Source organism: Pleurodeles waltl, chromosome 2_1 (genome assembly GCF_031143425.1).
Source record: "Pleurodeles waltl isolate 20211129_DDA chromosome 2_1, aPleWal1.hap1.20221129, whole genome shotgun sequence".
Taxonomy (NCBI): Eukaryota; Metazoa; Chordata; class Amphibia; order Caudata; family Salamandridae; genus Pleurodeles; species Pleurodeles waltl.
The window spans coordinates 871,721,822-871,793,910 of record NC_090438.1 but is presented as its reverse complement, the minus strand read 5'-3'; positions in this window follow the sequence as shown (position 1 = coordinate 871,793,910).

The window sequence follows — 72,089 nt, the reverse complement described above, 5'->3', positions numbered from 1 at the left end:
CTTTACAACACTATACGGCACACTTACCTGATGGATGGATGGTGGTGGTTTTGACAGCTGCAGCCAGGATGTCTCCTAATCCCCTGCAATGTGTCATCTGTAACACTGAAGTAGTCCTGACAGTGGCTGTGATGTGATATACATATTCGTAACTAAGTGCAAAGGATGACGGTGATTGTTTGAAATTGGGTTTCTGGTTGCCTGGGGTATGCATCTAAGCCAGGCAAAACCCACTCACTCTAGTCAGAGTGAGGGAGTTACACATCCACGCTCACCCTTTTGGTAGCTTGGCATGAGCAGTCAGACCTATCTCAGAGGCAATGTGTTAAGCAATTGCACAACATACACAACACATGTGACGAACATTCCCCATTACAAAGGAAACACAACACCAAGTTATATAAAAATAAACTGTGTTGTACACAACATCATTAGACAAAACACATGGTAGTAATACCCTGCCACCAATGCAGTTGTCAGAGCATTACACAGTACTATTACTCTGAAAAAGCCAGCAGCAGTCACATACAACACATAGGTTACTGGTTATCTTGCAAATACTGCACATGTCATAACACCATCATAAATGCTCATAGAAAGAACATCAGAGAACACATGGCAAGTCATGAAAACATGTCAACAGAAATGCATGGGTCATAGTAAACACATTACCAAAAATGCCACGACCTTATCATAAATACATTCTCACCTACATCATACAAAAGGGGCGGTAAATCCCAGCCCCATAGATGCCATGCAGGAGTCTATGTGCTACTATTACCAGGAATACGGTAATGCCAGGTCCATCAAGGGGCTCAGAGACACCTTCATGCCTATTCCATGTTATTCTGAAAAGCAGCAATGGGGGCTCGGCAAGGATGGGGCCTCCATTGAGGGAACCCTCCTGCCCTACCCTAATAGCCTAGGACCTGTCCCAGGTACGGACTAAGGTCATCAGGTTCCACCCAGGGGCCTGTGCTGAGGGCTTTCCCTGTGAAGAAGGAACCACTTCCCTGGCTACAATGAGTACTCCCCACAACTCCCCACAAACTGGTGCAAACACAAACAAGGGGGGATGGGCAGCTCCCCAGAACACTGCCACCCCATTCTAGGCATCTGGAGCCCTCCTAGGCTCAGAGACACATATTCCAGCACTCCGACCAGGCCCGGCCGAAGTCTGGGGCTCCAGCTTCTCTCACCCGGGCCAGCCTGGAACCTGGGGTCCTCTTCTGCCCTTTGTGGGCCACTGTCATGCAACCAGTAGCTGCGGTGGTCATTGCACCATAGGAGGTGCCTGCTGATGGCCCGAGGGCACCGCAAGGAGCGCGCTCGATCCGTTCTCCATTTTTCCATGCCTCAGGGGCACTAAACACAGTGCACTTTGTCCGCGTTCAATTCTTGCGACCTGCCCAAGTTGCAGCAGTTGTTTTTCCCCTCTGCAAGGGATTTTTTAAATAATGCTCTTCATGCACCCGGGGCAGAAGAGAGGGCAAAGAAAAGGGCACAACGTTGAACACTCTTCCTGCGTTAGGCTCCCACTTAGGAGCAACCATATATAGTGCTATCAGGACCAACAGAGTGCCGCACCTCTTCATCGCTGGGGAAGTAGAGAATGCAGCGCTTGGGCAGTGCTGCTTCTACATACATAGCACCTTTGCCATAGGGTTTAACTAGGGACTATCTTAGGGGTGACTCTAATGTAGTAAAAGGGGAGTTCCCGGCCAGGCAAGTAAATTTAGATGCCTGGTCCCGTTGGCAGTAAAATGTGCATGTAGACCCTGCTCTAGGAGGCCTGAGACAGGTTTCAAAGGCTACATCTGTGGGTGTAGCAAGCAGCACTACAGGCCCACTAGTAGCATTGAATCTACATGCTTTGGGTATAGAGATACCACTGTACAAGAAACTTACAAGTAAATTAAATGTGTCAATTAGGTGTAAGCCAATCATATCAACTTTAGAAGGGAAAGCACCTGTACTGATCAGAAGTGATAACATGGTCAGAGTCCTAGAGCCAATATCAAGAGGTCAGTCAAAATAGGAGGTATGAAGCAAACAGTTTGGGGATGATCTTGCAAAAAAGGCCAAGTTCAACTGTGATGATTCAACATGTACAAGTCATAGATATGGACAAGTGCTCTACAAGTTACAGGCCACCCTCATATCAACCAGGTATGATATTTACAGGTAAACATGTATTTGGAGGTTACTGAGAGCTGTGAGACGGAAACAACTAGGGTGTCCTGCACTGCCTACCTTTGAGACTCCTTCATTTTTAGGGTCATTATGCCTCCTAGGTATGATGTGGTATCTGCTAATTTGGAAAGGGGTCTTCCACAAAATGCAGAACTGGTTCATCTATGCACATCAGATTTTCTCAGTGCATTGCAGAGTGTATGTTTGATATACAGAATTATCAACCAAGGTATGGGTAACATTCATTCTAGTCCCCCCCCCACCCCAGACAGGACAACATTGCCCATTGTGAACTGTGGGGTCAGACATTGCTGCTGTGCACTCTTCTTGTGGTCCGTGTTCCCAATGTATGTGAACAACATCAAGTACTATATTACTTTACTCTTAATACGGTTATGTACAGCACACATGCTGAGGTCCCGTATTCCAAGGTTTGTGCATTTGTGATTAAGGGGAAGGGGGTCAAAGTGAAAAACAATAATTCTGGGATCACACAATTTAGTCAAGTGGAGAAGCTGGGCTAATCTCCCTCTTTACTAGTTTCACGTTATGCAGTTCAACCACTAGATGTATACGCTGTGGCTCCTCCACACTCACCTTACCTGCCACAACCCCACTCCTCAAAGGCAAGCCTGCTGGCATCAGTGCACCCCTCATCCACATTATTACTTTAGCTGTTGGCTCCTGGGATTTTGTTAACAAGTATCCATGTCATGGACTTACAAATAAGTTGTGACTACTCCCCTCTATGAGAGACTTCAGAACATATTTATGAGCCCCTCAATGCAACCTAGCATCATTCTTTGTATGACTCCAGCTGTGCCCAATAATACATCATGTCTATGAAGCCACAGCAATTCACTTTGTATGATTTAGAATGGCCTTCTAGCTATGGAGTGTGTCAAGGCTGGACAAATCAGTGTGACAAATTACACTGCACTTTAGTGGCATTCCATGATGAGGGTGAGGGGCTATTTCCACACAACACCTATGGATTATGACACTTCCCCAGAGTGTCAGGATCATATACACCTGGGGAAGCACTGACACCTTACACCTACTGAGGTGAATAATAATGACTTGTAACATATAGACTTGCTGCACAGACCTACCCAAAATCAACCTACATGTCGGCTAACACACCCTTAGGTAGGTACTGAACACACGTTTTGAGTCAAGCTATCATAGGCCAACATGTTAGGATGTGATATATGGAGATGAGTGACAACAGTGCTATTAGACACACAACACATTTAAACCACAGTTTAGGAGCATTTGGTATAGTCATTTTTATGTATCCTTACCAGTGTCTGACATTCGCCCAGCGTGTGGTCCCTGACTAGATGTCACACCCACACATGTTGTAAAGGTCACTGCAGACTGTCTCTTTCTGGACAGCATCACAGGCCCTACAATGATATGTGTGTTTTCAGTTTGCATTTTAGTTGGCATGTGATACACAACATTACATAGTTCATTTCACAGGTTTGGCACAGTTTATAGATTCCATGTAATATATCTATGAGTTGACTCGTCCCAAAGTAGAAGTTATTGCCCTCTTCTGGCCATATTTATGTACCACTTAGTGCTGATGGTATGGGTTGTTGTGCTCCATCATGTTGCCTCCCTGATGGTGCAGGGACCTCTGCTCCAGTGTGTGACCGTACTCTGGCACCATGTGGCAACAAGAGGGAAAGGTCATCAGACACAACCAAGAAATTTGAATATGTGAACCTGTCACATTTGTAAACAATTGCATCTACATGCCAACAGTGGTGGCAAGTGAATGAGGGGCATCATCTATTGCCACTTACCAGTGTTACCTGGAAGAGGCAGCAATGATGAGCCACTGTTTGGGACTGGGAGATGAAGTTGTAATTTCCATTACAAAGGATTCTGGAACTTGTAGTGCAATGGACCGCTGAGACACATGAGGGTCTGACTCACCATGTAGATTGCACATACTTAGGGCAACATGAATGGTCACATTTGAGGAGTATCACTTATATTGTTGATTTGGTGTCATTGTTAGTATCATCACATATTACCTGACACCACACTGAGTTCATCACTTACAGGCAGCCCATGGAACAGGTAGGGGTCTATGGTGGAGGGAACGTCCATCTCAAGTAAAGTGAGGGCTCCATTTGATAAACCAGGAAAATATCTGCCCACCTCTATCCTGTGTACTTCTCCTTCACCCTCCTCTCCTCATCCTGCCACTTCTTTTTGATGTCAGTCACTGACCGTATGTGCTCCCCCAATGCAGTGACCACCATGGCTATCTGCTGCCACAGGGCTGCCTTCTGTGAGGAACTGCTGCTGTAGGGTGGGAGACCATGCAGTCTCTTGTAGTTCCTGATGATGTATTGGAGGAGCATGCTGGTCTCCTCCTCCATTTAGTTTTTCTTCCTTCTTGTAGGTAGCATGGCTTCTCTAGATGCATAGGTGGCAGGTGCATTGTTGTAGTGGAGAAACCTGAACCTTGCTTATGGGCGGCTTTTGTCTGATTTTTAGTGCAGGTTTGCAGGTGGCATTAATAATGTGCAGGTGCATGTGATTACAATGATCAGATCATCCGCTTTGAGTGTGGATCCTCCAGCTCGAGAGAGGATGATCTGCTGCAAGAGTGGATGATCCACCCCGAGTGGGAATGATCCGCCCCGAGAGCAGACGTAAAGATACTACTCGTAACTTACCTTTGTGAATACCAAAAAGTTGAAACCTTAGGGGCAGATTTAAGAGCCCCTTGCACCATAATATTGCCACATTAGTGTCATTTATTTGATGCTAATGTAACCATATTGCGCCACTCATAAAGTATGCAAGAGGGGCATTCCCCCTTAAGGGAGGCTGAAAAAAAGGGCAAAGAAATCTAAAAGATTTCTTTTTGTCACCTTTTTTGGCATATTTAACACCTGCTCAGAGCAGGTGTTAAGGGGGGGGGCACATCAATATTTATAATAATGTGCCCCTATGTACTGTTCAGGGTCAGCGCCAACATTTTGTTGCTAACCCGGCACAGTACATCAATAGTGTCAACAAGTCTGATGTTATTGCCCCCTAGCCTGTGCTATGATGCACAGTATTTTAAATGCAGCATACACATAGTGGCGATAGTGGGGCACTAAGGGGCACAAGGAAAGTGGAGCTGCATAATTATCTTTGATGTTAATGTGGCCCAATGATGGCAAAATTGCAGTGCCAAATTTACAAAGAGGTGTGCATGCATTGCGCCACTTTGTAACCCTTTCCTGTACATTATGCCTGCGCCAGGCATATTGTATGCAAAGGGGGCATTCCCCGTTAGGTGGGCAAAAAAAAGTTACAATGAAATCTAAGAGTTTTCGTTCCGTCATTTTTTTTTCCCTTTTAATGCCTGCTCAGAGCAGGCGTTAAAAGAAGGCAAACCATTGTTTACAATGGGGCCTCAATGGGGTTTGCAGGATTAGCATCAACATTTTTTACACTAATCCAGCAAAGCTCTGAACTAGCGGCAAAAAGTTTGACACTAGTTACCCTAACTACCGCCATCGTGCTCTGTATCTTAGATATGCGAACACATGGTGGATTTAAGGGGGCGCTAAGGGCCGCAAGAAAAGTGGTGCTGTACTGGGTGCAGTGCCACTCTCCTTAAGTCTGTCCACAAGTTTACCTTTGTGAATCGGTCTATAAATACTTCTTAACGAAGTCATGGGCAATTAACTTGAATACTTAATAGTCATTTTCAGTTTATTTAATTATATGGGTGATAACAAAATTATACAATACATAAATTACATTTTTATAATTAACTTGTAACAGTTGTATTTTTACTTAAGTTCTCTATTTAAGTTTTTCTACATTGCTATGAATTATTCATACCACCAAAAGAAGAAAAAATATTTCAGATTTTTTTTGTTTTTGTCACCATCCTAAATACAGAATTAATTTGCTCATAATTTCATACAGAGCATAATTTTAAATTTATTAGTGGATACGTTGCATTTCTGGTCCTCATTCACTTTAAATGTTAATTGTTAAAACACGTCTAGCAATGTAATACTCAGAAAACGTAAGAGTATGTGAGCTCTTGGAAAGCTATCGTTAAATGCTTAAAAATAGAATTTTATGTGAAGATAATGTTTGGGAATGGATTAATGTACGAATTAAAGGAGTCGGTCAAGAGCCCTAATAGATGGTTTGGAGGAGTGGAAAGAACATTGCAAACCCTCAGTCCTCCCACCCCGCCCAACCCTCTTTCTATTAAGAGTCAAGAAACCACAGGGTTACTATCGTAGAGCATCCACTGTTCGAGTTGATGTTAACCCATGGGTATGTCTGCACAGGAATGCCGAATCACAGTAATGGCTGTTCAATCCTTTCGGAGAAAGGATTACCGTCACTCATTTTCTTTGCTCCTGTCTGCAATGCTAGGCATCAGAGAAACAGATAGAAACGATGTTAAATTGCACACATACACAGTGAAAATGTTCCTTGCATGTAGGATCATTTACTTTTTGTTCAGAGAAAGCAAACTTCCTCCCTTGGAGACGGTTTTCTCTAACCAAAAAGTTTGTCGGTGGGTGATTTAAACATAGTCCCCACTGGGAAAACTTCACTGGTGTGAAGGGAGCTATGAGAGTGCTGCCACCCTTGACAGAACAGAGAGATCACAGCAGAACAGGTGAGGATCACTAAATATGGCATGCAGTCATCCACCAAGGGACTGGAAGACGTCCCTTTGCTGCCCTGACAGAAGAGCGGCCTGCCTCCAAATGGCTAAATAGATCCCACAGTGTTAATCTGAAATACAGATCTTTCAATCAGTGAAAGGCACTTGTCGCTAATGAATGTCAGCAAATATATATTCATCAACACATAAGGAACGGTGCTCGAGTTTCCAGTCCGCATCATTACCCTGCAGGTTAAGCCGCAGCCAATGTGACTTACTGTAACAGAATTCATCAAACTGTGAGAACATGCTCTACATGTAAGGCATGAGCAGATGAGACTCAAGGGTCAACTGTGCACCACTGTACTACAGTCTGTTTGAGTAGCACTTGTAAACTGCAGGAGGCAGGGAGGAACTATTCAAACTGAGAACACATATGCACCAGAAAAATATGGAAGATTTCTGTGTATGCTTTACCAAACACTGACAGGGTCATACTTCCATAGAAAACATCACTACAATTTAGACCATCTAACACAATTGTGTCTTTTTTAGACTATTAGACTGTTCGGCATTTGTCTTGTGTATTGAGAATTGTGCCATCAAATAGAGATATTCATAGTGGTTATAATTAGCAAAGCTAAGTTTCCTTGTCACCTGTGGCTTTTGCTCAACAAAACTCAGGGCCATATTTATACTTTTTGACGCAAAACTGCGCTAACGCCATTCTGAAGCGCCATGCGGCGCCGTATTTATTCAATGACGTTAGCCGGCATTAGCCGCCGGCGCTGCCTGGTGTGCGTGAAAAAAAATGACGTACACCAGGCAGCGCCGGCGTAGGGGAATATGGAGCTTGGGCGCCAAAAAATGGGGCAAGTCAGGCTGAGGCAAATTTTTCGCCTCAACCCGATTTGCGCCATTTTTTTCGACTCCCAACCCCCATTGAAATGACTCCTGTCTTAGCAAAGACAGGAGTCATGCCCCCTTGCCCAATGGCCATGCCCAGGGGACTTGTGTCCCCTGGGCATGGTCATTGGGCATAGTGGCATGTAGGGGGGCACAAATCAGGCCCCCCTATGCCACAAAAAAAAAAAAATATATATTACTTACCTGAACTTACCTTATGTTCCCTGGGATGGGTCCCTCCATCCTTGGGTGTCCTCCTGGGGTGGGCAAGGGTGACAGGGGGGGTCCCTGGGGGCATGGGAGGGCACCTCTGGGCTCCTTCCGAGCCCACAGGTCCCTTAACGCCTGCCCTGACCAGGCGCTAAAAAACGACGCAAAAGCAGCTGGACGTCATTTTTTTGACCTGCCCACTCCCGGGCGTGAGTTTTGCCTGGGAGTGTAAATACGGCGCACATGCCTCGGAGTCAATTTTTTATACGGGAACGCCTACCTTGCATATCATTAACGCAAAGTAGGTGTCCACGCTAAACAATAACGCAAACTCCATGGACTTTGGCGCTAGACGCGTCTAACGCCAAAGTATAAATATGGAGTTAGTTTTGCGTCGGAATTGCGTAAAAAAAAACTACTCAATTCCGGTGCAAACAGAGTATAAATATGCCCCTCAGTGCCTTGGTCGAACACAGTTACTTTAGTCTTATTGAGGTTTTTACATGTTTACATGCTACCCAGCAGATGTAAGGCATCAGCTATGCTTGAATCACAAACAACAATGTCATATACACAAAGAAATAAAGAATTGGGCACACCTTTATTGCCCATGGTGGAAAAGATGCATTTCCATTAAGTGCAAAAATGTTCACAAATATCAAGGCAGAAAAGAAGGAGGACACGAATTCATCCCTACTTCAGACTGTTATTGGTGCTGATATATCTAGTCAGAGAAACCATTCTTCACGCTTTTAACATGGCCTACACATCTCAATGCAACCCTGTCAATTTAATAAAACCTTTGTGTAATGACTAAGATCTCACTGTTTTCCAGAGTCACTACAGAAGAAAAGTTCCATGAAGCTCCAATACAGGCCTGGGATACCCCTTGCAGACTGAGATGTCCAGTGATTCTCATTGAAGCAATGGTTGTGCATCAAATATCCCTTCCTAAACTACGATTGTTTCACTACATGAAAAACATATCCTCTACCAAATGCTGGTACCTTTGCGTCATGGTGCAAGGGTGCCTGTGTTGTCGGCAGCATTTTTTTGTGCAGGAAGGGACACCAAAACAATCCTCTAGGCTTTTTTCCACTTCTACGTGTGCTGCTGAATGTGTCCTGCTGTACAGAGGAAAAAACAATGCAAAAAATAGATATTTCTCTTTGTTACACCTCACCTGGAGAGGCATAGCTATTTGACTCATTCCTCAGTCTACCACTAGTGGTAAATCTGAGAGTGCACCAAAATCCATGGGTGGCTACACACACTCCACCCATGGTACGCCTCCCTGGGGTAGAAAAACGCAAGGCAGCGATTTGCACTGCCTCGCATGAAACCAGACTTTTTTAACTATGCTTAAGTTGCTTGATAAATTTCACTTAGGTTTTGCATTGCCCTTGTGCCCTTTGTGTGGTGCAAGGGCGACACAAAAACTTTGCTGAAACCGGCTTAGAGTTTTTTTGCACATTATAGCGTCTGGCTGTGGAAAGTTTTAATGCCATTCATTAGCTATATGACAACACGTTCACACACTGAGCCTTTAACATAACATTAAATTAAATTATGAGATAAAAATACTGCTTCCAATTTAATGCATTGTCTAATGACACTACTGAGTGGTCTACTCTGTGTAATAAATGCATATATTCAGAACTTAAACCAAAAACATTTGCTAGTACTTGTTTCCAAATTGAGCAGACAGCATTGCCTCTCAAAATATCAGAAATGTTATCACCTTATATGTATGTTTTGTCTGCGGTGTAAATTGTGATGAGCTACGGCCAAGGTTTAGTGTTTCTAATCTCTGGATAGATTTCAATGAGTATAACCTGAAAAAAGTTACTGTATAACACAAGTAGTGGGCTTTATAGGTACCAGCGATAAACATTAGAACAATTTCACTGATTAGATGGTGGTATTTAATTGATCAAAAAAATCGTTATTTTATTTCTGGTGCTGAGAATCATGTTTTACAGTTCCCTGCAGAAAAGACTGTGTACTCATTAAACCAAGACGTTACTGGATTTGAACTGATGGAGACATTCAGAATTACACATATTTGTGGAGAAATTGCATTCACAGTTTATTGAAATGCAATGGATATTTCCAGAGCCACAGAGTATTCCATATAAGCCTGTGGTCGTCTTGCTTAACACAACAAAACCCTTGTCAACATACCACATTTCGTAGAACGACCAAATGGGTTATAGCTACTGACATTACGGGGATCCGATATCCTTGCCTCTTGGACAGAGAATTCGCGATGTCCAGACCTACTAAGTGTACATCACTGGTGGAAGACCAGAGCAAAGCTATGCAAATATCTGACACACAACGTCACACCAGAATCAGATATCTTTAGAGTTGCGCTAAACATTTCTTGTACTCACAGTATCAACACAGGAAGACACACACTCAGAAGAATAACTTGAGACCAATTTACAAAAGTAATATATATTTTTATAAGATATTTAAGACAAAGGTGATCGTTCTATGGTAAGTACATTTTTAGTTATGATTTTTCAAAGTTTAGAAAATGTACTGTTTTTGTGCGTAATTACACACCATGGGAATCAATGGAAAATCAGGCACTGTTCTCACAAGTGCCACCTTCTGTTTTTAGGTCAAGGTCATACAGAGTCCCAATTGTCTAACTTGAGATGTTTAGGAGATTCCCGGTTAGAGGAGGAGCAGCGGCTGAAAGTCTTAGAGTTGGTGCATAAAGGAGAAGGGGCAACTTGGAAACACACTGCACAGAGGGACTTAAAGTTAAGTCCGCCAGGTCCCCTTGGAGGGGGAGGCCTTAAGGGCTTAGGGACCATGAAAGCCCAGCTGGTTTGTTGGTGTGGGGGCCAGGGAGGCCTGGTGCAGTGCAGACGTGTCAGCCAGGCGTCGTGAGTCTTGAAGTCCTTGTAGTCAGGGGCAGGCAGCTTTGAGGGAGAATCGCAGGTCAGCAGGACCACTCAGTGCATGGATTTTGGGTGTGCTGAAGTCCCTCGACTGGTGCATGCTCTTGTGCTGTTGGGATTTCAGAATGGACTCTGCTTCTGGGTGTCCATCGCTAGGGGTCCAGTACCTCAGGTACTGGTACACCACAGCCCTAGAAAGTCTTACTGGCACCAACTTGGCACGGTGGCAGGTCTTGTCCTCTGGAACTGTTGTACTGTTTTTAGCTGGGCTGCTTGGTCCGAGTCATTGGTCAGCAGCAGGTCAATAAACAAGACTTCACTGGTTTCTTGTCTATAGGGTGCAGGAGAGTGATACCTTCAATGTGAGGGAGGTTCTTGGCAATTTTTAGAAGGCAGAGGTATGCTGGGGTTTTGTAGAGTCCTTCAGGTTTCTAGGCGACACTTCAGCAGCATTAGTTGAGTCCTTGGAGCTGCAGGCGGGGTTTGGCACCTTTTTTTGTTCAGCAGGACTACAGGTCTTGTGTCTTGGATCTTCTTTGTTCCTTTTTGTGTGCATTGAATTTAAAGTTCTTGGTCAGGAAATTCCCTCTAAATACTGCATTTAGAGGGCGTTAGGGGGAGTTCCTGGTAGTGGCCAATGGGCCACCTACCTTAAGGTGGCTACGGCCACTAAATGACCACTTCCTGTGGGAAGGGGACACTTCCCTGGCCCAGATTAGCTATTTTGCGTACCATCCAAGATGAAGAAAATGAAATGGAGTGGTCCCCTTGCCTGCCATATCTGAGGTGTGGTGCAGGCTGAGGGTGGCCACTCACCCTGATCTTGTTAAGTTTGTCTCCGGTTTTCTCACCTGAAGAGGCGGTAGAACCATTGGGCTGCCTTCTCTGCTAGCAGCATATATGAAACTGAATTGTAAATTAGAGAAACGGATGAGACCTGAGTGACCACGACTTCCCTGAGAAGCCAAGTATGTCATGCACTCGGCTGCCCAGTCATCCCTATCCTTGGGTGGAGATTCCCTATCCTTGGGTGGAGATGAGGCGCTGCTAGTTAGCCGGAGCAAATCCCGGACTGGAGCGACAGGTGACACCCGCAGTGGGTTAGACTTAGCCTACCACGCCGCGGGCAATTCTGCCGCTCAAAATCCAGTGGTCTCATTAGAATAATGAGAGCCTACGCGACAGTATACGTCCCATTATCCTCAAACAGGTAGGCAGTCATGGTGCAGGATTGTGTTCTAGTGGAGCCCAGGGCAGCAAGTAGAGATCCAAACAGTTAGAAGGGTGCAGCAGGTGGGTATACAATCCTACAATAAAATCCAAGCCTTTGGCAAACCATGGCATAAGTTCATAACAGTGAAAAACATTGCAAATCCAAATCTACCAGTTCCAGGTATATGCAGTAAAGCTACCTAGGAGCTAGAAAGCACCACATCCTTCTGAATTGTTTGCCCGACCGGTAAACTCGGTGTGTGGGTTACTACCTTTAAAACATTTTCACACCAATATGTATAGATTAAGATAATTTTTGGACTAATAGACTAGAGGAATCCTGTCATTACTAACATGACAAAAGGTAAAAACAGAAACATCAGGATTCCTCATGGAAAAATATCTTTCATGGGTTGAAAACAAACGGTACCCTTATTGCAGAGGACAGTCTCTGGAGACTGGAATAAAACCTGCAATTAAGATTGCACTATTGACTATGCATTTTTTACTACAGTTGATTTAGCTTCCCCTTCTATTGCCTTACATGGGATGGTCAAAAAAATAAACTCATTCAGACTTTTAAATAAAATCAAGATATGAGAGCCTAATGACTCAGAAAAATGATCTGGTCTAAGCCCAGTGAATTGCCTGCCAATGCAAGATAATAACCTGACCTGCTTCCTTTGTTAATGGCATGTAAAATCATGTACCATTGTCTGGGGAGCGGTGAGTACACACCCAGGGATGCCTGCTCACATGGACGTGGGCAGAAATCATAAAGATACTTGCCCCAGCTATGCTGGAAGAGTTTGGAGCTAGCGGGCAGAGCTGGTGTGGGATCTCCATGTGGCTCCAGAAATATGCACACACCAGGCGCCCCATTGTAAGTACATGCTGAGGAAATTCGATTTTTAATACGATCGTATCGACCCGCCATTTTGTGGCCCGCCGCCATTTTATGTTGCCTTCACTCAGGCAGCACAGCGAACGAAGTCCATTCTGCCTTTTCTGCTTATTCTGCAACATGGTGTTCAAAACAGCCTTCTGCCTCTATCTTTACAAGGCTGGTATTAAGGTCTGACCGAGTACACTAATCCCTGTCTGGTTTTCTAATCCTTGTTTCAACTATCTGTAGGCTCACACTATTCTCCGCCGATCTTATCTTATCGTCTGGCCTTCGCTGTCCTTTGCTAGTATTCTCTCATTTCACAACTGTCCTCCAAACGCACACAAACTTATCGCACCACATGCAACTTCGTTGTGGATCGGTTAATGAATTAGTTCAAGGGAGGGGTGACAAACACAGCTGGAGGGGAGGCAACCTTAAGTCACTTGATACTTTGTTTTCCAATTCCTTCTATTGGTGCTGTCTTGTTTTCCGACATTTCTATTGGCTCTGTTCTATCTTTACATTATTCTTACTGGCTCCTTTCTATGTGTTCTGGGAGTGTATGTAGTTAATAAATGGTTTTTATACGGTATATAAGATTGTGCGCCACAAAGTAAAGTGGCAGTCTCCTGAGAACATACCTTGTGTACTTCTTGGACAACTGTACTAGCTGCAGCTAATAAAATCTGATCTTTTACGCCTGACAGAGTGTCCCGTGTCTCTGTTAGTTGAGGCAGGTGAATCCAAGGAGATTTCAGGCGTACCCTGCGCCGCCAGGCCCATAAGGTTCTGGTTCTTCAACTGGCGCCCAACGTGGGGCGGCTTCAGCGGTACCGGTTCTGCCTGAAGGTCGTGAGGAACCCCGCAAGAAAATTCTGGAGGAATCGCGAGCCACGTCAAGCGACCCCTGTATGTCGAAGTGGTCCGAAGGTCTTTTTCAGCGCGGTTACTCCTTCCTGACGGCTACTGACGACTGCTGCCCTGACTGCCGCCCTGCCTTGGCCCTTTCTTTGACGATGTATGGTAAAGCGAGACGATAGACGGGCCTCTGTTGGTGTAAGAAGACATCCTTAGTTAAGTATTTGGTGGGTCGCGCCCACAAATTTTGGTCTTTGTTTTGTCCTTAGGTCCTTAGATTTGGCCATTGCAGTGGCCAAAGCCGAGGGGTAAGTGCATTTGTGCTGTGTAAACTGAAAGTTTTACCCCCTTGATGTTTGTGAACAGCCAGTAAAAATCGTGAGATGTCTGGTCTGACGAAGTTTGGAAAACTTTGTTGCTTTGGTTGTAATAGGGACTCCCAGCTTGAGGACTCCTGTCCGAATCCTTCGGTTGGAACTCCCACATATGAGCTCTATTCTAAACATGGTGTTGGTCCTATTGCCTTTAATAAGACATGGACCCGATATACAAAGAAAGATGGTGTTTTAAAATGGCCAGAAAATGGTAGTTTCGAAACTGATGTGCTAGATAATTTAGAAGCAACGTTATTTAAAAGAAAAGCCCGGCCGGCAATGTTTGACTCTTTTCGCCTTTGGCGTAAGGAAGCCAAACAGAGAGAAATTAAACAAGCGAAACGAGATAGGAAAACACAGGGAATGACGATTATACAGGCTGCTCAGCAATTCAAAGATGATGAAATAGATAATGCAATGGAAATTTCAGACAGACAGCATCGAATGGCAATAGATAAATGCTATCCGACGTTGCCTATCTCTTCCCTTGATAAGAGAAAAGATTTTGAGGAAGATTCCTTAATGTCCCACTTATTGAAATTGCCTCCGCCCTATGTACAAGGTGCTAATGCACCCCCGATGTTACAGCCTGTTCAGCCGCCAGTTGTGCTTCCGCCTGCTCCAGCTTTTCCACATTTGCCTCCTCAAGTATTGCCTATGCCAGCTTTGCCTTTAACTCCTTTGCCTTCTGCTCCTTTGGCAATTCCTAATGCTCCTTTAGTTAATTCACCTAATACCTTGTCCCCTATCCTTATGTCAAATTCTCCATCTATGCGTAAGCGATTTGCAGATACTGTCTCTGGTCTCTTATCACCTTTCTTTGAAGCTTTAAACGTGTCTCCAGCTTTTTCTCGAAGACAGTCTCGTAGTCAATTCCCAGACTCCGAAGAGCGAGAAAAATTGGACTCACTTGCTTGTAGATGGATCAAGAAGGGTCCCCAATATAGTACGTCTGATATTATGTCCACCTTTCTGCAATGGAATGCACCTACGCAGAGATATGTTTTTAAAGTTATGTGCGATACTCTCGCTAAAGAATGGGAGGATATGAATTTGGGTTCGGTCCCACAGGATCTGTTAGATGTTCAGGCTGACTTTGACAAAGGACTTATTGTGGGTCCTAAGGTTGAAAACGCTGTCAGAACACTTATTTCTTTCAGATCCCTATTGTTCTCACAGACTTTTCCTGATTCTGATCCTTCAGATAGGACAGCACTGAAAAACTATCCCATGAGAGAGGTTTCTCCAATATGGAAGGAAGAAGTTGCAGCAGCAGGTGCTAATCCAGCTATTCCTGCGCATTTTCAGCGCATATGGATACATGTCCCCTGGAAAAGGTCTGAAGTTTTAGCACTTAAACAGTCACTACCAGATTCACGCAAAAATCCTGCTGGTTACTATAAAGAGTTGTCGCAAACAGTTGATGCATGTACTATGAATCTAGCAGATATTGACATGTTGATGGGAAATGTAGTTCCACAGACAATATGGGCTAAAATTCGTAGAGAGGATCACGCTCAAGAATTAGGCGGCGATTGGAACGCTATTATTGCCGCAGATAGAGGTCAAGTAGGTGGTGCAAAGCCCGATGCTTTGATCTCAGAACTCCCTGGTAGGATTATTACATTAATGAAAACAATGATGCCTGCTTTGAGAGTTAATTGGGATAAGCTAGCAGCATGTAAACAAAAGAAAGATGAAAGTGTTTCCGATTTCTTTACCCGATTCGAGGAGACATTCATTGATCACAGTGGTCAAGATATGGCTACAGAAGGGGGACAGCGATTATTTGTGGATAAGTTCGTATATAACTTGCTTCCTGAACTATCACACAAGCTAAAAGACTCCGAGAGTTCATGGGCAGTTTCTTCTTCCGCCCAGATATTGGCTACTGCACAATATTATGAAAATAGAGACAAAGAAGAAAGGGAAAAACAAGAGAAAAAGACGAAAGAATTAAAAACTAAAGTTCTCTTGCAACAGGCTTATCCTCCTCGTTATGTTCAGCCTCAGTTTCAACAGCCTCCGCAGTTTCAGAGGTTGTATCAAAAACCTGAACCATTCATTCCAAGACCTTTGCTAGGTCCCAATCAATGTGCTTATTGTAGGGAGGAAGGTCATTTTAAGAACAATTGTCCGGCATTGTTGCAGCGTAATGGAGCAACATCTGCTTCACGAGGTCGTGGTGGTCTTCAGTCAGCAAATAGAGGTAGAGGTCGAGGTGTGTTAACCCAAGAGCAGCGTTCTTTTGTTCCTCCAAATTCCGGAAATTACTTTGACCAGCAAAATGTTAGGTCTACACAGTATTACAGTGAGGATCAGTATATTGAAGGAGGGAATGAAAGTCTTCATTTTGAATAGGACAGCCATGGACAAAGTAAGGGGGTTACGTCAATTCCAGTGGATCAGAATGGACCTTATGTTAATGTCACTACAATGGGTGTTTCAGAGCCATTTCTTTTAGATACTGGTGCCATGAGAAGCTCTATCATTCATTCTAAACTCCCTGGCGCACCTTTGTCTGGCTTAACGAATGTATCTGTAGGATTTTCTGGCGCCCCTGTTCGCAATCCAGTTTCTTGCCCTTTGCCTGTTTCAATAGGCCCTTATGATTTAGAAGCTCCGCTTCTTCTGACGAATGGTTGTGGTGAAAATCTGTTGGGTTTAGATCTATTAAAAAGAATGCATGCTACGATATATTGTTCACCTTCTGGTGTATACCTCACTCTAGGACAGAAAATGACTAGTCCAATGTACTTATCAAAAGATCAATTCCCACCTGAATTGCTTTCTCTTCCCGAAACGCTTTGGGCTACGGGTCCGAATGACGTTGGTTGTCTTGAGATCCCACCTTATGTTGTTACTCTTAAGCCCAATGCTGAAATGCCACGTATTCCGCAATACAGAATCTCTACTGAAGGTGAGAAAGCACTTTTGGAAATTGTCCATGATTTGATTCAGAAGGGTGTGGTTGAGGAAACGAGAGGAAATACATGTAACAGTCCTGTTCTTCCGGTTCTTAAACGCACTGATCCTTCTCAGCCTCCTGTTTATCGTTTTGTAATTGATCTTCGGGAGGTAAACAAGATTGTCGTACCGCAGTTTTCTGTAGTCCCAGATATCACTGCTCTGTTGACGATGATACCTTCTACAGCGACTTGGTTTTCAGTTGTTGATTTAAAGAATGCTTTCTTTAGTATTCCCATCGCCGAAGAGAGTAGAGATATTTTTGGTTTTTCCCTCGGAGGCCGAAGCTTCCGGTTTAAACGCGCACCTCAAGGTTATTGTGAAAGTCCCTCTGTTTACAGTCAAGCTCTAAAATGTCATCTTGATGCCTTTTCCTTACCGTCCGGTGCCGCTCTCATTCAGTACATAGATGACTTATTAGTTGCCGCTGATTCAGAGGAGATTTGCAAAAACGTGACCGTTGCACTGTTGCGTCATTTGTTTGATCTGAATCACAAGGTTTCTCCTTCTAAATTACAATATGTCTGTCGCGAGGTGACTTATTTGGGTCATCTCTTGTCAAAGGAGGGACGACGATTGACCCCCGAACGAATTCAGGCAATTGCACAAATGTCAGTGCCATCCACACAAAGAGAGGTACGTGCCTTTTTGGGCATTACTTCTTATTGTAGACAGTGGATTCCGAGTTTCTCTTTATTGGCTAAACCGCTGTTGGCGCTAACTTTAAAAGATACGCCTCAGCCTCTTCCGTGGACTGACGAATGTCAGAAGAGTTTTACTGATTTGCGTATTGCTTTGTGTTCTGCTCCTGTATTGGGTACTCCTGATTACAGTAAGCCCTTTACGCTCTATGTCCACGAAAGAGAGGGTTGTGCATTGTCAGTCTTAACGCAGCGTTTTGGAGATCAACAGCGACCATGCGCATATTTCTCAGCTACGTTAGATCCAGTAGCTAAAGCATTGCCTAGTTGTCTTAAGGCGACAGCGGCAGCAGCAATTTCTATTCGACAGTCTGCTGGAGTAGTACTAGATAATACTCTCATTGTTATGGTGCCACATGCAGTGGATACTTTACTGAATAGGACAAAAACGCAGCATCTTACGAGTGCTCGGTTGTCCGGATATGAGCTGACGCTTTTGGCTAGTCACATACACATCAAACGATGTAATACCCTGAATCCAGCTACTTTGTTGCCTCTTCCAGAAGAGAGAGATGTTTCTGAACAGCATGATTGTTTTCTCCGTACTGAAGAAGAGACTAAGGGTAGAATTGACCTAAAAGACACGCCATTAGTGAATCCAGATGGAACACTATGGGTAGATGGTTCTTGTTTCAAGCTCCCGAATGGAGATACAGTTTCAGCCTACGCTATTACTACTTTGCATACGATTGTGGAGACAGCACGCATTAGACATAATTCAGCTCAGGCAGCTGAATTGATAGCCTTAACTAGAGCGTGTGTGTTATCCAAAGGAAAAAGAGTAAACGTGTACACTGATAGCCAATACGCTTTTGGTGTAGCGTTTAACTTTGGGCGTTTATGGAAGGAAAGAGGATTCTTTACTTCCCATGGTACTAAGATACAACATGTCAATTAGTGACTGAACTTCTTGAGTCACTTACAATGCCTACTCAGATAGCGATCGTGAAGTGTAGTGCACACAAAAAGATTGTGGACGATGTTGGTCGAGGAAATGCATTTGCAGATGAGGTAGCGAAAAAGACAGCCAGAGACAACACAAGTCGAATGTATGTTGCAGGTCCCGCAAACTGCGTAAGAGAAAAGGGAATGTGTGAAGATACAGTAGAGAGTGTGAAATCAATTCAAGGAGAGGCTACGGAGAATGAGTTGAGAAAGCGGAAGGAAAGTACAGGAATGTTAGATGAGATGGGATGTTGGGTTGAATTATCAGAACATCAACGTTGGCTGTTACCAGATGCTTATGTACTACCTGTAGTTACTATGGCACATGGTCCAGCTCACATAAGTGCAAAAGGAATATGTAAACTTCTGGCTCCAGTGTGGCAAAATGAGGGGATCCCAAAGCGTGCAAATAATGTAGTAAAACATTGTATTGTTTGCTTGATGTACAATCCGGGAAAGGGAACCCCAACTCCAGCAGGTCATTTTGCTCCTCCAACATATCCATTTGAGGTGTTGCAGATCGATTATATTCACATGGAACGATGCAACAACCTCAAATATGTTCTGGTGGTAGTATGTGCTTTTTCTAGATGGGTAGAAGCCTACCCTCTGAAGGACAATACTGCTTTATCAACTGCCAAAATACTTTTGAAAGAATTCTTCCCTAGGTTTGGTTTGCCGCGCATTGTCTGGAGTGACAATGGGAGCGAATTTGTGGGTCAAGTCATGCAAAAAGTTTGTGCAGGTCTTGGCATAAAACAGAAGTTCCACGCTGCGAATCACCCACAGTCGGCTGGTTTAGTAGAATGCTACAATGGAACCTTGAAGCTTAAAATTGCTAAGGTGCAAGCTAGCACAGGACTTAATTGGCCTGATGCTTTACCATTGGCTCTTCTGTCCACCAGAACAGCAGTACACTCTCGTTTGGGGCTTAGCCCTTACGAAGTGATATTTGGTCGCCCAGCTAATGTATGGGGAGTTCCTCGCCCTAAGAAATACTCAGACTTGCCATACCCGATGTTGATTGACTACTTGCATGACCTTACAACTAAATTGCGTGTTCTTCATCAACAGGTTCAGAGTGCTCTACCAGAGGCTTCCACAGACCCAGGTCATTCCATCCGACCAGGTGACTGGGTCTGCACGAAAAATTTCCAGCGACAGAGAAATTTGGAACCCAGATGGAGAGAGCCACGCCTGGTTCTTTTGACCACAAGAACAGCAGTTAAAGTCGAAGGAAAGAAAAACTGGGTGCATGCCGTGCACTGCAAGAAAGTGCCTTTGCCCTTGCCTTTCGATCAGTGGGTCCGTAGAGGCATCAGTGACTCTGAAAGTGAGAAAGTTCCGCAATTTGTACCATTCAGTGATGCGCGTCTAATTGGAACACTTTCTGAGAAAGAGGACGACGACATCCTTCAAGAAGCAATACCATTGCATCGTCGCTTGAACACGACAAATCCAGGAACATTGTTTCAAAACCAGACTGCCTCTGGACAGGAACGCTATAATTTGAGACCAAGCCCAAAGAACTTGTAAATTTCTCTCCTATGTAGTACTCTATCCCGGTTGCAGGGTCACGGTAGGAGTCTTAGTTACGACCTGAGTAAGTGGCAATAGGCCTGCAGGACCTCACAGTGTCATAGGACGGTAGATAATCGTGACTACAGTGATTGAGGAAGATTGCCGTGAGCATCCACTTAGAAAGATGGAGGCTACATTAGATAAAAGAGAAAGTAAAAATGTAAAGAATAATTGTAAAGAAATATATAGTCGTTGTAGTATTGCTCTATGCGTCATTATATTGTCGTGTATTCTTTTGGCATCTGTAAACTGGATCATTATTACTCTGCAGCAAAAAGTTGTCTCTTCTCCTACCTCTACATCTTCTTCTACTATCTCTCCGCACCTATTTCACACTCTTCCCCAGCATGAACTCATCAGAAGAACTGAATACTTTAACAATTCCTTCGTCCAGTTGTTACATCAACATCAGTTAGTGATCAATACAACTGACTGTTGGGTGTGTGGACTCATACCACATACGGTAGAAAAAGGAATGCCATATTTAGTTCTTCCATTCTCCTATGAAGGTTCCGCTTGGGCTTATTTTGTCATTTTCAATAATGCATATCAAAGTAAAATTAAACAACCTGTCAGTTCACATAGTGTTGGTTCAGATTTCAGTCATAGTTTATTGATAAAGGGAATGGTAGCTATGGCTAAAATCATGGAAAAAAGTGAAGCTTCCATAGATGAAAGAAAAGCATATACCAATTGGAACATAACTAATTACATTTCCAGCCTCAATGATAAGGTTAAGCAAGGAAAATCTCCTCCGATACGGGTCATACCCCAACAAGGAAATTTCTGTCTGCAAATAAATGGTAGAACTCCAAACACCGGACAAAGAGAAAGTTTATGTTCCCATACATATGTTTATTCAGCCCTGAATTCACTGCCGTTAGTACCATCTCAAGGTACATACTTCGTTTGCCACGATAGGGCTTATACATGGTTGCCAGCTGATTTCTCTGGTACTTGTTATATAGCCTTTCTTCTTCCCCCTACATACACCGCTCCTGCGAACCATCATAAAAATAGATATGGCAGAGGGATTGTGGATTCGAAAGACACAGCAGGACAAGAGGGAGGAGATTTCCTCAAAGGATTTCTTCCCTTCTGGGGTCCAATGGCCAACAGCAGAAATATAAGGCAATTGGTTCGTGTCGTAGAAACAACCATAGACATCACTGTAGGAGCTTTAAGTAACATTACAGCTGAACTACAGGCTGATCGTCTTATGACCTTGCAGAACCGTGTTGCCTTAGACTTTGTTCTTGCGGACCGTGGTGGAGTATGCAAATTGATCGGATCAAGTTGCTGTATTTTCATACCTAATGACGCTCCGACAGTATACCAAGCTATCTCTAAGTTACACATAATCTCCGAGTCGATTCATCAGGACGAAGGAGATTGGTCCTTTTCAGAGTGGTTTTGGGAATTACTGTCCAAATGGGGTTGGAAGGTATTGACATTCTTTGGAGTAATTTTAGCTTTTATATTCTCTTGTTGTCTTTGTATGCACTGCGGTCCTGCCATCTGCAACCTATGTGCTACTGCATGTATTCCCAAACCCAAGTCACAAAGAGCAGAGAATATCAAAATGATGGTACAGCAACAGCTTGATGACCTCATGGCCATAGACATCGACTCAGATTAACATGAGTTTGTGTGTCTTGCCTGAGTTCTGGCAAAAGGAGGGTCTGAGGAAATTCGATTTTTAATACGATCGTATCGACCCGCCATTTTGTGGCCCGCCGCCATTTTATGTTGCCTTCACTCAGGCAGCACAGCGAACGAAGTCCATTCTGCCTTTTCTGCTTATTCTGCAACATGGTGTTCAAAACAGCCTTCTGCCTCTATCTTTACAAGGCTGGTATTAAGGTCTGACCGAGTACACTAATCCCTGTCTGGTTTTCTAATCCTTGTTTCAACTATCTGTAGGCTCACACTATTCTCCGCCGATCTTATCTTATCGTCTGGCCTTCGCTGTCCTTTGCTAGTATTCTCTCATTTCACAACTGTCCTCCAAACGCACACAAACTTATCGCACCACATGCAACTTCGTTGTGGATCGGTTAATGAATTAGTTCAAGGGAGGGGTGACAAACACAGCTGGAGGGGAGGCAACCTTAAGTCACTTGATACTTTGTTTTCCAATTCCTTCTATTGGTGCTGTCTTGTTTTCCGACATTTCTATTGGCTCTGTTCTATCTTTACATTATTCTTACTGGCTCCTTTCTATGTGTTCTGGGAGTGTATGTAGTTAATAAATGGTTTTTATACGGTATATAAGATTGTGCGCCACAAAGTAAAGTGGCAGTCTCCTGAGAACATACCTTGTGTACTTCTTGGACAACTGTACTAGCTGCAGCTAATAAAATCTGATCTTTTACGCCTGACAGAGTGTCCCGTGTCTCTGTTAGTTGAGGCAGGTGAATCCAAGGAGATTTCAGGCGTACCCTGCGCCGCCAGGCCCATAAGGTTCTGGTTCTTCAATGCCACTTTGTTGAAAAAAAAACAAAAGGATCAGCAGTGCAAAGTCACTAATAAAATATTCAAGCATGTGGATAAAGAAGCACCCCAGAATCCTGTGGGGCACTTAGGAATGTGCATATTGGCCACTTGTGGTGCCCCAGGAAGGAGAGAGACACCGTCAACGCTAAGCAGATGGTTTCTGGCATTGCCAAGTGGCAGCAGTGCCCACAGGAGCCTCTTTCTAAGTTTTTTTGTCACTTGTTGGGGCATATGCCTTAGTGCCACCTTGCGCCACATTAACAAAATTATTTTTTATGTTAATGTGGCTCAAGGAGGCCAAAATCCCCATGCCCTACTTACAGAGTGGGGCAATGCATTCATTGTGCCACTCTGTAACCCTTGCGCTACATTAAGTAATGTATGCAAAGGGGGCATTCCCACGCTAGGGGGACCGAAAAAATGGTGCTAGGAAATCAGAGATTTCCTTGCGCCATTTTTTACAGCACTTTTAACACCTGCTCAGAGCAGGCCTTAAAAAGGGGCTTCCATTCTTTAGAATGAGCCCCTATCTTTTCTGCAGGAGTAGCGCCAATAGTTTGCCGCTATTCATGCAGAGTACATCAATAGCATAAAAAATAGTGATGCTATTGCCCCTTACCCTGCGCCATTGAGCGCCATATTTTAAATAGGGTGCACACATGTGGTGAAGTGTGGCAGAAAGGGGTGCAGGGAAAGAGGTGCTGCACTTGGTGCAGCGCAGCTTTCCATAAATCTGCCCCTTAGTCTCCAAGGGGTTTACACTGGTGATCACAGGTGATGTTTCATGCAGTACAGAGCTTGGGCCTTTGGTCACAGGCATTTGAGTATAGACACTCTGTTAACAGAACCCAATGCTACGTTATCTGCATTTTGAAGATAAAAATAAAGACTCCTGTGTTTTTCAGACTGTATTGCCAGTGTTATTTTACATGTTTCAATTAAGGTCATGAGAATATTGTATATATATTTAACAGGTTAAAAGTGAGTATTTTGAGTTTTAATAAATGTCATTTTAAGGTGGTACCATTCCTAATAGTGTTAATGATTTTGCATTAGTATGCCATGTTTCTGCTGTTATGAATGTGGTGACATTAATGGGATTGTTTTTTTGATAATCCACAGAATAAAAGTGAGTAATTACATGTAATAATAAGCGTGATTGTAAGTGATATGATCCCTAGAAGTGTTAATGGTGTTGAATTGGTCTGCTATAGTATTCTTCTGCTTCCATGTATGTGGTAACTACCTGAAAAGACCAGTTTGTCTGTCATTTGATAACTACACCCCCTTATAGTGTGTCTAGTACACGTTGGAGGATATCATGTCGTTATAGTTCTGGGCCCACTATGGGTTAGGGCTTCTAAAAAGATTTCTGCAACTGGTATTTCAAACTGCCTATTTGAACATATTTGTAAGATATTGTGTATTATTGTGGAGTATGCTCTAAAAACCCTTGCAAAGGTGTTTTAAAATGTACACATTCTGCCTGTCATACCTCAGAGAGGAGAGGAGCACCACCAACATGTCCTACATGTTTGTAGGACTGCCAGGAATCTGTCAGTCCCCACAGGAGTATTTTCTAAAAGTCACTCCAAGTCTCTTAGGGGGTAAAATTGGTGACCCAGGGACAATTTTCACACAGGTTCAGAGTACTAGAATTTGCTTAGATGTTCTGGGTTGTAGCAATCCCTGTTGGCAGGCTCTAACGCTGTGCTTGCAGCATGTAGAAATAGAAAAAAGACATGCTCATAACTCAAGAAGTGAAAACGACTCCCTGCAGTGCTGCATGTTTTGGGTGTGAAATACAGCATTGAAAATTATACTTTATAGATAGCCATATGCTTTAAATAAAACCATTGCAAGGTGGTACTATTCCTAGCTGTTTTATTGGTGGTGCATTGGTCTGTTGCAATATGTTTTTGTGGTTGCTCCACTACATCCCTTTATATTGTGTCTTGTGTATGAGGTAGATATCATTGTCTTAGGATTCAGGTCTCACTAGCCTAGTGTGAACAGTTAGGGGGGTATCACCATAGATATTTTCATCTGGCTATTTGTATATATTTTTAACTGAATGCATAGTAGTATGCAGCATGTGCATAATAGCATACTTTTTCTTTTTTATAAATAAAAACACTGCCTGGACAAGGGTTTATTGAGTGTTTTTCTTTATGTTGGTTACTAGCCTGCACCACCTTCACCACATAGGACTTGACTGCTCTGACTCATTACTCCGAAAAGTAAAGTGCTACAACTGGCTTCTTGGTTTCCAGTAGATGGGGTTTGGAGACTTATTACTTGCAAAAGACACATATCTTTCCTAAGAACTCAATTTCTTACATTGAGGGGGGAGACAGCAGAGGTCCTGGCCAATGGCTAGGCCCTGACTTTAACCATGGGTGCATGCAGCCAACAGATATGTTCAGCCCGGGATGATTTGACAGAGGATCGAAGGCCATGCACAGTGAGGTGTTATGTGCAGGTTGCCCAAGTGGGTTGGGCATTTTGTCAATTTTTAATATGTTCAAAAAACATGAAAATTTAAAGTTATGTTATACTTAGTTATGGTAACAAGGTCTTAGCTTAAGTTTAAAGTAGTCAGAAATGTAGTGGGAAATTCCAAGTTTAGGGTGATATTAAAAATAGATGATGAAATGAGATAAGAACTAACATTTAAAAAAAACACTACTGAGATTCACCAATTATAGTTTAGTGAACTAAATGTAACTTACATCCCCATCATACACTTTATGTCCTCACATATTACATCACTCATGACATGTTAAATGATGACACTCCATTAAAGTGGCAATAGGTACACAAAAATATTTATAACTTTCTTTATATTAACAAAATATGTACTGAGTACTGCGGTACTACCTCAGGAGTGCAGCGGTACCAAAAATAAAAAACAATGTTTACAAAAGTAAAAAAATACACTATAACACATTACATTTTACAAATATAGTGTACTAAAGTGGATTTTCTATTGTTAACATATTTAAAAAAAATCTTCACAGTAATACCTAGAGAGTGCTGTATTACTTTAAAAGACATGCAGTTCTCACTAGACTGCCATAGAAATATGTAGAAAAATATAAATACATTTCTGCACCCATTAGCACTTTGATAAAGTAGTAATAGGTAGTAAAGGTAATGAACAACAATGAAACCTATTACTTAACCTATATCTAACACCCTGACTTAGAGTGCAGTGAAACACACACCGCAGAACACACCAAAACTGTGGTACGTGGCTCCCTTTTACCTTTGGTAAACATAGCCATTAGCCAATCACATATTGGCTTCTCATCCACAAGTACCGCAGTATAACACAAACTTGCAGTGGTATACTGTGGCACAATATATAACTTAGGGGCATAATTATGAGTGGGTTTGCGTAGTGTTTGCATGTGATTTATGAAGCCAAGCAAGGCCGCTTTGTGTGGCCTAAGTGGCTCCATAAATCTGGAGTAGAGCAACGCAACACAAATCACTGGATTGCCTGACTCTGCCTTTGGAAGGCATTCTAAGGTAATACTTTGGGTGTTCCCACATTGGTCATATTGTTTTTGACACATTCCCAGATCTACCAAAAGTCATATACCTGTGAATGTGCCAAAGAAATATGCCTTCTCAGGGGCGGCATAATGAGGGGAGATATATTTATTTCTCCTTGTTACTTACCCTATCTATATGTGCTGCATTCTTCAGCACACAAAGAAATAGGACTATGCCTCCAGGGGATTGTTTTTATGCAGAAAGGTATCCTTCCTGTACAAACATAATCTTGCACGAGATGCAGGCACCCTTGCACCTTGGTGTAAGGGTGCCTGCATTGATACTAGGCTTCCAAAAGTGCACCAATGCAGAGGAAAAAGCAAGAATGTTATGTATTGCTTTAAAAACAGCACATTCCTACCCTTTCCTTGTGACTCAGCACGGCAGGGTGACTTGATGTACTGCATGGCCTCACATTCTTTAAAATATGCCTTTAATTGTTTTCAAACTAATCAATGTAAAACTACTTACGCTATTCACACATCCTTCAAAAATTGGCATTTGCGTCTTATAATGTATATTTCTGCCGCTTTACATCTACATCCATTCACACACTTTCATGCTACATCTCTTTAAATTAGCACACTCCACTCTATGCCACTCAACTCTATGTCACTGCACTTTATGCCAGTCCTCTCTGAGCTATTACACTCTACGCCACTCCACTCTACATCACTCCACTATCTGTCATTAGGCTCTATGCTAATCCACTGTAGGCCACTCCAATATACTGCACTCCACTCTATGACATTTTGCTCTACACTATTCTACTACAATCTATGATACTTTAGCCCACTCTTTTCTATGACACTTAAGTCCATGCAACTGCACTGTACGCCCCTACACGCTATGCTGACCAACTGTATGCTATTCCACTGTATACATCTCCACTGTACACACTGCACTCTTTCCTATTGTACTATATGCACCTCCACTTCTCAGTACACTACTTCAGTCTACACCACTGCATTGTATGCTAGTCCTCTGTATGTCTCTCCACTCCATGTCACTTCACTGTATGCCATTGCACTATATGGCACTCCACTCTACAATGATCCATTGTATGAGGCTGGCCTGGCTTATAGCGGATACCTGATGGTACTTACACCTTGTGCCAGGTCCAGTTATCCCTTATTAGTAGATTAGTAGTGTTCTAGCAGCTTAGGCTGATAGAGGTAGCTAAAGCAGAGCAGCTTAGGCTGAACTAGGAGACATGCAAAGCTCCTGCTATACCACCTATATCATATAGCACTATATCATAAGAATCACAATACTCGGAGTTACTAAAAATAAAGGTACTTTACTTTAGTGACAATATGCCAAAAGTATCTCAGAGGATATACTCCCTTAGGAGGTAAGTAAAATACACAAAATATACACACAAACCAAAATCAGGTAAGTAAACAGTTAGAAAAGTAGTGCAAACACTATAGAATACAATAGGATGCAATAGGAGACAATAGGCCTAGGGGCAACACAAACCATATACTCCAAAAGTGGAATGTGAACCACAAATGGACCCCAGGCCTAGTGTAGTGTGTAGACGGTCGCAGGGAGTGTGAGAAAACACTAAGGGTGTCCAAGATACTCCACCCCAAGACCCTAAAAAGTAGGTGTAAAGTAGCCCTACTACCCCGGAAATATAGTAAAGTCGAGATAGGGGATTCTGCAAAGGCAACAACTCACTGCAAAGCACTGAAGATGGATTCCTGGACCTGAGGACCTGCAAAGGAAGGGGACCAAGTCCAAGAGTCACACATTTGTCCGGGGGGGGGCAGGAGCCCACTAAACCCCAGATGAATGTGCAAAAGGGATGCCTCCGGGTGGAAGAAGCCAAAGTTTCTGCAACATCGGAAGGGGCCAGGAACCTCTCCGTTGGACAGAAGATGTCACACAGCGTACTGGAGGATGCAGAGTTGTTTCCACACAGAAAGACCGCAAACAAGGCTTGCAAGCTGCAAGAGTCACGGTTGAAGATAATGGATGCTGCCTGGGCCCAGGAAAGACCAGGAGGTCGTCCCTTGGAGGGGAGACAGAGGGGGCGCTCAGCAAAAGAGAGAGCCCATGCAGAAGCAGGCAGCACCCACAGAAGCACTTGAACAGGCCTTCAAGAAATCTGAGCAGAGCAGTCATCTCAACACAAAAAAAGAGGGTCCCACAAAGCCGGTAGTCAACTCAGTGAGTTGAGCAATGCAGGACAGAGTGCTGGGGACCTTGACTGTGCTGTGCATGAAGGAATCCTTGCAAAAGTGCACAGAAGCCCTAGCGGCTGCAGATCATGCAGTACACAGGATTACTGTCTGGCGTGGGGAGGCAAGGACTTACCTCCACCAAATTTGGACAGATGGACCATTGGACTGTTGGGGTCACTTAGATCCAGCTCCTATGTTCCAGGGACCATGCTCGTCATGATGAGAGGGGACCCAGAGGACCAGTTAATCAGAAGTTTGGTGCCTGCGTTAGCAGGGGGAAGAATCCGTTGACCCACAGGAGATTTCTTCTTGGCTTCCAGTGCAGGGAGAAGGCGGACAGCCCTCAGAGCATGCACCACCAGGAAACAGTTGAGAAAGCTGGCAGGATTAGGTGCTACAATGTTGCTGGTAGTTGTCTTGCTACTCTGTTGCGGTTTTTCAGGTGTCCCGGAGCAGTCAGTGGTCGATCCTTGGCAGAAGACAAATAGAGAGATGCAGAGGAACACTGGTGAGCTCTTGCATTCATTATCTGAAGAGAAACCCACAGGAGAGACTCTAAATAGCCCTCAGAGGAGGATTGGCCACCTAACCAGGTAAGGGCCTATCAGGAGGGGACTCTGACGTCACCTGCTGGCACTGGCCACTCAGAGGTCTCCATTGTGCCCTCACACCTTTGCATTTAAGATGGCAGAGGTCTGGGACACACTGGAGGAGCTCTGGGCACCACCCCTGGTGCGGTGATGGACAGGGGAGTGGTCACTCTCCTTTGCTTTGTCCAGTTTCGTGCCAGAGCAGGGGCTGGGGGATCCTTGAACCGGTGTAGACTGGCTTATGCAAGGAGGGCACCATCTGTGCTCTTCAAAGCATTTCCAGAGGCTGGGGGAGGCTACTCCTCCCCAGACCTTAACACCTATTTCCAAAGGGAGAGGGTGTAACACCCTCTGTCAGAGGAAATCCTTTGTTCTGCCTTCCTGGGACTGGGCTGCCCAGACCCCAGGAGGGCAGAAACCTGTCTGAGGGTTGGCAGCAGCAGTAGCTGCAGAGAAAACCCCAGATAGTTAGTTTGGCAGTACCCGGGGTCCATGCTGGAGCCCCGGGATGCATGGGATTGGCACCCCAATACCAAATTTGGCTTGGGGGGACAATTCTATGATCTTAGACATGTTACATGGCCATGTTCGGAGTTACCATTGTGAAGCTACGTATAGGTATTGACCTATATGTATTTCATGCGTGTGATGGTGTCCCCGCACTCACAAAGTCCAGGGAAATTGCCCTGAACAATGTGGGGGCACCTTGGCTAGTGCCAGGGTGCCCTCACACTTAGTATCTTTGCACCTAACCTTCACTAAGTGAGGGTTAGACATATAGGTGACTTATAAGTTACTTTAGTGCAATGTAAAATGGCTGTGAAATAATGTGGACCTTTATTCACTCAGGCTGCAGTGGCAGTCCTGTGTAAGAATTGTCCGAGCTTCCTATGGGTGGCAAAAGAAATGCTGCAGCCCATAGGGATCTCTTGAAACCCCAATACCCTGGGTTCCTAGGTACCATATACTAGGGAATTTTAAGGATGTTCCAGTGTGCCAATCAGAATTGGTGAAAATGTTCACTAGCCTGCAGTGACAATTTTAAAAGCAGAGAAAGTATAAACACTGAGGTTCTGGTTAGCAGAGCCTCAGTGATACAGTTAGGCACCACACAGGGAACACATGTAGGCCACAAACTATGAGCACTGGGGTCCTGGCTAGCAGGATCCCAGTGACACAGGCAAAAACAAACTGACTCACAAGTAAAAATGGGCGTAACATGCCAGGCAAGATGGTACTTTCCTACATCCATTGTATGCTATTATACTGTACAACACTACATTCTATGCCACTCCACTCTACAGCACTAGACTCTACGCTATTATATTCTGTGCTATTCAACTGTAAAACATTTCACACCACTGTACATTTCTCCATTATATGCCACTCCCTTCTATGTTACTATAATGTATGACGCGTCGGAAGGAGAAGCATGTGGACTCGAGGTCCCAGCAGGCCCCAGGGCAGGGGCACAGCTTCTCGCAGTGAGAAGTGCTCTTAAGCGCTAAGAGGGGCCCACAGCACAGTATGCGCCGGAAAGAGAATAATGGGTACTCGAGGTCCCAGCAGGCCCCAGGGCAGGGGCAGAGCATCTCACAGTGAGGAGCGACCTTAACCGCTGAGAGGGGCCCGCAGCGCGGGATGTGCTGGAAGGAGAAGAACGGGGACTTGAGGTCCCAGCAGGCCCCATGGCAGGGGCGGAGCATCTCACAGCAAGGAGTGCTCATAAGCGCTGAGAGGGTCCCGCAGACCGGAACGTACCAGGGAAAAGTCCAGGCCAAGGGTCCAGAAGAGGCTGGGCTGGGCCACCCCTCTGAGACCTGGCAAAGCAGGGTGAATGGCAAAGCTACCAACTTTCATTACCTTTCACTCTAACATAATGCTCAGGAGGTGGTCTCTCCCTCCTATGAGTAGTATTTAACCAGTGGCTGAAGCTTATTTGAGTTACATCTGAGAGGCATTTTGGACATCCAATAGGATGGGCAGGGGAAGGGCCCTGCTGATTGGGGATCAATGTAGAGGAGGGAAGGGGCCAACTAACTCAACACTAGACTCCTTTCTTGCCCGAGCAGTTGGGGTAGTTACAAAGGAGATAGATTTGGCAGAGAGGAGACTTTCGCTGGAGATGTGTGACTGGCAACGATTACCCCCAGATGATGAGGCCCTGGAGCTTTTTGGCAATAATGATGGGCATCCACTGACAAGGCAGGGGGATCTGACCAAATCCCCACTCCAGTAGTAGTAGGGGCAAAGGGCTTGGAGGATTCATCAAGTAAGAGCAAGAGGGTCCTGACAGTCTCCCCTTCTGGCAGTATCAGCCCCCCCCCTTAAAAGGAAAAAGTCTTTGAAGAAGCCTTGGAAAAAATCTAAACTGACCTTGCCTGTAAATCTGAGCTCCTTTGGTACTCCGGAAGGCACTGATGTTAGCCAGTGCCCAGGACTTGGTGTTGAGAATCTTTTGATGAAGTTTAAGGAGATGATTGAGGCAAGCTTGGCCCTGGTAAAGGAAAAACTGCAGGCCCTGGAAGCAGCAGTTTCCCTGTTGGGCGGTAAGGGGAGGCCCAATATAGTTCCAGCAATTTGTGGCACTCTGGATTCTGTGTGCCAAAGCCCAATAGATGAGGGGCTGTTTCTACAGGGGGGAAACTCTAGAGTCCAGGAAAGAGTTATGCAGAAATCCTTATGCCATTCCAACTCAGGGCTCCCTGACAATTGTACAGAGCCTGCGCCTTCTGACCCGGTTGCAGCTGCAAGGGACAGTGGTAGGTCTGGAGCTGGAAAGACACTTGAAAGCGGGTCCAGAGAGAAGGTAGTGGTGACTCAAGAACTGAGGAAGGATCAAAAATTGAATTTGGATAAGGGCCCTCCACTTGTCCGTTTGGAGCTCCCTGTAGATTGCGCCCCCTATGTGGTGGTGCTAATAAATGTCCTTCCAAGTGAATCTACGGAACAAATAAAAAACAAGACTTGCCACTCGTTGACCAAGAACTGTTATTTTATGTGGGAGGATTTTAGGGATATTTTGTTTGTTAGAAGGACTGGATGGTTCGGGCCTCGAGATAAGGAAAGAAAAGAGGATTGTATTATTGTGAATTGTAGATACCCAGGTCTGGCCCAATGGTTTCTTTTGACAAAACATTTGGCACCCCAGGTAAAGGGAAAGATCGGTATGGTCCCTCTGGGCTTCTTTTATAATCATACCCAGCCGATGGGTGGGTTCCGAGCCAGGAGTCCTGTCTATGCGCAGGTGGAATCGCAGTCAACTAGTTTGGAAAATAAACTTACTACATATTCAAATTTGGAGGAGGTCAACTGATGCTATGCATGGGGGCCTTCAGTTGGTTCGGAAGATATGGGCTTTGTCGCCCCACTCAAACCAGCAAATGTTACCATGGGTTTGGAAGGTCAGGGTGGAAAGACTTCTAAGCTTCGTCTAATTTCTTGTAATGTGGCATGGTATGATAATAAGCTTCTAGATGGACAATGGGTAAAGTTTGTGGCATATTTTTTTTTTATTTAACTCCAGGAAACCTGGTCTGATGGGCATGCAGTGTGGGGTGGATATCAAAGGTTTGCGGTATCGGTGAGTGGCTTCATGGAGGACACCCTAAAGGAGGTTTAGTTACACTGATCCAAAACAGCAAGAGCATATCAAATTAACTGTAATCATCGGGGTCTCCTAATCATATCAGTAGTCTTCCCAAGTAAGTTTAATGTCCTGCTGGTAAATTTCTACAATGCTGTATGGGATTCTGGATGCCAAATTGGGGCCCTCTTTTTAGTATTGCAGACATTGAAGTGTAGATTGGAGGTGTTTGGATTGAAACTTTGTGCTGTTGTGTCAGGGGACTTTAATGCGAAGATAGGGGGACATAGTACTGTGGGGAACCCCTTTGAGCAGGACCATAGGAAACATACATCTGAGGTAACGCAGGATGCGAGGGGTAGGACCCTGATTCAGGGCCTACGGAGCCTGGGTCTCCTGAATATATGCGATTTGGAAGTGGAAGGCGAATATCAGGTCCCAACTTTTGTCGGTAGAAGGGCTGGGTCGACAATTGATAACATCTTTGTTTCCCCATCTCTGAAAAACCTGATGATGTATGGTGAGGTGGTAGAGCAGCAATTTAGGGATCATAACCCTATTACAATTTTCGTTGAACTTTCCCTTGAATATATAACCAGTGTTCGGAGGGCCATTTTCTTTGAGAATAAAAGATCAGGGAAGGAGAGTTGGACGGAGACAGGGGAACATCCTGCAAGTAGCAGAGAGGGTGGCGGGCCAAAATCTAAATTTGATAGTAGGGACCCTCTTGGCCAAATTCCCCTTCCCAGGGGATGTTATGGATGCCGTGTTCAGTGTTAATGTAGCTATTAAAGATTGAGGGCCATATTTATACTTTTTGACGCAAAACTGCGCTAACGCAGTTTTGCGCCAAAAAAATTAGCGCCGGCTAACGCCATTCTGAAGCACCATGCGGGCGCCGTATTTATTCAATGACGTTAGCCGGCATTAGCCGCCGGCGCTGTCTGGTGTGCGTTAAAAAAAACGACGTACACCAGGCAGCGCCGGCGTAGGGGGAAAATGGCGTATGGGCGTCCACAAATGGTGCAAGTCAGGCTGAGGCTAAAAAATCACCACAACCCGATTTGCGCCATTTTTTTACGACGCCCATCCCCCATTGAAATGACTCCTGTCTTAGCAAAGACAGGAGTCATGCCCCCTTGCCCAATGGCCATGCCCAGGTGACTTCTGTCCCCTGGGCATGGTCATTGGGCATAGTGGCATGTAGGGGGGCACAAATCAGGCCCCCCTATGCCACAAAAAAAAATAATAATAATACTTACCTGGACTTACCTTAATTTCCCTGGGGTGGGTCCCTCCATCCTTGGGTGTCCTCCTGGGGTGGGCAAGGGTGGCAGGGGGTGTCCCTGGGGGCAGGGGAGGGCACCTCTGGGCTCATTCTGAGCCCACAGGTCCCTTAACGCCTGCCCTGACCCAGGCGCTAAAATCCGGCGCTAATGCGGGTTTTTTAGACCCGCCCACTCCCGGGCGTCATTTTTGCCCGGGAGTATAAATACGACGCATATGCATCAGAGTCATTTTTTAAGACGGGAACGCCTACCTTGCATATCATTAACGCAAGGAAGGTGTTCACGCAAAAAAATGACGCTAACTCCATGAACTTTGGCGCTAGACGCGTCTAACGCCAAAGTATAAATATGGAGTTAGTTTTGCGTCTAATTTGCGTCGAAAAAAACGACGCAAATTCGGCGCAAACGGAGTATAAATATGCCCCTGAATGACCACAGCTGCTAAGCCTATTTTTAAGTATCGGGGTGGTTTATCAAGCTGTGTTATGAGGCGAGGAAATCCTTGAAGAAGGCACTAAAGGCACAGCAAAGAGATAAGGCCCATATGAGTAGAGCACGGGCTCACTATAAATCTGTTCTGAAGGTTAGGAAACAGAAGCTTAAGGAGCAGGACTGGGAGGACTTGGAACGGGCATCACATAACAAGAACCGAGGCCTGTTCTGGAAGGTTGTAAATAGGGGCACCTTTGAGACAGACACCTCGGAAGGGTTGGGCTGCAACATCGCCCCTGAGGTTTGGGTGAGCCATTTCTGTAGGATCTTTTTAGGGGGCATTCAAGGGGAGGAAATAGGCAAACGTATGGTCATCCCCTAAATTTGGCTATTTAGGTTCACACTCGATAAGGTGATGGAGGCTTTGCAGGGTAGTGCCAGCCATAAAGCCCCAGGCCCTGATGCCATTCCCATGGATTTATATAAATATTGCCCTCAGCTGTGGGCATCTATATTGCTGAGTGTTCTAAATGCAGCAGTAAGTGCAGGGATTCCCACCTTCTGGAAATCGGCATGCATTGTCCCCGTTTATGAAAAGGGAAATCGTAGTGACCCAAAATCTTACCTCCCAATCTCACTTCTTGACTCCTCAGCGAAAAGTTTTGGACAAATTGTGTTAAGGCACATTGAGGATTGGATGATTGAAAATTAGGTCCTGAGCAAGGTGCAGTATGGTTTTAGGGAAGGGCTTGGAACTCAAGAGCAATTTTCAAATCTGCTCATGCTGATAGGCAAATATATGCAAGCAAAGAAGGGTACACTGTATCTTGCTTTCATGGATCTCAGCTGTGCCTTTGACAAGGTGAATCGAAGCAATTTATGGGAAAGCTAACCCTGATGGGTTTGGATTCCCAAATTGTGGAGTGGCTTCTTCACGTAGGAATAAATGTTACTGTGAGGTGTAGGTCGAATGGAGAATGCACTGAATTATGTGGGCTTGGTAGGGGTGTAAGTCAGGGGTGTGTTTTGACCACCACCCTCTTTCTTTTATACACAAATGGGCTGTATGATTTCTTAGTGGGAAGATGTAAGGATGTTCCCATAAGAAATGTTAAGAGTGTCCCAGTTTTGATCTATGCGGATGATGCGGTTAATATGGCCCGCACTATGAATGGCCTCCGTGAGGTGGTTAAAGTGTATGGTAACTTCATGTCTGCTTTAGACCTAGAGATCAATGGTAGCAAATCACGCATTATGGCATATGGCAAACCCCTGAGTAGGGTGGGGGGGCTGAAGATCCACGATCAAGTAATAAGCCAGGTACAGGAATTCCCCTATCTAGGGTTAGCATTTGATGAAAAGGGAACCTGGAAATCCTGTATCTCCAGGAGAGGGGTGTGTTTTAATGCCACAGTAGGCGCTACCTTTGAGTTTTCCGCAAGAGTGGGTAATAAACCTATTAAGCCCCTGCTTGAAGTATACAGGCATAAATGTCTCCCAGTTTTAATGTATGGGGCACCACTCTGTTGTTATTCAGATTGCAGGTCCTCTATGATAGAAGGCAATCATTTTTGCAGAAGGCTGTTAGGAGTGGGACAAAACACCTCTGGCTTTTGCTTGCATGCTGAACTAGATTTGGATTTTACAGAGGATGCTATTAAGATTGCTCCTTTATTGTTATGGATCTCCATTTGGACAAATGAGTCTGCATCCTTAACCCCTTCGCTGCCAGGCCTTTTCCCCCTCCTGTGCCAGGCCTTTTTTTGGCTATTTGGGGCAGTTCGCGCTTAGGCCCTCATAACTTTTTTGTCCACATAAGCTAGCCAAGCCAAATTTGCGTCCTTTTTTTCCAACATCCTAGGGATTCTAGAGGTACCCAGACTTTGTGGGTTCCCCTCAAGGAGGCCAAGAAATTAGCCAAAATACAGTGAAAATTTCGTTTTTTTTAAAAAAATGGGAAAAAGTGGCTGCAGAAGAAGGCTTGTGTTTTTTTTCCTGAAAATGGCATCAACAAAGGGTTTGCAGTGCTAAAATCACCAGCTTCCCAGCTTTCAGGAACAGGCATATTTGAATCAGAAAACCTAATTTTTCAACACAAATTTGGCATTTTACTGGGACATACCCCATTTTTATGATTTTTTTGCTTTCAGCCTCCTTCCCGTCAGTGACAGAAATGGGCATGAAACCAATGCTGGATCCCAGAAACCTAAACATTTATGAAAAGTAGACAAAATTCTGAATTCATCAAGGGGTAATTTGTGTAGCTCCTACAAGGGTTTCCTACAGAAAATAACAACTGAAAAAGAAAAATATTGAAATTGAGGTAAAAAACAGCAATTTTTCTCTACGTTTTACTCTGTAACTTTTTCCTGCAATGTCAGATTTTTTAAAGCAATATACCGTTACGTCTGCTGGACTCTTCTGGTTGCGGGGATATATAGGGCTTGTAGGTTCATCAAGAACCCTAGGTACACAGAGCCAATAAATGAGCTGCACCCTGCAGTGCGTTTTCATTCTATACCGGGTAAACAGCAATTCATTTGCTGAAATATAAAGAGTGCAAAATAGCTATCACGAAAACCTTTGTATTTTCAAAATGGGCACAAAATAAGGTGTTGAGGAGCAGTGGGTATTTGCACATCTCTGAATTCCGGGGTGACCATACTAGCATGTGAATTACAGGGCATTTCTCAAATAGATGTCTTTTTTACACACTCTCTTATAGTTGCAAGGAAAAAATGTAGAGCAAGACAAGGAGCAATAACACTTGTTTTGCTATTCTATGTTCCCCCAAGTCTCCCGATATAAATGATACCTCACTTGTGTGGGTAGGCCTAGCGCCCGTGATAGGACATGCCCCAAAACACAACGTAGACACATCACAATTTTTGACAAAAAACAGAGGTGTTTTTTGCATAGTGCCTACCTGTAGATTTTGGCCTCTAGCTCAGCCGACACCTAGGGAAACCTACCAGACCTGTGCATTTTTGAAAACTAGAGACATAGGGGAATCCAAGATGGGATGATTTGTGGGGCTCTGACCAAGTTCTGTTACAAAGAATCTTTTGCAAACCTCAAAATTTGGTTACAAAAACACGTTTTCCTCACATTTCGGTGACAGAAAGTTCTGGAATCGGAGAGGAGCCACAAATTTCCTTCCACACAGATTTCCCACAAGTCTCCAGATAAAAATTATACCTCACTTGTGTGGGTAGGCCTGGCGCCCGCAATAGGAAATGCCCCAAAACACAACGTGGACACATCACATTTTTTGACCGAAAACAGAGGTGTTTTTTGCAAAGTGCCTACCTGTAGATTTTGGCCTCTAGCTCAGCCGGCACCTAGGGAAACCTACCGAACCTGTGCATTTTTGAAAACTAGAGACCTAGGGAAATCCAAGATGGGGTGACTTGTGGGGCTCTTACCAGGTTCTGTTGCCCAGAATCCTTTGCAAACCTCAAAATTTGGCTAAAAACAAATTTTCCACTCCTTTCGGTGACGAAAAGTTCTGGAATCTGAGAGGAGCCACATATGTCCTTCCACCCAGCGTTCCCCCAAGTCTGTCGATAAAAATGGTACCTCACTTGTGTGGTTAGGCCTAGCGCCCACGAAAGGAAATGGCCTAAAACACAACGTGGACACATCACATTTTTTTACAGAAAACAGAGGTGTTTTTTGCAAAGTGCCTACCTTTGGATTTTGGCCTCTAGCTCAGCCGGCCCCAGGGGGGCAGAAATGGCCTAAAATAAATTTGCGTCCCCACCCCCTCCCCGGGAGCGACCCTTGCCTACGGGGTCGCTCCCCTTGCGTGACATTGGTGCAAAAAAAAAAAAATCCCCGGTGCCTAGTGGTTTCTGCCCCCTTGGGGGCAGATTGACCTAAAATCATCTGATCTGCCCCCAAGGGGGGCAGAAATGGTCTAAATACAATTTGCCTCTCAGGGGAGCGACCCTTGCCTAATGGGTCGCTCCCCATCTCTAAAAAAACAAAAAAAACAAAAAAAACAAAAAAAACAAAAAAAACAAAAAAAACACACACAAAAAAAATTTGCCCTGGCGCCTAAAGGTGTCTGCCCCCCCTGGGGGCAGATCGGCCTAATAACAATAGGCCGATTGGCCTAAAATAAATTTGCCCCCCCAAACCCTCCCCGGGAGCGACCCTTGCCTACGGGGTCATTGCGTGACATTGGCGCAAAAAAAAAATATCTCAGGTGCCTAGTGGTTTCTGCCCCCCTTGGGGGCAGACTGGCGTAGCAAAAATCGGCCGATCTGCCCCAAAGGGAGCAGAAATGGCCTAAATACAATTTTCCCCTCCAAGGGAGCGACCCTTGTCCAAGGGGTCGCTCCCCATCTGTAAAACAAAAAAAAATAAAAAAATCCCCGGTGCCTAGTGGTTTCTGCCAGATCGGCCTAATCAAAATAGGCTGATCTGCCCCACAGGGGGGCAGAAATGGCCTAAAATAAATTTGCCCCCCAGGGAAACGACCCTTGCCTAAGGGGGTCGCTCCCCTTGCGTGAAATTCACGTAAAAAGAAAAAACTCCCTGGTGTCTGGTGGTTTCTGTCCCCCTTGGCGGCAGATTGGACTCATAAAAATAGGCCAATCTGCTCACAAGGGGGGCAGAAATGGCCTAAATATAATTTGCCCCCTAGGGGAGCGACCCTTGCCTAAGGGGTCGCTCCCCACTTCCAAAAATACAGAAACACACAAAAAGGAAAAAAAAAGAAAAAAAGGATACCTGGTGCCTAAAGGTTTCTGCCCCAAGGCCTTCCAAAAAAATGCCCCCTCTGGGAGCGACCCTTGCCCAAGGGGTCGCTCCCTTATGCCAGTTTAAAAAATAAAAAATAAAATCCCTGGTGTCTAGTGGGCGTTTTGAAAGCCGGATTGCTTTCAATCCAGCTGCCAAAATGCAGAGAGAGACTTCAAAGGGAAGGAAATAACTTTCCTTCCCTTTGAAGCCTCTCTCGGCCTCCCCCACGTGATCGGAAGAGAAATACAAAGCATCCAGCGCGATGGGAGGAGGCCCTGTGACAAATCAGTGCACTGACGTCACGGGGGTGGGAGGGGTCAGGGGTGAAAGGGTGAAGGGCTCCCCTTCCATCCCTGCCTTGGGGGGGTGCACATGGGGGGAGCGCTAGCGCTCCCCCCAGTTCCCGGGTGTAGGATGAGGTGACCTCATCCAAGGCACCCTAGTGGTTAAATAGGGAAATCCTGCGTGACTGCATGTTTTGTGATCACGCGAGGGATATTCCCTGGATGTCATACATAAGAGAAGTAGCCATATCCCTTGGTCGCCCAGATATGTTTAATGCACCAGAGGGCTTAACACGTTCTGAGAATCGCTGGGCAAAGGAGAATCTTCTCAAAATCTTAGGAGCAAAAATTACGCAGAGGAATTAAGTAAGAAATCAGTGAGGGATTTCATAATATTAAAAACGGTGGTAGGACCAGAGGCGTAGCTCTTGGAGATAAGGAACGTATGGGAAAGGACTCTCATCTTGTGTTTTTGGCTAGGGGTAATCAGAAGCAATTTGTGCTTCCCGTTGGGACAGTTTGACCCAAATTCCATACAAATTTGCCCATGTGATGGTGTGTCTCTACAAACCTTGATCCATTTTACTCTGTTTTGTGATTTTTATGCACCTTTAAGGTGTTGTTTTTTACTCCCCTTGTTGAGAGAAAGGGACTTTGTGCAGTATTGCCCATCCTTTTTGTGGCTGCGCATGGTCTCTGATGTATTGGTGTGTCGGGGGAGTAGGATCCTTTTTAAAGGGAGCCATTACCTGGCGGAACAGTGTAAATCCCTTTTAATTTTATTTATAAGTTTTTATTTATTATTTAAATTTTGCTTTTGAAATGATACCTTGAAGGTATTTTAAAGTTTTTAAAATTTGTGATTTTTCATCTGTTGTGATTGTTATGTGATATATATTTATTTCTTTTTATGGTTGAAATTATCAAACCGAATAAAGTATTTGATATGGTATACCACTAAACATAACGTTATTCCAGTATACATCACTTCACAGTATGGTACTCCACTAAATGCCACTCCACTCTATGCAACTCCTCTATATAGCCTTACACTCTATGCTACTAAACTATCTGACACTTCACTCCCCTACAGTCTACCCCACTGCACTCTATCCCGCTTCATTCCACAACGCTCCACTTTATGGTATTCTACTCTACAACACTCCACTCTATGCCACTCTACTGTACACTACACCACTGTATGCCACTGCACTCTATGCTATACCACTTTATGCCACGCCAGTGAATGCTATTCCACTGTACATCACTCTACTTCATGCCAGACCACCGCATGCCAGTCCACTACATGCCACTTCACTCAATGCCACTCCTCTCTACACCACTCCACTCTACTCTGTTCCACTGTATTGCAGTCTGCTCTACCACACTCCACTCTACACCACTGCAGTGTACACCACTCCACTGTGTGCTATTTTTACTGCATGATGTTCCATTGTATGACTCAGCAGTCTATGCCGCTCTACTGTACAACATTCACAGTATGCCAATCCACTCTAATCGATTCCAGTGTACACAGCTCTGCTTCGCATCTCTCCTCTATATGGTATTGCACACCAAATAATCTACTCTATGTCAGTATACACTACAACACTCCACACTAAGACACTTCATTATATTCTATTCCACTCAATGCCACTCCACTCGAGGACAGTCCAATTTACATTATAATACTGTATGCTAATACACAGTACAGTACTCCATTGTACCCCGCTCCACTCTTAGCCACTGCGCTGTATGCTAATCTACTGTTCATTATTACACTCTACCACACTACACTGTACTCAACTCCAATGTTTGCCACTCCACTGAATGCTGCTGTACTGTTCACCACCTTACTCGATGCCACTCCATTCTATAAAACTCAACTCTATAGTACTCCACTCTGCACCACTCCACTGTACAACACTTCATTTCACTCTATAACATTATACTTTATGACAGTACTCTTTACACCACTATACTGCACAACAATCTAATTCATGACACTCAATTCCATGACAGTAAACTGTACAACTAAAAAAATATGCTAAATAATAAAACAAATAGATTTTACCTTCTCCATGCATTGTGTTTGCCCAAATTATGTCATTAGAAATGTCATACTCATTGATAAGAATGCTGTGATTTTACCTGGTCATGTAATATGGAAGAGTATAACCAGTGAATAAAGCAGGTGCCGGTTATTGTAAGGTGGCAAGTGAGGTGACAACACTGGATATGGAGATGCATGACTTATAGTAATTTGAAGGTGGTGGGTAAATTATAAATTTACATTCTAACTATAACTTTAATGTTTGTCTAGTTTGGTTGGGTTTGTATAAAAGAATAAGTAAAGTTGTCTTAGCTATAACTTATCCATAACCTTTTTTTCATTATATACACTTGGACTGTTGGTGGGACTTTAAGCTTGAACTGGTGTATTTTTTTATTTATACTGGACAAAGTATGAGTCTCTGGAAACACATGTGTCAGGGGTTGCTTTTATTCATTACAGGTTGGCTTGAATAGTATGTTAAGAAACCAAAGCTGTAATACTGTGCATGAAATGGTAAAATACTTTTGCCATATTTCAGCTTACAGTATGTGGTACTTGTCAGTAGTCAAACTGCATTAAAAAAATGGAAATATGATGCTGTGTGCAATGGGGTGGGGTGAGTGAGTGTAGGTAAAAGGTGTGCCAAAAGAAACAAATATATATATGTACACCCTAAAAGGAAGATACATGCAAATTAAGTTAATCAGTGAGAAATTCACTATTGTATATTTTAAAACCTCAATTAGTTAATGCACTACAGAGGTCTGTGTCTGTACCCAGAGGGCCATAGAACCGAATCCTGGTTGGTGCGATGGAGAATAGTGACTTCCGTATGCTTAGTGCAACAATGTCCCCATCTGTGACAGAAAGCACTGTGAACATGTAAGTCACTATTTTGAACTTCTGCTGTAGATCAGATGAGATAGGATGCTACAAAATAAGCAACAAGGTTTAAGATAAAAAAGTGTGTCCAATATATAGATGTAAGTAATACTCAGATGGTACATAGTATAATTTTCTTTTATAACTGTCCGTTAAAAGCACATACTTCACAACTCAACTGCCAACTCCCTTGAAATACCACCTAAAATGAATAATTTAGTGTCATCAGAAAGGTTCAGGTGGTTCCTTCAATTAAAGCCAATACCAGCTTCTTAGCACCCTCGACATTTGCAGATTGACCAGTTGTGCACTTTCACATTCTTTCAGTGCGGGTTGAAAAAAACACTTTTACGGCAATAGTGGTGCTCTTAGAGCATTAATCAGCACACCAGATAAGTCCACCATTGCAGGCTCATTCTTTATTCAAACACGTACCAATAAGTTCTCCACTGCGTATGAACATAAACATCTTAAGCACTTAATCCTGTTAGCAAAAATGCACTTTATTTTCTTTATATATATATATATATATATATATATATATATATATATATATATATATAACACATCAAACGTACTCTATTGTGTCAATGTGCAACAAAAAGGCACACACCAAAATGTTTTTAATTTCCTTACAATGGGCACAATTTAAATATTAGCACATCATCCCCAACAAAACACACATTTCTCCCACACTGATGGAGAAACAATAAATGCTAAATGACTGATGTTCAAATATTATAACTCTTCTTTAGCATGGGTGGAGTTCTGCTATGCAGAACTCTGCCAAGTGTCAAAAAACCTCCACCGTACTACGTGGAATTCTGTGAGCAGCGGTGTTTGGGTAAGTCATGCTGTTTGCGCTGATTTTCAGCACCAGAACCTTCTCCCACGCTGTAAAAGTAGGGGGAATGGCATTACGCGGAGCACCAGAGGGTGTAAGCTTCTTTCTGCCGCACAAGTAGATTTTCTACTTGTGCGGAAGCTCCCTCAAGATGAGCGGTGGCTTTCTCAATGCGAGTGGTAGCGATTCACCATGACTGCCTGCATTCAGAAATCTTGCTCGCCATCTTACTTATTTTCCTTGCTTGCGCTTGACACTTAGGCCCGTATTTATACTTTTTGACGCTAAACTGCGCTAACGCAGTTTAGCGTCAAAAAGTTTAGCGCCGGCTAACGCCATTCTGAAGCGCCATGCGGGCGCCGTATTTATTGAATGGCGTTAGCCGGCGCTAGCAGACCGGCGCTGCCTGGTGTGCGTGGAAAAAAACCACGTACACCAGGCAGCGCCGGCGTTGGTGAAAATGACGTTAGGGCGTCTTAAAATGGTGCAAGTCAGGTTGACGCCCAAAAATCGCTTCCACCCGATTTGCGCCATTTTTAACGACGCCCAGACGCCATTTACATGACTCCTGTCTTAGTAAAGACAGGAGTCATGCCCCCTTGCCCAATGGCCATGCCCAGGGGACTTATGTCCCCTGGGCATGGTCATTGGGCATTGAGGCATGTAGGGGTGCACAAATCAGGCCCCCCTATGCCAAAAATAAATATTAAAAAAATAAATAATTATACTTACCTGAACTTACCTGAATGTCCCTGGGATGGGTCCCTCCATCCTTGGGTGTCCTCCTGGGGTGGGCAAGGGTGGCAGGGGGGGTCCCTGGGGGCTAGGTCCCTTAACGCCTGCCCTGACCCAGGCGTTAAAATCCGGCGTAAATGCAGGTTTTTTTGCCCTGCCCACTCCCGGGCGTGATTTTTGCCCGGGAGTATAAATACGACGCATTTGCGTCGCAGTCATTTTTTTAGACGGGAACGCCTACCTTGTATCTCATTAACGCAAGGAAGGCGTTCACGCCAAAAAATGACGCTCTTTCCTCATACTTTGGCGCTAGACGCGTCTAACGCCAAAGTATAAATATGGCGTTAGTTTTGCGCCTAATTTGCGTCGAAAATTCGGCGCAAACGGAGTATAAATATGCCCCTTAATGTTGGCGAGCTGCGCAAGAGAAAAAACTCCGCTCTGCATTGCTTCACTGATTTTTTGGGAGCTCTGCCTTCTGCACAGAGCATGGAGAGGGCAAAATCCCACCAACTCTGCCAGGAGAGCTAAATTCTTCGCCCACCCTTATTAACAAACCATTTAGTATAAATACATAATGAGTAACATGTATGATATGGGGCCTGATATACGACTGCTAGAAACAGTGACTTGCAATTTGCAATTTATTGCGACCGGCAAATTGTGAGTCGCTCTTTCTAATGTGTGTACAATTTTGGCCCCCAAATTGGGATTTGCACATTTATCGCATTGCTTTCATTGAACTCTGAGTCTGTGAGTCGGTAATTGCTTGCTAATTGTGACCGTGGTCGCAAATTGCGACCACAGTTTTAAAAAGTGCCCAAACACTTTTTAAAACACTGCAAGGACCCCTTAACAGGAAGTGTTGGCCCAGGAGCAGGCTGCACAGGAGTTACAGCACATGGTGAAGTCCTATAGCACAGACCCACACCACTGTCTACAATGGCCAGCCAACAGAGTGAGAAGGCAGCAAGGGAGCACAGGTAAAAACTGAAGTACTCGGAAAAGGAATTGGACATCCTCACTGAGGAATGCTGCAACCACTACAAGAAGTTATTTGATAGGCTGTCTCAGACTGTCCCTGAGTCTGACAAACAGAAGATCTGGAGGGACATGAACATCAAGGTTAATGACCAGGACATGACAGAAAAGTCAATTGAGGAGGTCAGGAAAAGGTGGTATGAACTGTGCTCCACGGCCAAGGATGGGTTTGCAGCATGGCTGAGGGATGCCCAGGGAGCAGGAGGAGGACCATCCAATGTGCCCCTAATCAGCGAAGACAATGGTAAAAAACACATTGGAGCAAGAGGCAGTGCATTGCTTTGTGTCCCTTGACATGCCTGCACCCCCACAAACCACTGGCAAGTGTAATATCTCAAATACATCAATATTGCTCCCAAAACCCTGCTGACCACAAGCCTGCAACACACCCTCACCCATATATGCCTGGATGGTCCATGTAGTTGAGTAAATGTACAGAGCTGGTACATTATGGAACATGTTGTCATGTACAGAAATAGTGCTGTTCAGCATAGTACAACCAATGAGTCAGTGTATCACACATATATTTTATTCCTTTTTCAATTTACCACACAGAAACAGGGTGGGGAAGGTGACATGGGAGAAGTCAAGTCCCAGTCCTAGATAGAGGAAAGGCAGGGTGATGTGCCCCAGAGTCCACAAGGAACATCGCAGGACCATGCCACTGATGCTTTCAGTTCACCACACACAGCTGCAATTGGGGGCCCAGTAGTCCTTCCACAAACCACTCATCAACACATCCCTATGACCATGGTCCGATGTCTGCACCCAACTCAGGAGGCAGAAAGGTGTCAGCAGACTAGGGAGGCTGCACGCTCCCAGGCAGGATCCAGTAATAGGTGAGAGTTTGGTGAGCTAGATCAGGCCATGCAACAAATACAGATCTGCATGATCAACCTCAAACTCATGCAGGGGTTCTCACACAAGACCCAGCAGATGTCTGATAACCAGGCATGCCTGGATGTGAAATGTGATGCCCTTACAGGGGCAATTGCCCAAATCTGCACAGAGGTGGCAGAGGACAGGATGCCAGCTAAGGTGCAGGGAGCACAGCTGGGCAACAATATTGGACGCAATGATCAGGGCAATTGGCAAGCTACCCCAGGCACCCACACCAGATGCAAACTGGCAGTACAGGTGGTTTTTGTATGCTGCATTTCCAAATCGTCCCTAGGCAGGTAGATGTGCTGATATATGTGGTGGAGCATGGCGTCTAGGAAGTTGTTGAAAAATGCAACAGCAAACTCTGCGACACCCCTCTAGCCAATGCTATGACATGCTAGTAACTACCACTGGCCAATAGCTGGTGGGAGCACAGGACATGGGTAGGGATTGCATTCTGTGTAGTGCTCTCAAGGTGTGGCTTTAAGATGGCTATTAGCTCTAGGATCACATTGATAGTCAGCCTGTACTGCTCAAATATCTCCTCCTCTGTCTTCTCGAACAGGCTCAGCCTGACCCTGAAGACCCTCTCCTGTCTCCGACTCCTCCGCTGGAAAGCCAGTATCCGCCCCCTTCTCACCATCAGGTACAGGGCAGCCATTGTGGAAAGACCCTGATGCATTCTGGGGTGGTTTTTAAAGGTTTGTTCCAGTTAATACCTGTTTGGAATTTGTATTAAATTACATGTGCAAACGGGCCATTTTACGAGTACTCGCAAATTGCGACTCGCTTGTACATGCATTTTTGCCACTTACAATTAACGATTCTCCAATTGCGACTCACAAACCTCTTGCAGAGCAAATTCGGCTTATCGAATGCTTGTCATACATCGTGTACAGCCGTTTTTGCATTTGCAAAACAGATTGCAAACAATTTGTGAGTCACAAATTGGTTGTACATCAGGCCCATGGTCCTAAATTGCCATTTCAGGTTTCAGTAGTTTATAAATGTTACCATAACTCCTCGAAAACAGCTATGAATTATATATTCATTCTCTGCATATATAAAACATTAAGGGGGTCATTCCAACCCTGGCGGTCGGTGTTAAAGCGGCGGCCAAACCGCAAACAGGCTGGCAGGAAAAAAAATGGAATTCCGACCCTGGCGGAAACCGCCAACAGCGACCGCCACATCAACACACCGCCCGCCACGGCGGTACAAACACACAGCCCGGCGGTCACCACCAACAGAAAGGCGGGAGACAATGTACCACCCACTGTATCACAACCTACAAATCCGCCACCTTTTTCGGGGCGGTAGCCCCGACGATAAAAACACGCGGAAACAGCCATTTCGAAGGGAAAACGCTCACCTCCATATAGCCCACGAGGAATCAGGACAGCATGGAACCCGAACTCCACATACTCCCAGCGATAGTGTTCCTGCTCCTCTACCAGGAGCACGAACGTCGGCGCAGAAGACAACGGTGAGTACTGCACCTACGACACAGGGGAGGGGGAGGGGAAATTATTACGGGTACACACATACGCGACACACCCACCCTCACCCTCACCCACTACAACACACACATCAATGCATAGCAACGCATCAGAGTGACACCCCCCAAACCCCCCGGAAGAATGCAAATACAAAAGGAAATGATTCTAAACATTTGAATATATTGTATTACTGCCAAAAAATATATATATACACATCAAAAACTCTTATATACATAAATGTACAAGTCCGAGCATTGTAGCAGGCATTGTTCGTGGACCACTGGGCCCAAATCACATGGGCAAAGCCCACACAGGATACCTGACTCCAACGGAGAGAACACTGCAGGGGCATCAGATAGCAAAACTAGAGGCACCTCAGGGGGAAGGGAAGGGGGGCACCTCAGCCAGATGAGTGCACGACGCCAGATCCACAAGGGGCCTCCATGCCCACTGTTACATCCTGGGGAGTGCAAAGCCACAGGCTCACAAGTCCAGGCAGTGGGTGGGCTGCCCACTGTTACATCCTGGGGAGTGCAAAGCCACAGTCTCACAAGTCCAGACAGTGGGTGGGCTGCCCACTGTTACATCCTGGGGAGTGCAAAGCCACAGTCTCACAAGTGGATAACAGTCTCTACTGGTTCTGGAGGGGGCCTGGTGCCCAGAGTGCTTTGTGCAGCCCTGCCCGACACAGATGCGGGCCAGCCCCTGCCGCTCATGGGCCAGCGGTACTTGAGATGAAGGGCCCAGTTCAGAGGTGCTTGAGATGAAGGGCCCAGTTCAGCAGTGCTTGAGATGAAGGGCCCAGTTCAGCGGTGCTTGAGATGAAGGGCCCAGTTCAGCGGTGCTTGAGATGAAGGGCCCAGTGCAGCGGTACTTGAGACGGCGGTGTCCAGTGCAGCAGTACTTGAGACGGCGGTGCCCAGTGCAGCGGTGCTTGAGATGAAGGGCCCAGTGCAGCGGTGCTTGAGACGGCGGTGCCCAGTGCAGCGGTACTTGAGACGGCGGTGCCCAGTTCAGCGGTGCTTGAGATGAAGGGCCCAGTGCAGCGGTGCTTGAGACGGCGGTGCCCAGTGCAGCGGTACTTGAGACGGCGGTGCCCAGTTCAGCGGTGCTTGAGATGAAGGGCCCAGTGCAGCGGTGCTTGAGACGGCGGTGCCCAGTTCAGCGGTGCTTGAGACGGCGGTGCCCAGTGCAGCGGTACTTGAGACGGCAGTGCCCAGTGCAGCGGTGCTTGAGATGAAGGGCCCAGTGCAGCGGTGCTTGAGACGGCGGTGCCCAGTGCAGCGGTACTTGAGACGGCGGTGCCCAGTTCAGCGGTGCTTGAGATGAAGGGCCCAGTGCAACGGTGCTTGAGACGGCGGTGCCCCGTTCAGCGGTGCTTGAGACGGCGGTGCCCAGTGCAGCGGTGCTTGAGATGAAGGGCCCAGTGCAGCAGTGCTTGAAACGGCGGTGCCCAGTGCAGCGGTGCTTGAGACGGCGGTGCCCAGTTCAGCGGTGCTTGAGACGGCGGTGCCCAGTGCAGCAGGGCTTGAGATGAAGGGCCCAGTGCAGCGGTGCTTGAGACGGCGGTGCCCAGTGCAGTGGTGCTTGAAACGGCGGTGCCCAGTGCAGCGGTACTTGAGACGGTGGTGCCCAGTGCAGCGGTGCTTGAGATGAAGGGCCCAGTTCAGAGGTGCTTGAGATGAAGGGCCCAGTGCAGCGGTGCTTGAGATGAAGGGCCCAGTTCAGCGGTGCTTGAGACGGCGGTGCCCAGTGCAGCGGTGCTTGAGATGAAGGGCCCAGTGCAGCGGTGCTTGAGACGGTGGTGCCCAGTGCAGCGGTGCTTGAGACGGCGGTGCCCAGTGCAGCGGTACTTGAGACGGCGGAGCCCAGTGCAGCGGTGCTTGAGATGAAGGGCCCAGTTCAGAGGTGCTTGAGATGAAGGGCCCAGTTCAGCGGTACTTGAGATGAAGGGCCCAGTGCCGCGGTGCTTGAGATGAAGGGCCCAGTGCAGCGGTACTTGAGACGGCGGTGCCCAGTGCTGCGGTGCTTGAGACGGGAGTGTCCAGTGCAGTGGCACTTGAGATGGCGGTGCCCAGTGCAGCGGTGCTTGAGATGAAGGGCCCAGTTCAGCGGATACGGCCATGGCGGGGAGGTCTTTTGCCACCTGTCCTGTGGCTGGCGGGGCCCTCCTGCCCATCTCTCCTGTGGCTGGCGGGGCCCTCCTGGGCAGCTGTGCCGGGCCTGTTGGTGGCCTCCTGCCCACCTGGGATGGGGCTGGCGGGGCCCTCCTGGCCAGCTGGGCTGATGGCGGTGTTGTCGGGCGTGCTGCCCTTCCCAGCCCTCCCTGATCGCCTGTGGCCCTTCCCCACCTTGGGCGGTGTGCCAGCTGTCTCCACACTTCCTGCCGGAGCCATGGTAGGGGTTTTAGTCCCTGGTGTTTTCACCCTTTCGCGCCGGCCACTGCCTATCTTGGGATGTTTCTCCGGGGGTGGGCTGCCCGTGCCTTGGCTTCGTACCGAACCCGGCTGCTCTGGAGGGTGGGGCACTCCACAGTCCATGGCAGACTGTGATGACAGGGGCCGGTTTTGTCGTGGCTAAGGTGCTGACTGTAGTACTATGACATGGACGGGGTGGGGGAGTTGGGGGAAAGAGGTTGAGTTTGGACAGGAAAAGCTTTTTAGGAGCAGTGGGACGGGTAGGTGTAGTGGGTATGGGAGTGGAGGAAGAGGTTGTGGTTGTAGGAGTTGTAAGTTTGGTGTCTTTGGGTGCAGGTGCTTGGGCTGGAGGCTGTCGTGAGGTGGGTGGCTGTTGGGTGGGTGGCTGCCTGCGTTTGTGTATCTTGGAAGAGGGGGTCACAGACACACTGGGAGAGGACACAGGGGACGTGTACATGGCATTGGGGGTGGTGACTGCACGTGTGCGGGGGGTTCTGGTGTGTGTGCTGCTGAGGGACGTAGTGGCTGAAGATGTTGTGCATGCAGGTGTGAGTGGAGACGTGACAGGGAGGGAGGAGGGAGACGAGGAGGAGGGGGACACAGTGGAGGCAGTGGGTGTTGGTATGTCTGTATGTGGATGTTGCTTGGGTGAATGCCTGTGTGATGTGTGGTGCTTATGTTTGCCTGAGCTTCCCTTGGGTGTTGAGGTGTGTGCAGGCTGGTCTGATGGTGTGTCTGGGATAGGCAGAGGTACAGGTGATAGGGTTTGGGTGGAGGAAGTTGGAGGGGGGAGGCTAGAGACAGGGACAATGGCTGCCATCAGTGCTGAGGACAGAGGCCCTCATTCTGACCTTGGCGGGCGGCGGAGGCCGCCCGCCAAAGTCCCGCCGTCAGGTTACCGTTCCGCGGTCGAAAGACCGCGGCGGTAATTCTGACTTTCCCGCTGGGCTGGCGGGCGGTCGCCTTCAGACTGCCAGCCAGCCCAGCGGGAAAGAGGCTTCCACGATGAAGCCGGCTCGGAATCGAGCCGGCGGAGTGGAAGCTGTGCGACGGGTGCAGTTGCACCCGTCGCGTATTTCACTGTCTGCGCAGCAGACAGTGAAATACATGTAGGGGCCCTCTTACGGGGGCCCCTGCAATGCCCATGCCAGTGGCATGGGCACTGCAGGGGCCCCCAGGGGCCCCGCGACCCCCCCTACCGCCATCCGGATCTCGGCGGTCCGACCGCCGGGATCTGGATGGCGGTAGGGGGGGTCGGAATCCCCGCGGCGGTGCAGCAAGCTGCGCCGCCGCGGAGGATTCAATGGGGCCGCGGTACACTGGCGGGACCCCGCCAGTGGTGCCGGTCCGACCGCGGCTTTACCGCCGCGGTCGGAATCCCCATTGGAGCACCGCCGGCCTGTCGGCGGTGCTCCCGCGGTCCTCCGCCCTGGCGGTCAAAGACCGCCAGGGTCAGAATGACCACCAGAGTCTGGAACAATCGCTTAAGGGCAGCCTGACCAGAATGAATGCCCTCCAGGTATGCATTACTCTGGTGCACCTCCCTTTCTACACCCTGGATGGCATTCAAAATGGTAGACTGCCCAACAGTGAGCGTCCTCAGGAGGTCAATGACCTCCTCACTGAGGGCAGCAGGGGTGACTGGGGCAGGGCCTGAGGTGCCTGGGGCGAAGGAGATGCCCACCTTCCTGGGTGAGCGGGCACGGGGCAAACGCTGAGGGGCTGCTGGGAGGGCGGTGCTGGTGCGGTGGGTGGCGGCTGTACCTGTTGTTGCGGGGGGCACAGATGTTGCCGCCACCACAAGGGAGCTCCCTTCAGAGGACGAGTCGGTGTCACTGATGTCTGCCCGAGTCCCCGCTGTGGAGCTCCCCTCGCCCTCTGTCCCACTGGTGAATTTGGAGTCCGTTGCATGGCCCTCCATGGCCATGTGGGATGCAGCTCCCTCCTGCTCCGATGCCACTTCTCCTCCGCCTGATGATGCTAATGCACACATGAACAGGAAGACCACAAAAAAGGGGGGGGAGAAAATAAAGACATGTTGAGTGCATGCATTGGCGACACCGTTGGCAGACAGGACAGACACAGAAGCCCCCTGCACTACGCCGCGCACTTGGGGTCAACTATTCAATCCGTGGGACATGGCCTATAAGCCTATGGAGACATCTGCACACATAGATGACACAGGGCCATGAATAGCTGTACTAGGCAATCTACAGAGGTGGGGGGCGGGGGCACAGGGCCATGCCTTACGGAGGGGCCTAGCCTACAGAAATCGCCCTGGCCTAGGGATACCCATAGCCCTCCTCCCCCACCCAGACACCTCCACTGCACGCAAAGTCAACAGAATGAGAGTGTACTCACCCCCTTGTGTCTGCTGTGATGTCCTCACGCGCCCATCCAAATCAGGGTAGGCCACCGCCAGGATCCGGAACATCAGGGGGTCAAAGTCCGACTGGCACCCCTCCCACGTTGGGAGGCCATCCCCAGCTGAGCCTCCGCCGTCTTCCTGCTCCAGCGGCGGATGTCCTCCCATCTCTTCCGGCAGTGGGTGCCCCGTCTGTGGTGGACCCCCAGGGTCCAGACATCCTTGGCGATGGCACGCCAAATATCGATCTTCTGGTGGGCGCTGACCTATGTGAAATGTACAGGGGGAGAAAAATAGTCATCACCTTCTGCATATTCAATGTGAGTGGCCCCCCATCCCTACCCTTCCATGTGGCACATGCTCTCACCGTCGTTTGATGCATGCCTCAATCGCTCCCCTCCCCACCATCTTTCATCCACCCCACTCAACACAGGCATTGCCCATAAAGCATGCTCCCTCAGTACTAACCTGTTGGTCTGGAGGACCGTAGAGTAGCGCATACTGAGGGAGGACCCCATCCACAAGTTTCTCCAACTCCTGAGCTGTGAAGGCAGGGGCCCTTTCCCCAGTCACATGAGCCATTGTCTCTTCCAGACCGAGGTCACAGCAGCACTTGCAGTGTAGGTCCTCTCCTGTCGAAGATCAGGTATCGAGTGATTAAGCAGATAGAAAATGGCGGTCACGCCCGCGGCGGTGCGTACCGCGGCGGTGCGTACCGCGACCGCCGGCGCACATCGTCATTGGCTCATGAGACCCATAGGGTTCAATGTTAACCAATGCTGCTTTGCGCCGCGGTCTTCGACCGCCTACCGCCACGGTGTGCCACGCCAGCGCATTTACCTCACATCCCACTGTCGCACTTCACAGGTCAGGCAGCCGCCATTTCAGGGGCCCACATGGCTTACTTTTTACTGCGTCACACATACCTAGGCCTTGCATCAACACTCATACAAAGCATTCAATGGATTGAGAATCGTGTTATGTGCAAGCTGTGGTTACGTACCTGTGGGTTGATTGACTCTGTGCTCGCTGTTGTCCTTCATAGGCACCGTCTGCTGGGACATGCGAGGAGACGGCGGAATCTTCCTGTATACAGACCACTGGTGGACCTGTCGACAATGGAGGAAAGACATGTCATACTGACATACAGGCTTGACCGAGCCACTATTCATGAACTGTGTGCCCAGCTGGAGCCAGACCTGATGTCACCAATCCGCCAACCCACAGGGATCCCCCCTCTAGTGCAGGTGCTGTCAGTGCTCCATTTCCTTGCAAGTGGGTCATTTCAAACAACAGTGGCCATATCATCAGGGATGTCCCAGCCTATGTTTTCCAAGGTGTTGTCCAGAGTGTTGTCTGCCCTGCTGAAACACATGCGCAGCTACATCGTTTTCCCTGAGGTGAGGGATTTGCCTACAGTGAAGGGTGATTTCTATGCCCTTGGACATATCCCCAACATCATAGGTGCCATTGATGGGACCCATGTGGCTTTGGTTCCCCCCCACAGGAGTGAACAGGTGTACAGAAACAGGAAGAGTTATCATTCGATGAATGTGCAGATAGTATGTTTGGCAGACCAGTACATCTCCCATGTTAATGCCAAGTTCCCTGGCTCAGTGCATGACGCGTACATCATGCGGAATAGCAGCATCCCTTATGTGATGGGTCAACTCCAGAGGCAACGTGTGTGGCTAATTGGTGACTCGGGTTACCCCAACCTGTCATGGCTACTGACCCCAGTGAGGAATCCCAGGACAAGGGCAGAGGAATGCTGAGGCCCATGGGAGAACTAGGAGGGTGATCGAGCGGACCTTCGGCCTCCTGAAGGCCAGGTTCCAATGCCTCCATATGACAGGTGGATCCCTATTCTACTCACCAAAGAAGGTGTGTCAGATCATCGTGGCCTGCTGTATGCTTCACAACCTGGCTTTGCGACGACAGGTGCCTTTTCTGCAGGAGGATGGTCCAGATGGTGGTGTTGTAGCAGCTGTTGAGCCTGTGGAGAGTGAAGACGAGGAAGCCGAAGAAGACGACATAGACAACAGGAACACAGTAATACAGCAGTATTTTCAATGACACACAGGTAAGAATACACACCGGCATATTACATATACTTAAACACTACTACCTCTCTACTGTCTGTCCTTTTCCCCCAGTGTATGGTAACTGAGTTGTGACATTCCCTTCCGATTTCAGAGATGTGGGCCCCACTGCGTGACATCTGCTTTGTTTCCCCATGAAGTACAGCTGTGTGACATTGGTATGTTGGCATCACAATGTAAATAAGCATTTTGGCATGTTTATGTCTAATACATTTGTTCAAAATCACAGCCAGACTCCTGATTGTTTTGTGCAATAACTGTGTTTATTACAGTGCTCTATATTGGTGGGTGGTTGCAAATCGGTGAGGGGTGATGGTGGAGGATTGTCCATGGCAGAGTCCAGACTATTTGTATCACAAGTGCATTGTCCAAATGCCTGTGGAAATTGGAGCAGGGGCAGTTTAAGGATGGACAGGGTGACAATGTGGGACAGTGGGATGACAATCATGGAGGTATCCTTTCCTGGCGGGGGTCTTGGCATCTTACTCTGTCTTCTTCCTGGATCTCATGGCCCGCCTGCAGGGTGGTTCTCCTTCTGCAGGGGGTGGGGTGCTGGTGGCCTGTTGGTCCTGTGGCGGGGCCTCCTGTCCACTAGCGCTGGCAGAGGTGGTAGGCAGTTCTTGGTCCATGCTAGTGTCAGGGGCCCTTTGTGGTGCCACAGTGTCCCACAATGTGGTGACTACCAGATTCAGAGCCCCTACAATGGTGCCCAGGGTAGAACTGATGGTTCGTAGTTCCTCCCTGAACCCCAAATACTGTTCCTCCTGCAGGAGCTGGATCTCCTGAAACCTGGCCAGTACCGTCGCCATCGTCTCCTGGGAATGATGGTAGGCTCCAATGATGGAGGAGAGGGCCTCGTGGAGAGTGGGTTCCCTGGGCCTGTCCCCCCCTATCGCACAGCAGCCCTCCCAGTTCCCCTGTTTCCCTGGGCTTCTGTCCCCTGGACCGTGTGCCCACTGCCCCCAGGTAGGATGGATTACCTAGGCCATTTCCCCAATTTGTATAGTGCACTCATGGGGAGAATCCTGAGACTCATACTAATTACACAAACTGTTTGCAATTATAACAAGATATTTATTATTAAATGAACTACTTTAAAACAACTAGAAACTACCCTATCCTAAACTAACCTATACTAACTATACAACTAAATTTATCTAACCTATACTAAACTTAACTCACACATAAAACACCACACTTAAAACATTGCCCCCCACCCCTCTCAAGAAACAAGCAAAAATTAGGACAACAATTACTATAACTACACATGTACTAACTAATCCTATGGCCTAAAGAAATATATAGATTTGTTTTTAATTTAAAAAAAATGTTTTTTTAATTAAAAACACATATAAACTCCAACATGGCCCCCACCCCACAACCCACCAATAAAAACATAAGAATAGAAACCCAACCCCCCAACTACACTTATCCTAACTAATGACTACATTAAACTAACCTACTACTAACTACATAAAACCCAAAATAAAATATGGTACAACTTTAAAAGGGAGGGGAAGGAACTGAGAGATAATCCATCACTGTCCACGTTCATTTCTTAGACTTATTCACCTTCTTTTTGATGAACTTTATGATTTTGCAGTCCTCTGGCAAAGCATTCTCCAACTTGTCCAAATGCTGGAGTATCAGGTTGATGTCCCGACGTAAGTCATGTTTGAACTGTGATGGCCCTGAGCAGCTGGTGGTGGCAAAACGGGTGCCTGGTGATGACTGGTGCTGTAGATGTGGATGGGGTGGGTGCACCTGGGAGCCCCTGCATCGCTGATATTCCTGCTCCATCCTTTGTCTTGAGTGGCTGAGTTGGTCCCCCGTGTGGGAATCCACACCATTCCCAAGAAGCTTTTTTGGCACTAAAATGGTGTGCCATGCATTGGTATCCAGCTTGCACCTCTAGGATGTGGCAGTAGCATTCGGCCCTCTGGTTGAACTTGCGCCTTTCATTACTGGTCATGTTTGCAGCTGTAAAATGAGGACAAGCAACCATCAGTATAATTGCACCTCATCTGCTCCTATGTCCAACCATGCATCACTAGTATCTTGTACATGTCAGTGGGATGATGTCAATCCATTGTAAATCAAGAGGGGCCACAAATGATCAGAACTAACAATGCACCATTCAACATCACTCACATGTACAATTAGAGCATCACGTGTCTCAACAAGTTTGGATTTCCTGTCTCACTATGCAGAAGGGGGGTTGGGCATGCAATCCATCAGCTCACCACCCCTGGTAATGCACCAAGGCCTGAGCACTAATCATGCAGTGTAGGAGTGGGCCAATTGTTAGGGGGGGTGCCAACTACAAAGCTGGTATTCTATGTTGTAATACATCTACATTCATGTGTCCAGGTGCAAAACCTGGCCTGACCCTACTTTACTGGGGTCCAGCTGTATTTCCCATGCTGTGGCCACATGTACAACTGATGCTATCTTGCCATGAGACAGATTGAACACACCCTGACCTGCACATCACTGTTGTCAAGACGTGACAGCACTGGAGCCCCCTACCCTGTGCCACGTAGTACTATGTGTGTTCAATAGCACACACATGGTGGCTGTATGGATGACCTGAAGGCCACAGTAATTTTGTCACAGCTTTGGGTGCTGCAACTGTATCCAGGAGCATCTCACATAATCAGCAGATGCATGTCAGATGTCCTCACAGCAGCAGCTACAAACACAGCCTTACCATCTTATGTATCTGTGATGTGACCTGTATCGGTCACAATTTACATGGTGGCTGCACCATATTGGTTACACTGCTGACATCTGGTGTTAGGAGATTAATAGACTTTGACCTGCAACATCTTGAGTGGAGTTGTCCACACATTGTTTATACTGATTATTGCAGTTCAGGACATTATGGCTGCTTGCTGTACCACTTCCTTATCATCTTTGGGGGATACTGTAGCACCTGTGGTGTGTGTATGTCCCCTACAGAATCCCCCTAGAGACTAATGCTGTTGGAACCCTACATCTGTGCCATATTGTCAACAAGTGTGAGCTATGTGTGGCACACATTGCTCATTATGGTGCTGTGACAAGGTTGTTTACAGCAGGCATGCTATGTACATATACAGCTGGCCGGTGACTATGATGGCAGACATCCATAAATATCTGGTCATTCATTACTATTCCTTTCTACACACAACTCCAAGCCAGAACACATTGCCCTTAGAACTACATGCAAGCCAATCGAATTGCACAACCCCACAACATACATGATGGGAATGTGACAGAGCACCATGCTGATGGACAATTGACAACGCACAACTCTGCCACATTCACAACACAAGGATGTGCTGTATTGAATAAGAGAGGGCGCATCACTGTGTTGTCACCTATGCCGGTGATAATCTTGCTTCAAGTACTTGACCTAGCCACCGTTACCCAATGGTGCATAGCTGGCTGTGTTGAGGGGGAGATTGTCATTGTGCATTGAGGGACAACTTCCTACACAAACACAATCTTCAAAGGGACTTGCTAAATGCAGCACCCATTGAAAGAGCAAAGTATGGAGGGCACAACAACATATATTTTAGCTCGTTGTGGCTTGCTAAAGCCATACCTTGGTGTGTTTTCAGGATTTGCTACAGCCTCTAGTGTAAGAAAATTTGTAGATCTGGGACACCGTCTAATTGCTATGGATGTTGCTGTGGCACAGCCACTGCAACACCCATGTATGTTCCTTCCATGCATGTACTGCATGTGAAGGGCCCATAATTTGAAGCTACAAAAACTGCCTTAAGCCCACCATGTATACATGGTGCAGAGCATAGTGTCCTCAGAGCCTCAGGTAGTACTTGGGCCTCTTACACTTGCCCCATGATGTCACCATCCATCCTCCTATGATTTCTGATCATTGGTCCAGAAAACTACATCACTCATTGCATTCCACACTTCTGACCCTGGAGTAGCTAACAGAAGCCACAATCTGACACTTACTGGGTGTGAAGGGGTCGTCCAATCTTGCCACCTCTCTGATGGTATAAGGGGCAGGTCCTCCTGTAAGACATAAATGTTGAACATTGCTTAGTGTAAATCCTAGTTAAAGCAAATAGACAACATAGTTCAGTGTAAGGTTGTTAGGCTGTTTGAGGAAGTCATCCAAATGGAAGATCAGTGAATCTGACAGACATCTATGTTCACTCAATCACAAGTACTTTCTGATGAGGTAGACCCACAAATCTACAAACCATGACTGTCCATGATATTCCTGTGGTGCATTTCACAGTACCATGTTCACATGGCATTGTTTTGCAGCTGTTTGTTAGCACAACACGTCCATTACCATTTGGGACAACTTGTACATGCATATCCCACCTGAGTGCCATGCTATGTTTGTTGCAGCAGCTGGCCCATTATCACGCACATTGCATGTCAGCCTGCATCAGATGTAGTATAGATCTATCTCATGATCATAGCAAACTGATGAACTGCTACTCTGGGGTTGTGCGGGTTTTCCAAGGTGTTGAGGATTGATATCCTTCAATGAAGTAAGTGAAATGTGTGTGCCATCTCAAGGCAGTCACACTATGAAAATTTCAATTGCAGTGGACTCTTGTGAAGACAATTGTAACTACCTGCACATTGACTGATCTGAAACATGAATGTATTGCCAATGGTGTGTTCCCTGCCATTCTTGTCACTGTATACCATTGTTGAACCAGTGAAGGATGAGTACATGGGCATAGAAATATAGCTCAACACATACACACTTGTTCAGTGGTCAGAGGATGCATCTGGTTTTGTCGGTTAGTGAGTGATGTGCCAGTGATGGAGCTGAAGCAATGCAGCCCCATACTGTCAGTGAGGGAGCAGCAGGCCAGTGGAACAGATACAGCACATGTGTCTGGTAATGGAGACTGTATAGGCTGACTCTGATGCACAATGCACAGGTCAAATGGAACTGCCAGTAGTCTGGACTTAGTTCATGGTAAGGCTCCATAACATGACCTTGCATAATGACACCATCCCCATTAGTTGCAGTGTGGCATAGATGGCTTACCTATCTTCATCAATATGTGAGTTTGTGTGGCAATACAACCCATGATTGCAGGTGAAGGAGCAGGTTAATGGTGGTCCACTTCAATCTGCCTACTGTGTATGTGCATCACGCATCTGACATTATTATACGTTGATGTTGTGCGTGTGTTCATTGAGATGGGATCTCTACCATTTATGATGGGAAACATTCACAACCACAACTCCCGAACAACGAAGTCATGGACAGCGAAAGCGGAACAACGCTTTTGTTAACCAAGACTTCCTTGTTCGGTGCCTTAACCACGCATGTGCTGAACAACACACATGCTTGGTTAAGGCACAGAAGAAGGGAGTCGGCTTAGTCGGAGGACGTGATCAGGTAAGTGGGTCTGGGTCTATTTTAGGGGTGGGGTAGGGAGTCGGGCATTTTTTGTTTTTGGGGGTAGGGGGTCATGGTAGTTTATGTTTAGGGGCGGGGTGGGAGAGTCAGGGCATTTTTAGTTTTAGGGGCAGGGGTGGGGGTCAGGGTATTTTTAGTTTTTGGAGGTGGGGGTTGGGGTGGTTTAGGGAAGGGGGGTCTGGGCATTTTTAGTTTTAGGGGTGGGGTGGGGGGTCGGTTATTTTTAGTTTTTGGGGTGGGGGTCGGGGTGGTTTAGGTTTAGGGACGGGGTGGGGGAGTCAGGGCATTTTCAGTTTTAGGGGCAGGGGTGGGGGTCAGGGTATTTTTAGTTTTTGGAGGTGGGGGTCGGGGTGGTTTAGGGGAGGGGGTCAGGGCATTTTTAGTTTTAGCTGCGGGGTGGGGAATCGGGGAAGTTTAGGTTTAGGGGTGGGGGTATTTTTAGTTTTTAGGGATGGGGTGGGGGTCATGGTAGTTTAGGTTTTAGGGGGCTTGGAGGGTCGGGGTAGTTTTAGGGGCGCGGTGGGGGGTCAGGGCAGTTTAGGTTTTTGGTGGGTGGGGGGTCGATGTAGTTTTGGGGGTGGGGGGACAGGTTACTTTAGGTTTTGGGGGTTACGGTAGTTTTAGGAGTGGGGGTTGGGGTATTTTTAGATTTTGGGCGTGGGGGTTCAGGGTAGTTTAGGTTTAGGGGCAGAGTGGGGGGTCTGGGTATTTTTTAGTTTTTGGGGGCAGTGGCAGAGGGTCAGGTAGTTTAGGTTTTTGGGGGTGGGGGTTGTGGTAGTTTTAGGGGCAGGGTCAAAGGTAGGGGTCGGGGTAGTTTAGGTTTTGGGGGTGGGGGTTGTGGTAGTTTTAGGGGTGGGATGAGGGAGTCGGGCAGGGGTGGGGGTGGATGGGTCGGGGAAGTTTACGTTTTAGGGGTGGGGGTTGGGGTAGTGGTAGTATTGTTTTTAGGGGTGGGGGGTTGGTGTATGATTGTGTTAGGGGGGAGTTTCATGCTGGAGCCCCGCATGCCGTTCACGCATGCCTTTACCAGGAATGCCTTTACAATGAAAAATCATTGTTAAGGCATTCATGGTGAAGGCTTTTGTGGTAACAAAGCGGTCGGTTCCGACCACGGTGTTTAGGCATGCGTGGTTCCAGCATGCGTTGGTCTGACTCCTATTCTTTATGATAGCCAATTTTCAAGCCTGTGCACCTTCCCTAGAAGATGCAGACATGCACAAATGTGGTCATACAGACTTGGTTGTAATGAATTCCGATAGAGTAGTAGATTTCAGCCTTCCTCTCTCAGGTACAGAGGTTGTGTGCTTACACATGTAGGACAAGTCCAGTGTTGTGTCCATGTTAAGCCTGCTTAGGGGTTGCATAACTATTGTGACGTAAAGGTTGGACAAATGACATGGCACAGATGGAGTTGTGTGTGACTGGCTCCTGTTCTGGTACAATGCCATGCAAAGGGTAAATACCATGGTATGATAGCGGCAAACATGTCTGGTTCATATACTAACGTGCCCACCCTCTCTGTGCATCAGTTAAAGTTTGACATGTGGACATTGGTGGCTTACAGTGTCTGTTTTGGTGTTTGTCTGGTCATTAACCTTTCATCTGCCATAACTGGTGAGATATTTTTGTGTCCTCCATTGCTTCCAGTCTTTTGTCAGCTAGCACCTTGTACACATCATCTACAGCAACATTGTCAGGTAATATTGGGATAGGATACAACATGTGATACAACATGTGACTTGTATAATGTGGAGATATTCCCCTATCCTACAACTGTCAACTTAGTAGTCAATGTCCCATTAGCAATATTAGTGAGATGTAATGAGTGCCAGACACACATGACATTACACATGCCACAGCAATTGAGTAGTCTCCACGTGACATGGCGTGTTGTATCAGAAACAATTTGTGGGTATCTCAGATCTGTCCATCCACATCCACCGGTGAACATGGCAATTCTCCCAGCATTCCACAACCTAGCTGACTCTTTCCATGACTGGCTGATGTTGAGGTGTATTATCTTCTCAGTGCTGCATTTATCCTTTGCCAGATGCTAACGTTATGGCTGTGACTACTCCCACTCAGTGTGATGTTGGTCTCTGACAGTATAGGACAGGACTGCATATGTTTGCACTGCCACACATGATTGTGTTATTGGAGGCCAGTACATGTATGAGCTATTTAGTTACATTTGGTACCATGCAATGGATCTGTCATGTAAGTGACAATGAGTGGTTTGAATTGCTATGTGGTAAAAAAAATTGTTATACGGGGCATACTGTGTAGACATGCAGATGCAGGTAAATCATTGTGGCTAATGGCATACCAGTTGCTACCTAGGATGGACACCCATACATTAATCTTCATGTATTTCTCATTATTAGCAGTAGGCATGTGTGAATTAAGCCTATTTGTGTGACAGGTGTGCATCCTATGTAGAAGGGGTGTGTTGCATACTCTGCCTACATTTCAGCCAGACTATCTTTTGGTAGACGCATTCTCCCATTAAAAATCATAGACTATACAATCTGTTATATGTTTGTTTATGGATTCAATACCCCTACCTGCTTTATGCCGATGCCAAACCATTTGGCCATTCCCCAGCCAATGCGTATGTGCCATACATAATTTACAGTCCTCCATGTGTCAGGGATGTGGCCTATTTCAGTGCCAGGACATATTCCCATGGACACACTGTGCAGGCCTAGCTTCCAATATTGACTCCATTCAATGGGCAATTACTGAACAAGGATTGTTACCTAAAGTGTCTCCCCTTTGACATATGTATAGTGCAGGCAAGGCCACTCTCACGCAGAGTAGTGACAGTGTTCAGTTTTGACATTACTTAAACTCCATTTCTTGACTGCCCCTACCTTAAGTGAGGCCCCTTGCATGCAACCTGTTAGGGATGGTGTTGTGTTGGTGAATGGCCCATGAAATTGCACACTGACCACATGATGTAACAATATATGTAGTGATACATGGATATTGGCCTTCAGAAGTCACATGCTAGGGATTTGGGTGTCACTGATATGTGAGATGGAGTCTGGGGAACCCCCTATATCATCAAAGATGTGCGTACCATACTTGTTGTTTTTGTGTTTCTGACACACTCCCTAAGGTTAGATTCACATTCCAATGGTATTTGTATTGGATAATGAGTAGACCAAGGATTATGTTGTTAAGCAAAATTTATTGGAGATATTTACAAAGTTCTTTTTTTGTTGACTAGGTATAAAAGTTGTCAACAATTGTCTGTCTCCTGAGCACTCCTGCCGCTGTGTTTGGTTGGTCCCCCTCAAGGTCCTCAGCGCCATCATCCTCCTCCACATTGTGGACATCTGTTTGGCCATCCCCGGGGATATTGTTTCTGACACATGCTGTGCAGGATAGCCCAGCGGGGGAGCATACAAGAGGCTTTCTCCTGTCATGTCTAGGCACCTGAACCAGTATTTAACAAGTCCAAAGGTCCCCGCCACCACATTGCGTGTTTTCCTGTGTGCTTCATTTGAGGCACGCTGTTCATTGGTAGTTGGATTTGCAAATGGGGTAGTTACCCACAGCTGTATTCCATAACCTTGGTCAGTTGCAAAGATAAGAGGGAGAAATTTAGTGAAGACTTGAAAGGGATCCAGAATATTCCATGGCAGTAGTTGGTTGCAGTTTGAGTGGTGAATCAGAGGTGATTGTGGTGTTGTATATGTTCCAGGTCTTATAATATGGTTACATTTGGCTGTGTTGATGTACATGGCTCAAGGACCTCTATATGACCACCTAGATTACAATACGTATGTAACATGTTTTGTGCAGTCCATTTTTGTAGCAGGCTCCTAATATTAGATAGAGGCTACCACCTCCTTGTAGCACAATGGTGTCAGATGTGTAGCCAGCATGGTTGCCCTACAAAGCCAGCCTATTCCGTCGATATAGGCATGTGGCATTATGAATGCAGTGCAACACCTGGTGAGCCTTAGTGGCAGATGATGTTTGTGTCAACCATCTTGGCCCTCATTACAAACCTGGTGGTCTCAAGAATGCCAGACTCACAGTGGCAGTTGGACCGCCGAGGTCCTGGCAGTATGACCGACACATTATGACTGTGGTGGACGCACCACAGTTGTACTGCCAACATTGTCAGGTTGCCACGAGCCAGCTCCCTGGTAGTCCTAGCAGTCTTATTGCACTCTGGATATCCACTCCCAAATCTGCCAGCCTTTGCATGGTGGTTCCACCGCCATGCAATGGATAGCAGAATGGGGGTGTCAGGTGCCCCCTTGAGGCCCCTGCACTGGCCATGCACTTGGCATGGCCAGTGACGAGTCCCCCATGGACAGACCTGTAGAGCTTTCCAATGCACGAATTACATGAAGTAAAAACCAAAACCAGTGCTGTTGCACCTGCCCCAGCTCCACAATGCAGCCGGATCACTTATGAACCGGCTGCAATGTTTTGGCCCTCTTCCCAGCTGGGCCGGCGTACGGAAAATAATGATTCCGCCCACAGGTCCAGCAGTGTACTTCTAAGTGGGCGAGCAGGGTTTAGACAACAATGGTGGTCTAACTACGGTAGAAGTTTACCAAGCGGCATCTGCCGGACAAAAAACTTATGATGAGTGTCCATGTGTCCAAGGGTGTGTATCACATATTAGTAATACATTTGGTGCTGGTGTATGTCCTGACTTCTTAGTAATTGGATTTTCAGCCAGACTTACTACACATGCACAGTGCAGACTTTGGGAGTGGGCCCAGCTATTTTTCTGAAAGGTCACTTAGTACAATGCCTGTATGGCCAGTCACGTCCTCCATACTCCAACAGGGGCCTACTATGGCATCCATGTACATTACAGTTTAGCATTGAATCCGCACCATGGTGTAATATTGTTTATCAACAGCACAGGCATGATGGTGTTCGGTGGCGCTAAGTGGGGCATGTGAGGTGTCAGTTGAGTAGTTGTGGCACCATTTCTCATGATTATGCCCTATTGTCCATCATGGCAGGTACATTGGACTTCCAATGTGTGCAATACAATGCATTTGACAGATGTATGTGCAGCCTACATGTATGTCAGGCATGTGTAGACGGGATGTAGTTGTAGTTGGCACCACTTGGGTGGCATTTGATATAGATTGTGCCTGAGTCCACCACACCATGAATGAGGTGGGGATGTGCCTACGTGTGACTTTCGTTACATGCTCATGCCATAGGCAATTGACAAGGCGGAGCTATTGTTGCTTTGGTCTAATGTGTGTGAAGTATACTTCGTAATTAACCAGTGGACGCTTCTAGTTGTTTGTGGTTTTCTTCTGTATGCAAAAGTGACATAACTCTACCTGTCCTTCATGTAGTGTGGCTGTTAGTTTGTGGCTGTGTTAGGTACATGTGGGTGTCTGTGTTTGTGATGTCCAATCATTGTGGTGTACTGTGGCATGTTGCATATGCCAGTACATCTGTGGTCCTATGCCCATGCGTCTTTGCTGTGGTGTATATGTTGTTTGTCCTACAGGGTTGGTGTGTTGTGTGTGTATTGATTGATTGGTTGACTTACAGACAAATAGGCCATTACCATATTGTCCATCCTGGAAATGCTCATTGATGGTGGAGTGCCTGACTATGTAAGCATCATGGACGCTGCCGGGGTACTTGGCTGAGACGTTGGTGAAAAGCCCACGGTGGTCCACAATGGCCTCCCCATTTGTTGAATGTGTGTACTTGTGGTTCCTGTATAGGTGTTCCGTAGCTGCAGGTGGCACAAGTTGTACATGGGTGCAGTCCATTGCACCCAGCACACGCGGAAACCCAGAAATCAGATAGAAATACTTACTTGGTCTTCTGCTGCAGTTGCTGGGTGTTGAGAAGCAGATGTGGTGGGGTGTGAGGCGGATGATGACATCTAGGACCTTAGGTCGGAAAACAGATATTAATGGCTTGGAGACACGAGCCAGTAGTGCCCATCTGAAGGATCCAGAAGCCAGCATATGCAGAACAGTGAGCAGCTTTGTGATGGCTGGTTTGTTGTACGGAGTTTGCAGCCTTGCTGTAATATCTGGTGCAATCTGGTTCAGCAGGCGTAGAATGGACTCCCGGTTTAGACAGTAAATCCTGATGATTTCTTGCTCCCTGAGGCCAATGAAGGTTGTCCTCTGCAGAAATAAACTCTCCTGCCTTCTGCGTTGCCTTTGTGGTGCCGTGGTGGTGTTTGGGGTTACTGTTGTGGAGGTGGAGGGAGAAGCTGACGTTGCTGACGTTTGCGGCATCTGCCTACCTTGAGCAGTACAACTTCCATGTTGTCCTGGAGGAAGCAAATGTTCCTTCTGTGAATTTTCCTTAAGTAGTGGTGTATGTGCCTCATTTTAATGCCTGGTTAGACCCAGACATTAAAATGTGACACAAAACGGAGTTAATGTCATTTTTTGTGTCCACCTCCTACCCGTGCGTGATTGTGGTATGGCAGGATAAATATGGAGCTAGGGGCTTAGAGTTAGAGCATCTTATTGACGAAAGGTGGGTTCACATATCCTAAAACTGACGTTAACTCCTTTATTTTGATGTTAGATGGGTCTAGTGTCAAGATATAAATATGGAGTTAACTTTGCGCCAAATTTGCGTTACAAATTATGCAAATTTGGCGCAAACAGATTATAAATATGCCCCTCTCTGTCTTACCCTGTCTCTTACCTGCGACAACTGACGGAGATCAGATTCAGTCAACTAGTACTCTGATGGCAGCCAGGAATACATTAATCAGTACTATAACAGAGATCAATAATGAAACGTAGTCAACTTTATACTAATAAATCTCAGCATTTTCAAGAATATGAATATATACCGATAACCTGTTAATATTACTCATTACACAGGTAAAAGTGGTCCACAGCACCAATTCATGGCAAGTATGTTTATTTTCTTGAATATGAATTGGCAAAATGACAGAATTAGAGAACGTGGGCTGTTCTGTATTTTCGTTCTCCAGTAAAGCGAATTCTAGGTACATGTCGTTGTTCCTCGTCTTTTTGGAAAACAATGAATGACTTACTACAATTGATAATTAAGATGGCACTAATGAAGTAGAATACATTGGCAATATTTTTATAAGAGTGACAAATGTATTTACTCAAATAATATAGTAGAGTACAGACAACAAGGGGCATATTTAGGAGCCCCTAGCTCCCCTGGAGCTTCACTTTTCATGATGCTCTGGTGGCGCTAAGCACTGCTCCATATTTTCAAAGAGGCTTGACCCCACTTTTTTGTGGTGTTATGCCGCCTTGTAAATATGGGCCCCTCAGATGCAGTTTTCTGCATCAGAGGGGCGTGCAATGGGTGTTGCAGTGGAACGCCCACCCCAATACCCATTGCCTTTGATGCTGTCTTAGATGTACGAGTTGTTGTAAACCTGAGGCAGTGCCAAAAACTAACTAATCATATTACAAGCATGGCAAAACCAGGTGGAATGCTTTTATTCCTCCTCGTTTTTTGCTTTTTCTATCTGTGCTGCATTCTGCATCACACATAGAAAAAGCAAAATGCCATGGGTGATTGTTAATGTGCAGGAAGCACACATAGAAGTGCCAAAACACCATTATAGATTGTTTATGTGCAGGAAGGGACAATCTGTTCCCTCAACGCAGACAGCCTTGCACAATGGTGCAAGGATGGCTGTGTTGACCCTAGGCAGCTTAATTCAGCGCCCATGAAGGCAGAAATGCAAGAGTGTGCCGTATTCCTCTAAGTACAGCGCACCACTGCATGTCTAAAGTGGCGCAGTGCTATGCTTCTATTTTTGGCTCAGCACCGTGCTGCGCAACTTTAACATAAATCTGGGCACAAATATCCCCATCATGTTGATTTTATGAAAGAATACTGCTGCATTGCATTCTCGAATTTTTTAAGCGCTTGAAACCGCTATGTTTGGCACCAAAGCACATTTGCGGTCAGAGTTTTTAGCAAAGGATTGTATATGTTGTGATCTTGCAACGAGAAGTCTAACAGATACGTGGGATGGTTTTGACATTTTAACAAACAGATGCGGGAAACCTTTCTTTACTTTTAAGAATAATTGCAAGGAGAAATGTGAATCACTTCTGTTCATTATGCAGGAAAAATTCCACCACGATTATTTCTCGAGTTACTAATTCGGCCTGTGGGCGCCTGGCTGTCCGTCAAATAGTGCACCTTCACCGGCTGTGAGAGATGACTGGTCTCAGACATTTATTATAATAACGCTGGAAATACCAAATGATGACCTAAATTTAGCCTTGAAAGTTTTACGTAAGGGTTTCTCTTTTATGGATCGAGCCTTGCAATTTCATGATATTCGTGACCTTTTCTTTTGAAGATGGGGTCAGGAGAAATAGCCTTCCACTGAGCAGCAACTTTTGCAAAACCTAGCCCATGTCTTATGACCTTTAGAAGCAACTACTTGGCAGATCTGTCAAGGCAAAGTTGCAGTGAAGGAGGCAATTCACATTGATTAGGTTTCTAGGCAAGTAAATTCGATAGAGCACTTTGCGCACAAAAAATTTGAAGACTTGGCATTGTAGCCATGCTGCAAGCTTGGGTGCATGGGATGCTGTTTGCATAAATAAAGTAAAAACACACTAGCTTTTGGCCTTGCTTTAAGGTCCTTATTTAATAACCCATCTACAGCACGTGTGCTGCTGAGTAATCCGTACAGCAAAATGAATCTTTTCTTTCGACATCTCACTACACAATCTTTGAGGATGCAGAGTAATTTCCACACCAAAAATGCTGGACTGTTTTTGAAAATGTCCTGCATGAACTCGATCTTCATTTTCAGAGTAATACTGATGTTATAAACCGCCCTAAAAATCCACACTGCCTATTGGCAGACCCATTCTTTGGTACTAGAACCACATGACTAGACCAAAGACTACAAGATCTCTCAATGACCCGCAGGTCCAACATTTTGGGAACGTCCACCATAATGCCTTCCTGAACTCAGTCAGACATTCTGTACATCCTTCACTTTACTGGCAGATTGTCACCTGTGTCTAGGTCATGCACACAGACAGGTGTCAACCCTGGAGTCAGTGAGAAGAGGCTGGCAAAACTTCCCAACACCTCTGTGTGCACTTTCAGCTGCTCATGCATTAATTCAGGGGGCAACTGCAACCTTTCCACAGTACCATTCTTCATGTCACTTTGCAGCAAGTCAGGAAGAGGCTCACTGTTTTTCTCCACTACCCTTGCCATAACCATAGCATTCACAGTGTAGTCCATGAGAAGGTAAAGCTTCAGTCTGTTCACATGGGGCACCTTCTTGCATTCTCTTGTGGCATGTTGTAGGAGGCTGGCCTTGTTTGTAGTGGGTACCTAAGGTACTTACACCTTATACCAGGTCCAGTTATCCCTTATTAGTGAAATGTAGGCAGTGTCCAGAAGACAGGCTCTCTAGCGGTAGTGTGAATGAGCAGCCAAGGCCTAACTAGGAGACATGCAAAGCTCAAGCAATACCACTGTAGTCACACAGAATTCACATACATGAAAGAAAATACTCAGGCCCTGATTTATACTTTTTTTGTGCCGCATTAGCGTCATGTTTTGATGCAAAAGTGGCACAAATTTACAAAATAAAATTATATTTTGTAAGTTTACGCCGCTTTTGCTGCACAAAATGACGGAAATGCAGCGCAAAAAAAGTATAAATCAGGGCCTCAGTGTTATAAAAATAAAGGTACTTTATTTTGGTGACACAAATGCCAAAAACGCTTTACTCCCTTAGAAGGTAATGAAACACACAAGTTATATAATTATAGTATACAGAAATAGCTGTACAATAAGTTAGAAAACAGTGCAATTAGTGAAAATCACAATAGTTAGAAAAGGGCCTGGGGGAACACAAACCAAATACTAAGAAAGTAGAATGCGAAAGTCGGTTTCCCACTGAGGCAAGTGTAGTGTGTACAGGAGCGCTCAGAGTATTAGAAAACACCAAAGGTAAGTAATAGAACCCACCCCAGAGCCCAGGAAAGCAGGAGTAAATCACAGTAAGTTTCCTAGAACACACACGAACACAAGAAAGAAAGAAGAATATGCAAGAACCAGAAGAGACTGCAGGACACCAACGATGGGTTCCTGGACCTGAAGACCTGTGGAAGAAGGAGACCAAGTCCAAGAAGCACTGAAGAGTCCAGGAAGAACAGGAACCCATGCTAACCCGGATGAAGGTGCAAAAGAGAAACCAGCGGTGAGAAACAACAGTCAGTATTGCACCCAAGATGACAGATGTGGGTTCCTGGTTGGTGCAGAAGATGTCCCATACCAGATGAATGAATGCAGTCTTGTTTTTGTCGTTAGATTCTGCCAACAAGCCTTGGCACACGCAAAGCTTGCGGTTAGCGGAAAATGGTGCTGCCTGAAACAAGGAGGGAGCTGGTGGACTCTCCACAGGAGTGAAAGTCAGAGGGGGCTCTCAGCAACTCAGAGAGCCCTCAGAAGACCAGGCAGTGTGCACATGACTCCCACAGCACGGGGACAATGATGGTGCAAAAGGAGGCCCATGCAGCACTACACAAAGGGATCCCATGCCATCGGAGAACCACACAGTGCTGGGGGCTGGAGCTGCTCAGTGCAAGAAGAACTTCATGGAAGGATGCCAACAGGTCTTGGCAACTGCAACACATGCGGTGCACAGTGGTACTGTCTTGAGTGGGGAAGCAAGCTCTTACCTCCACCAAAGTTGGCCAGTTGGATGTCTAGACCATCAGGACCACTTCAGTCCACCACACGTGTTGCTGGATCCATGCACTTCTTCAGGAGAGGGGACCCAAGCCACCGGTCATCGCTGTAAATGGGTGCTTGCTGAAGCAGGAAAGTGACTCCTTCACTTCAAGGGAGATTTCTTTGTTCTTCTGGTGCAGGCTGAAGACAGGCAGTCCTCGGAGGATGCACAACCAGGAAACAGTTGCAGTTGCTGGCCGGAGCTGAAGATACAATGTTGCTGAAGTCATCTTTGCCTCTTTGTTGTAGTTTGTAGAGTTCCTGGAGGGTCCAGATGCAGTTTCTTCAGTAAGAAGGTGAAGTAAATGATTCAGAGGATTCCTGCTGGAGTCCTGCAATCTGAATCTGAAGAACCACCCAAGAGAGAGACTCTAAATAGCCCTAAAAGGGGGATTAGTCAGATAAACAGGTAAGAACCTACGTCACCTGCTGGTACTGGCCACTCAGATACTCCCAGAGTGCCCTGCCAACTTGGAATCCAAGATGGCAAAACCCAGGGAGACTTTGGAGGAGCTCTGAGCACCACCCCTGGGTGGTGATGGACAGGGGAGTGGTCACTCCCCTTTCCTTTGTCCAGTTTCAGGCCAGAGCAGGGACTGGGGGTCCTTGAACCGGTGTATACTGGATTATGCAAGTAGGGCACCATCTGTGCCCTTAAAAGCATTTACAGAGGCTCTAGAAGGCTACTCCACCCATGTCTGTAACACCTATTTCCAAAATGAGAAGGTGTAACACCCATCTCCCAAAGGAAATTCTTTGTTCTGCCTTCCTGGGCTCGAGCTGCTTGAGCAACAGGAGGGCAGAAACCTGTCTGTGACGTGGCAGCAGCTGGGGCTGCCTGGAAAACCTCAGAAGGCAGTAATGGCAGTACTGGGGGTCCTAGCGGAACCCCTATAGTGCATGGAATCATATAACCAATGCTCGCAAAAGCCTTGGGGTATGATTCCAACATGTTTGATACCAAACATGGCCATATTCGGAGTTACCATTATGAAGCTGTATATAGGTAGTGACCTATGTCCAGTGCACGCATAAAATGGTGTCCCCACACCCACTAAGTCTGGGAAAATTGTCCTGGAGATCGTGGGGGCACCTCTGCTGGTGCAGGGGTGCCCTCACATGCAGGTACTCTGCACCTAGCCTCCAGGGCTAGAAGGCCTGCAATATGGGTGACTTATAAGTGACCTGGTGCAGTGTAAATGGCAGAGAAAGGCTGCATTCACCATTTCACACAGGCTGTAATAGCAGTCCTGTAGAACACTTTGCAAAGGCTCCCTATGGGTGACAAAAGAAATGCTGTAGCCCATAGTGACCCTGGAACCCCAGTGCCCTGGGTACGTAGGTACCATATACTAGGGATTTATAAGGGGGCACCAGTATGCCAGTTGTGGGTGTAATACTGGACTACTACTATCCTATAACCATAATTTCCAGTAGACACATTCAAACACGCTGACAAATAGGCCAAAAATGGGGATAATCATGCTAGAAAGAGGCTACTTTTCTACACATGTGTGTCCAACAAGTAGTTTACC